Source organism: Miscanthus floridulus, chromosome 13, assembly GCF_019320115.1.
Source record: "Miscanthus floridulus cultivar M001 chromosome 13, ASM1932011v1, whole genome shotgun sequence".
Lineage (NCBI taxonomy): Eukaryota > Viridiplantae > Streptophyta > Magnoliopsida > Poales > Poaceae > Miscanthus > Miscanthus floridulus.
In genome coordinates, this window is record NC_089592.1 from 86800674 (window position 1) to 86861621 (window position 60948).

General features: G+C 48.6%; 1 protein-coding gene and 3 pseudogenes across 1 annotated transcript; 2 read left to right on the forward strand and 2 right to left on the reverse strand.

Moving 5' to 3' along the window:
• The first annotated feature begins 1547 nt into the window (after positions 1–1547).
• LOC136501540 (fasciclin-like arabinogalactan protein 7) lies at positions 1548–2511 on the forward strand. Its single transcript, XM_066497062.1, has one exon. It carries the CDS (start codon positions 1548–1550, stop codon positions 2334–2336), a length of 789 nt encoding a protein of 262 aa, XP_066353159.1. The 3' UTR covers positions 2337–2511.
• Positions 2512–4649: 2138 nt separating this feature from the next.
• LOC136500234 (uncharacterized) lies at positions 4650–7956 on the reverse strand (annotated as a pseudogene).
• Positions 7957–29051: 21095 nt separating this feature from the next.
• On the forward strand, positions 29052–39722 carry LOC136500235 (protein ENHANCED DOWNY MILDEW 2-like; annotated as a pseudogene).
• A 352-nt stretch (positions 39723–40074) lies between these two features.
• Positions 40075–43280, reverse strand: LOC136500236 (uncharacterized; annotated as a pseudogene).
• Between the last annotated feature and the right edge of the window lie 17668 nt (positions 43281–60948).

Here is a 60948-nt window from a genome sequence, read left to right on the forward strand (position 1 = left end):
AGCAGAGTCACTCGGGATAGGACAGAAATGGCAGCTAGCTCCAGTCCTACCTGGCTATGGCTGGCTCTCCTCTTCCCCTTCCCCTTCCCCTTCCCCTTTCAGTGCAGTCCAGTGCACCTCCCCTCTTTGGCTTGAGGAGAGGGAGAGCACGATAGAGTGAGGAGAGAAGTGGCACGTCACGTGGGCCCCAGCTCCAGCCTCTTTTTCCTCACCTCATCACCAGGTGCCACTGCCACCCCACCCCCATGGTCTCGTTATCTTTTACTCCATCCATCCCCACAACGCACCACCTTTTATATAGCACACTCACTCAACCACACCCCTCCATTCCTCCACCGTCCTGCTCGGCTTCTGGCCTCATCACTCCCCTGCTCCCGCTCAGGTCAAGGTCAGACTCCTACTCTCCTCCCCGTTGTCCCGCCTCTCTCTCTCTCGCTCTGCAATCAAATTCCATCCATGCCGCAATGCTCAAAGCTGGTGCCTTTCTTGGCCTCCATCTCCAAGTGCTGCAATTTCGGAGGGTTTTTTTTTCTGCTAGTAGATCAGAGGCGCTTAGATTCACTGCGCCGTGCTAGTGGCCTAGTGCGGCTGCAGCTGCATTTGGATCTGCCTCCTCGGTTCCTGACCCGAGGAAGAACAGATCTTCCTGGTGTTCTGTGTTCCGTTTCCTTCAAGCTGACGCAAATGTCTAAGAAATTTTGACATATATAGATTTCTGCTGCGTCGTTCAGTTTCGTGGCCGGTTACTTGCTTCTTCAGATTCCGGCTCTCCCAGTCTCCCGTGCTTCTGAGATCTGCAGGAGAGGTGTCGGTGCTGTTCGGTTCATGTGTTAGTTTATTATATGTCGCGTCGTGTGATTTGGTAGGTGGAATCTGACAGTTCTATAATGCTGGTCAATTCGGTCAGATCGGGTCATGGGTGTTTCTTTCCCCTTTGGCACCTATATATTTGTCTTTCGTGGTGATAGGGAAAGGTGTACCAATTGTTCTTCCAGGCTGTGCTCACTCCTGATTTCAAATCTGTACCACAAGGATCTGAACACCAATGTTGCAATTTCAGATGGGAGCAGCTTTGTTCTCTATCTCCGATTGATTTCTAGAGCTGAACCTTAAGGCTATGGTAGCCGATTGTTCTCTATCTACTTAAAAGCAAAACTAAATTTTCCTCCTATGTATGAAAACTACTACCAAGGTTCGTTTAAAAAAAAAATAGAAAGTAGCAGTTCCTTGAATCTGAAGAACAAGAAGTTACCACCCTCTCATTTCAGGGTAGGAACCACAATTTAGATCTCTCATAGCTGACTAGCAACTTCTAGCAAATAGCAATTGTATGAATTCAGTACTTGTTGCCTATCTCTGCCCCAGCATGTTTGCTTATGTTTGCAGCTTGTCAGTTTAGAATTTACTAGCCAAGAACCTGGTATATTAGTTTTCCAGATTTATATGAAGAAAAAGAAGGTATGATGAGATATTCAGTGTCTAATTCTGCATTGTTGTGTGACCTCAGGGAATTAATTGATTCATTCAAGTGAAGGCAATCAGATTCTATGATGGAGTTCAAAACCGGCATTTTTACTGTGGCCATACTAGCCATTGTGCTGTCCTCACCAGCAGTTGCTCAGAAGAGCCCCCCTGCTCCATCAGCTACAATCCTTCCACCAGCGCCAGCACCCGCGCCTGCGCCGCACCATGTGGACCTCGCTGATCTCCTCAGTGTGGCCGGCCCATTCCACACCTTCCTGGACTACCTGCAGAAGACCAATGTCATCGAGACCTTCCAGAACCAGGCAAACAACACAAAGCAGGGCATCACCATCTTTGTGCCCAAGGACTCTGCGTTCGCCGCACTAAAGAAGACAACATTCGCCAACCTCACCCAGGACCAGCTCAAGTCGCTGCTCCTGTACCATGCGATCCCCAAGTACTACTCCCTGGCTGAGTTCGACAAGCTGAGCACCCTCAACCCGGTGTCCACCTTCGCTGGCTCGCAGTACACGGTGAACCTCACCTATAACATGGGCACCATCCAAGTGAAGTCGATGTGGTCCAACCCCAAGATCAGCAGCAGCGTGTACTCGACCCGCCCGGTCGCGGTGTACGAGGTCAACAAGGTCCTCCTGCCGATGCAAATCTTCAAGAGCGACCCCCCGCTGGCACCCGCCCCTGCTCCCGCCCCAGACGCCAAGGCCTCTGATGTCGCTCCCAGCCCAACGTCAGGGAAATCAGCGAGCGCAAAGGCGAAGGCGGCAGAGAAGAGTTCGTCGTACCAAGTCGGTGCCGGCGTCGCCCATTACTTGGCGCTTGCTATCTCAGGTGTCCTGATGCTCTTGTGGTGAGAATCTATGAGTTCCTGACCATGTCAGTTCAGCTTAGGGAGCTTCCACCGTGTTTAATTTATATATGGTTTTTTCTGGATTCATTCTTTTGGACATATGGTAGGGATTTGTGTTAGGATTGAGCTGTTGAGTGTTTGCATCATATGCTTCTATGATTACTCGTTGTTGATACTCCTGATTCGATGCATGTATGCAGAAAGTATTTCATACTTGCCGGTCATACTTCCAATACCTACAGCTATTGATACACTATGCTAAGCGGCAGGATGATGGCGCCAGAAAATTGAATATTTGAATCGGTTAACAGTTAATAGCATGCTACTGATTGGCTACTGAAAATACTGATCAGTTGCTAAGTGCAGCAACTGATTGACTACTGAAAATACTGAACAGTTAACAGCATGAAGTGCAAGTGATCAGTGATCGAAAGTCGATGTTCTATCACATATACAGTTAATCAAGATGTGTATGAACTCGTGAAACTTGCAGATTTCCCAGAAGATTAGTTTATGGGATCCCCTCTCTTCTGTCAGTGACGATCTCTGATGAGCTTTTCAGCATGTGCTTGTCTCTGACCTCCGCCAGTTCCTGCCGTTGCAGGCTTCAGAAATCAGAACTAAAATTCACGAGGTCAATCACGCACGGCCTTCCTTTTCCTCGCCGCCATGAGAATGGACCGTCCTTTTCCTCGCCGCCATGAGCATGGACCGCGGGAGATGGGGGTGAAGATTTGTAGGGGAGGGAGCAACTGGGACGAGATGCAGCTGAAACGGATGTGAGATCAGGGGAGGGGAGGGATCAACTGGGACGGGACGATGCAGTGACAGTGATGCAGCACAGGGGAAGGAGCTAAGGGCAACACCAACGCAGGCGTACAGTACAGCAGTATTAGCCTCAGAAAAAAGTAGTCTTCCACGGAGATTGAAGCAGCACATTCTCCAACGCAAGCTATACTAGTCTGGTCTTTTCACTGTCTCATCACTGTACATACTGCAGCTTTTGCACGGTGGAAATTCAGCAATCTCGAGCCACAACGCATCTCTGGTTGGTGCTTCGCTCTTTTGTCAGACGGAGCTGTTGCCGCTTGTGCAGGCGGCTCTGCGGAGCCACCGTTCGGTGTGATATGGACATTTGGAGCCAACGTGGACACTGAGGCAGCACGCCAACCTGGAGTATCGGAGAAACCCTAATAACCAGTGATGCAGTGATGCATATATATTGATATGCACATCCAAATCACCAAATGGATCTAGCCCAATAGGGCTTCTGCCAGTTCAGAATATAGATAATAGATATTAGCCGATATATGTTCTTGCATAATCTAGCCAGCAACAGGTAAATTTGATAGCTTTATTCAGTAATCAAATGTCAAGATACACAACCACTTTAAAGAAAACACACTTACGCTGCTGGCAACTCAAACGAAAACATTAACATCACTGTACACATGTATCTAAATAGATGTGTACCATACTAACAAAGATGGAGTGACAGAGGTTGCAACAACCATTGAGCCAACGACCTCAACAGAAAATGCACGATTTATTTGCTCCTCCTCTAGCTAGACATTCTGAAGCAAAGGCCTCAGAAAATCAGCAGTAACAAGAGACCATCAAGCCTAGAAACATGGATGAAATGAATGTTAGCAACAGCCAATATACAAACAAAACCAATATATATGTTCAAAAATGGAAGAAAAACACATGTTTAAACAAAATAAATGTATTTTGGTATGAATAGTTCGATTACTCAAAATCTTCCACAACAGTTAATTATATCATTAATAAAAAAAACTATTGTACGACTGATGAGATCTTACTGATATTGTATAGTCGACTTTACATTTATGGTTTTTACATTTAGAGTGCACAATAGTTATACATCTGGCAAATAACAAAGCTAAATACAGAAGTATGTCTCTAAATCCCTCAATAAAATAAACTATACACATAATGCCAGGTTATAACTGACATATGAATTCCAGCATAAACATGAAACAGAAACCAATCTTAGTAACGCTGAAATACAACAGAACAGCCAAAGCTTCTAATACACTGCTATGACATCTTAGCCAATATTATCACTATGCGATATAGCATGAAAACATCACAAATTTAGTTACAGTTCATCCAAACCAAACAATGCCTAACGGCATTAGCTACTACTAATGTTAACTGAGTTTAGAACCAAACAACACCAAACTGTGCTATGCCTGAACAATGTAATAACAAGCAAAAGACAATTGAATATATGAGGGGAGGAAAATTAACAGGAACAGAAACTTACCGCATACCGTAGATCTCGCTTCACCAACTACGTAGGCTGCGTTTCAAATCCACAGCAATACATCGATCCGTTATTCCTGCAGACAGAGACAAGGATTCACACTCGTCAACTTGTCAAAGTAATCTGCAGAAGCTAAAAAAAAGCAGACAGAGTCAAGGGCTAGACTTACCAAAAATCGGATTTGCAGGAAGTAAAGATATGATGGATTAGTGTATGGGGGCTCGGTGGTGGTCTTCGGAAAACGTCTCCGTCGCTGGCTGGAGTCCAGATGCCAGTACTTCGATCATATTGCTCAAAACGAGCGAACATTTCAGAATAAGGATCAGTGAAAGTATGCATGCATATGATAGAGTTCGGCGACATGGAAGGAAAGCTCCTAGTCCTCCCCTTGTTCGGTGAGAGTGAGACACAGAGAGAACCATCGCCGATGAACAAGGTGTGGTCTCCGATGTCCGTTACTGGCTCAATCTTTCCACTGACAAGGTCAGCCAGTCTGTAGACCAGCAGCTTCGAAAAGGAAACATCGTTGTAAGAAACCAGCAAGAGCTCTGAACAACATTCTACAAAGTGGAGGATGAAACACAATTTGTCCTTTGGGCATTCGGCAATCTTCACTGGCAATGGCAGACGGGACTGTCCCTATCCGTCGCCGGCGTCTGGGCATGGCGGGTCAAATTGGTAGATGTATACCTTACCAATGTCAAAGGATGACAGCTGCAATGCGTAGAGTTTGCCTTGGAAAGATACGGGTTTGAGAAAAGGTTTGAGCTTCCAGGCAGAGAGAGTCCAGCGTTGGTCACCGGCGGTGGCGTAGGCTACGCGATGCAGCAGGAGGTCAAGGGCCAGCACGAGGGTGATGGCCCCGGAGGAGGTGACGGTAACGGAGGCGCGAACTCTCATGAGCATGCTGCGCTTGGTTCGCTCGCTGTAGTAGCTTGGCTGTGGCTCCATCTGAGGCAGGAGCGACGCAAGCGGCGGGAACTCGGCGACGTCGCCGGTTAAGGGGTGGAGGAGGCGGATGGCGGTGTCGTCGTTGCGGTGCAGGAGGAGTAGTCCGTCCACCGTGTCGAGGACGACGTGGTCGGTCAGCAGCGGGAGGTGGGCGCGGGCGAAGGTGCCGGTTTCGAGGTTGAAGAAGCGCACGAAGCCGCGGAGGTCGGCATGGTCCAGTTGCATGCACCAACCAACTTAACCAAAAAAAACTTAAGCAGGAGAAATGGACAATTCACTCATATTTCAATACTCTTCCTCGTGTGGAGGCTTCCTCATACCTCAGATGTGGAATAGAAACGAGCAGCAATTATTTTATTTTAATTACGCTAACCAGGATTCGAACTTGAGACCGTATTAAATTGCATACACCAACCAACTCAGCCCAAAAACTTAAGTTGATATGAAGAGATGGACAATTCATTTATATTTCACGGTCTGGGTGGAGGCCGTGGCCCTCAGCATCCATCGCCGCGGGTGGAAACGCGGGTCCAGGACGCCGCGGCCGCGGGGGCGGGCAGTGCTCGCGCTCCGGTGCGAGCAGACGGCACGGAACCGGACGTAGTCATGCACCCGATGAGTTCCACCAGATCCGGGTGCAGCGACGCCCAGTCCGGGAACATCTTGCCATTGTCGGCGTCGTCGCTGCGCGTCAGGCGGCGGAGCTTCGAACGCCTGCGCCAAAATCTACCGTTTCCTCTGCAATCGACAACGGCAGATCAGATCGACCGAAAACCCTTGCCATTGGGAAAAAAATATCGGCGAAGATTTTTTTTTTGAAAAAAAAGAATATCGGAGAAGAATTACGAGACAGAGTCGCAGTCCTCGATCAGATGAAGAATCAAACCAGAATCTGGAACGACCAGCAAGCCATATGTAACTCCATTGATCAATCTACTAAATAATCTTGTACCACAATTTATTACTCCCTCCGGTTTTGTTTTGAGGTTGTTTTAAGTCAAACATTTTAAACTTTAACTATAAATAAATTTTTTTGGGTTGAGTTTGAAAATAAAAAAGTGATGTAAGTATATTCATCTTAAAATATAGTTTTATAAAAGTATATATATTAACTATATTTTATAAATATTTTATGGCAAAAAGTAGCGGTCAAAGTTGGTTTTTGAAACCGTATCGCTGTCCAAAACGACATCCTTGAGGAAACCGGAGGGAGTACGTAATAATTATCAATCAAAGCCTTAGGACGTGTTTGCACTGGACCTAATCATATTAGCTGCTAAAAAATAGGGGGAAATCGGTTCAGACCATCAGCATAGAAACACTATGCATATGGCTCATTTAATTACCATAGGTACATTGGCCCATCCATCAGCTGCCCAGTGCGCACGACAATCGAATTTTTTTCCCCAACATTAGCCCAATGTGATAGAAAGGGAGGGCTACCAGGTTGGTTAAAAAATTAGCAAAACCTATATCTAACTTTAACCATATTTATTAGGATCGGACTGACCATCGAACCGGCTAGGCTATCGGTTTGTTGGTTTATTAGTCAAACCGTTGAGACCGTCTCTTCGATAGTTTTGGACTGGATGAATTGAATCGCTCACAAATAATTCAAACCGGTACAATATAAGATATACAACATATAATTAGCAACATGCAATTGATCACATATGTAAATAAGATGATAGCCAAATACTAAAATGACAACATTTCATAATGCATCATTGCAAATACATGTCTTGATTTGATAAGTTTCATAAGTTTTGGTACTCTAGAGTTGTTTTAAAAGATATGTCGACAATGTGCATAAAAAAGATGAACACTATGTGTCGGATACCGTGAGAAGGGGTACCCTAAGCAAGACCCAAAAAACGACTGCTTAGACTTCGTAAAAATCGAAACCAGCTAAACATCGCTGGCCTCGGCCGATTCTTCGACTCGCCCGAGGCCCCCTCACCACTGACCTCGAGCGATCCCCCACCAAAGGCCTCGGCCGGGCCACCGACCCTCCGTCTCGCGCGAGGCGGGCTCGGCAGCACTCCGCTGCCTCTTCCTTCTCCCGTCCCTCTGACAAAACGTCGTGTCGCATTAACTCAGCCAACTGCTGCCCCTGACATCGGCCGCATGCTCGGCACAGTACAGCGGAATGGCCGACGGGACAGGAGGCAGGACCGGGCAGGGGTTACCCGCCACTGTGCTAACCACTATGCACATGGTTGACGCCCGTACCTCACTATGCTGCCAACTCCTGCTCCGAGGACAACGCAGCGTGTGGAGCCACGTCTGGGCTACTGTGGCCTCGGAATCAGTACCCAGGGCCAATAATTCCCTCCAGGGCCTCAGCAGTTTGCTGCAGGGGCTCGGCAGCCTGAGGATCCATGTCCGCCGAGCCCCCCGCGATGGCTCGGCCTCGGCACCTGCCGAGCCGCAGCTCCCTACGACGTCATCACACGATGACCTGCACGTCGCCCGGACTGGGCAGGGGTTACCCGCCACTGTACTAACCACCATGCACATGGTTGACGCCCATGCCTCACTGTGCTGCCAACTCCTGCTCCGAGGACAACGCAGCGTGGGGAGCCACGTCTGGGCTACTGTGGCCTCGGAATCAGTACCCAGGACCAATAATTCCCTCCAAGGCCTCGGCAGTTGGCTTCAGGGGCTCGGCAGCCTGAGGATCCATGTCCGCCGAGCCCCCCGCGATGGCTCGGCCTCGGCATCTGCAGAGCCACAGCTCCCTACGACGTCATCGCACGGTGACCAGCACGTCGCCCGCCATGTCCTGCATCAAGCTGTACTGGAGCCCCACGACGCATAAGATCAAGTATGACCGGCGCGTCACTTCTGCACGACAAGGACAGGGCCACTCCATCGACCATACCACAACAGTGGCCGGCTACAGGACTCGGACACGCCACCCCCATTTATAGAAGCGCTATGTAGCAACGTATGTATGTTCCCGGTTCTCCCTTAGAGTATAAAAGGGAGGGACCGGGGCCATTTCTGGAGGGGGAGCAACAGGCAGAAAGACGAACACACAGATAGAACTACACACTCCTACGCTGCTTGGGAACAACGCCTCAAGCAGCCCGCGCCACCCTCGCCGAGACCTGGGGCTAGCTCCCTCTCTCACCTAGCTTGTAACCCCCTACTACGAGCACTCCGGTGCAAGGAATACAAGATTGATCTCTCAGACTGGACGTAGGGCCTCGATTGCCTGAACCAGTATAAACCTTGTGTCTCTTTGCATCACCATCCGGGATTAGGGGCACGCAGCACAAATTCACTCGTTGGTTGAGGGACCCCCGGTTCCAAAACACCGACAGTTGGCGCGCCAGGTAGGGGCCTCTGCGTGTCAGCTTCGTCATCCTAGCAAGTTCCGGATGGTAGACCACATACGACCATTGCGTCTCGGCACCATAGTTTGGTTTGGGAGCCTAGAGTTCATGTCTCTAGGGCATGAGTACGACATGGTGCTCCTCACTCCTCGAGCCCCACCGTACGACGATGAAGTCGCGCCCCGGCAGCCCAGGCGTAGGCGGCGCCCGGGCGGCCGCTCACGCCACGCTCGCCAGGCACGACGCGAGCAAGGCCACCCCGACGCTACGCGAGCCCGGGGCGGCACGCCACTCCCCGCCGATATCCTACGACCAGCTATTGGTACGGGGTCCCTGGCTGGGGACCTGTCTGGCCTGAGCATGGACGAAGGAAATCGCCGGTGGCTCGCGCCGATGCCCAGTCATCTAGCTCCGCTCCACCACTCCCTGAAGAGCCGACCCCGGCGGGGCAGAATATGGAGACGGCACCATCCCCATACCCCTTTGGGTTGAGAAATGCCGCCACCTCTTATGCCTATGCTTACGCTGCCGCTCACGAGCACCCCTCGGAACGCCGCCAGCGCTTCGCTCTCGACCTGAGCACCCACTCCGACCCCTCAGACGAGGACGAGGCATGGCCCGTGGTGGATTTCTCCGAACTCCACAACCCTGGGGCTTTGCGCCAATTCTTGGCCGCAAGCGACTACTGCCTCGGCTATTCCGACTCCGACGACGAAGGGACTTACGATCCATCCTGTGAGTGCTTCCACGTCGGGCTCGGGATGCCAAGGGCGGGTGAAGAGGAAGAGAGGACAGGCAACCATTCCCCGCCCCGGGCAGGGGCGGGTGATGCCACACCTCCACGTCTCGAAGCCCCGACAGCACGGAACGAGAATCCCGTCCGCGGGGGGCATCGACGCCCAGACCTAGAGCAGCTCCGCGAGCTTCAAGCCAAGGTCGAACAAGACCGACTCCTTCTGCAACAACTTTGGGACACTCTCGAGCAGGAGCAGCAATGGCGCGGTGAGGGCGGAGGAGCCCGAGGGAGGGCCCGCGACGTCCATCACCGCATCAATGACAACGAGGGGGGAGAGCCACCCCCAATCTTTAATCGCGCTAGCCAGAATGTCGCAGCGGCTGCGATGCTGGTCCGAGAGATGCCCGAGCCCTCCACCACCGAGGGGCGACGGGTCCGCGGAGAGCTCCGCGACCTCCTCGAAACCGCAGCGGTGCAGCAGGCCTCACGGCGCGCCAGCGAAAGAGGGAACGTCGGGAGGTCTTCTCGGTCAGGGTGGCCACCCCCCGATACCTCGATTGGTCTCGGGAAGCAATCACCTTTGATCGGGATGACCACCCCAATTATGTTCCAAACCCCGGGCAGTACCCGCTTGTCGTCGACCCGATCGTCGGCAACACCCGGCTCACCAAAGTGCTCATGGACGGAGGCAGCGGCCTCAACATCCTCTACGTTAACACTCTAGAGCTCCTGGAGCTCGACCAATCACGGCTTCGAGGCGGTTCCGCGCCCTTCCACGGCGTTGTGCCAGGAAAGTGCACACGACCCCTCGGGCGCATCGACTTACCCGTCTGCTTTGGCACTCCCTCCAACTACCGTAAGGAGGTCCTCACCTTCGAGGTGGTTGAATTCAAGGGGGCTTACCACGCCATCTTGGGGCGCCCGTGCTATGCCAAGTTCATGGCGATCCCCAACTACACCTACCTCAAGCTCAAGATGCCAGGCCCCAACGGCATCATCACCGTCGAGTCCACGTACGAACATGCATACGACTGCGACGTCGAGTGCACCGAGTACACCGAGGCCATCATGGAGGCCGAGACCCTCATTGCCGATCTCGACCAGCTTGGTAGCGAGGTTCCCGACGCCAAGCGGCGCGCCGGGACCTTCGAGCCCGCGGAGGCCGTCAAGCTCGTCCCAGTCGATCCCACCGTCCCCGACGGCCGAGGACTGAAGATCAGCGTCACCCTCGACAGCAAATAGGAGGCCGTGCTCGTCGACTTTCTCCGTGCGAACATCGATATGTTCGCGTGGAGTCCCTCGGACATGCCGGGCATACCAAGGGAGGTCGCCGAGCACACCTTAGATATCCGGGCAGGCTCTAGGCCGGCAAAGCAGCGCCTGCGCCGATTTGACGAGGAGAAGCGCAGGGCCATCGGCGAAGAAGTGCAGAAGCTCATGGCGGCCAGGTTCATCAAGGAAGTATTCCATCCAGAGTGGTTGGCTAACCCTGTATTAGTCAGGAAGAAAAGTGGCAAGTGGAGGATGTGCGTGGACTACACTGGTCTAAATAAAGCATGCCCGAAAGTCCCATTCCCACTACCACGAATTGACCAAATCGTCGACTCCACTGCAGGATGCGAAACCCTCTCCTTCCTTGATGCGTATTCCGGTTACCACCAAATCAAGATGAAAGAGTCCGACCAGCTCGCGACTTCTTTCATCACCCCATTCGGCATGTACTGCTACATAACCATGCCGTTCGGCCTCAGAAACACAGGGGCTACTTACCAACGGTGCATGATCCAAGTCTTTGGCGAACACATCGGACGAACCGTTGAGGCCTACGTAGATGACATCATAGTCAAGTCCAGGAAGGCCGGTGATCTCGTCGGCGACTTGGAGGTTGCCTTCACATGTCTCAGAAAGAAGGGCATCAAGCTCAACCCTGAGAAGTGTGTCTTCGGGGTTCCCTGAGGCATGCTCTTGGGATTCATAGTCTCAGAACGTGGGATCGAGGCCAACCCGGAGAAGGTCTCGGCCGTGACCAACATGGGCCCGATCCGAGACCTCAAAGGGGTGCAGAGGGTCATGGGATGCCTTGCGGCCCTAAGCCGCTTCATCTCGCGCCTCGGCGAAAATGGCCTGCCCCTGTACCGCCTCTTGAGAAAGTCCGAGCGCTTTTCTTGGACCACCGAGGCCGAGGAAGCCCTCGCCAGGCTCAAAGCACTGCTCACCAACCCCCCCCCCCCCCCCCCGTCTTGGTTCCGCCCACCGAGGGTGAGCACCTCTTACTCTACGTCACTACGACGACCCAAGTGGTCAGCGCGGCCATAGTAGTCGAGAGGCAGGAGAAGGGACATGCTCTACCCGTCCAACGACCTGTTTACTTCATCAGCGAAGTGCTCTCCGAGACTAAGACGCGTTACCCCCACATCCAGAAGCTGGTTTACACCGTAGTCTTGGCTCGACACAAGCTGCGTCACTACTTCGAGTCCCACCCGGTGACTGTGGTGTCGTCTTTTCCTCTGGGAGAGATAATCCAAAACCGGGAGGCCTCGGGTAGAATAGCCAAGTGGGCTATTGAACTCATGGCGGAAACCTTGTCTTTCGCGCCTCAGAAAGCGATCAAATCACAGGTCCTGTCCGACTTTGTAGCTGAATGGACCGACACACAGCTGCCACCCGTTCAAATCCAATCAGAATGCTGGACCATGTACTTCGACGGGTCTCTGATGAAGACTAGGGCTGGCGCGGGCCTGCTCCTGGTCACGCCCCTCAGAGTACACATGCGCTACATGATCCGGCTTCACTTCGCCGCCTCCAACAATGTCGCCGAATACGAGGCCCTCGTCAACGGCCTACAAATCGCCATCGAACTTGGAGTACGACGTCTCGACGTACGGGGTGATTCGCAGCTCATCGTCGATCAGGTGATGAAAGAGTCAAGCTGCCATGACCCCAAAATGAAGGCGTACTGCGCGATAGTACATCGCCTGGAGAACAAGTTCGACGGTCTCGAACTCAACCACGTTGCACGAAAGTTCAACGAGGCCGCGGACGAACTGGCAAAGATGGCGTCAGCATGGACCCCGGTCCCCCCGAATGTCTTCGCCAGAGACCTCCACAAGCCATCCGTCGACTATGCCTCGGCGACAGAAGAGGGCCCATCGGCCGAGCCCACCGCAGGGCCCGAGGCCCCCTCTGCTGCCGAGACCCCGCCCGCCGAGCCCGAGGCCATGGCGATTGACGCAGAGCCTCCCAAGGCCGACCAAGGAACGGACTGGTGAGTCCCTTTCCTTGATCGCCTCGTTCGAGGAGAGCTTCCTGCTAACAGAACCGAAGCCCGACGGCTTGCGCGACGCGCTAAGACTTATGTCCTCTGTGACGGCGAGTTGTATAGGCGCAGCCCATCTGGTATTCTCCAACGATGCATCACCACCGAGGCTAGCCAATCCTTACTTTGGGACTTGCACGCGGGAGTCTGCGGGCACCACGCGGCGCCTCGGGCGCTCGTGGGTAACGCCTTCCGCCAAGGTTTCTATTGGCCAACGGCGGTGGCCGACGCCACGAAGCTAGTACGCTCCTGCGAGGGATGCCAGTACTACGCTCGACAGACGCACCTCCCGGCCCAAGCCCTCCAAACCATCCCCATCACATGGCCATTCGCTGTGTGGGGGCTGGACATGGTTGGGCCTCTGCAGAAGGCACCCGGGGGCTATACCCATCTGCTGGTAGCTATCGACAAATTCTCCAAATGGATCGAGGCTCGTCCGATCGCTCAGATCAAATCCGAGCAAGCGGTGCTGTTCTTTACGGATATCATCCACAGGTTCGGGGTTCCTAACACCATCATCACTGACAATGGGACATAATTCACCGGTCGCAAGTTCCTAACATTCTGCGACGACCACCACATCCGGGTGGCTTGGTCGGCCGTAGGGCACCCAAGGACGAATGGCCAAGTAGAGCGTGCCAACGGCATGATCCTACAAGGCCTTAAGCCAAGAATATTCAATCAGTTGAAGAAGTTTGGCAAGAAATGGCTTGCCGAACTCCCGTCAGTCATCTGGAGCCTAAGGAATACCCCGAGCCGAGCCACGGGATTCACACCGTTCTTCCTGGTCTATGGAGCCGAGGCCATCCTCCCCACTGACTTAGAATACGGTTCCCCGAGGCTACAGGCGTACAACGAGCAAAGCAACCGCACTGCCCGCGAAGACGCCCTCGACCAACTGGAGGAAGCCCGAGACGTCGCGCTGCTACACTCAGCTAGGTACTAGCAAGCCCTACGACGCTACCAAGCCCGGCGCGTCCAAAGCCGAGACCTGAAGGTGGGCGACCTGGTGCTGAGACTGAGGCAGAGCAACAAGGGCTGCCACAAGCTGACCCCACCCTGGGAAGGGCCGTACATCGTCGCTCAAGTGCTGAAGCCCGGGACCTACAAGTTAGCCAACGAGAAGGGCGAAATCTTCACCAACGCTTGGAACATAGAACAGCTATGTCGTTTCTACCCTTAAATTTCCAAACGTTGTTTACATTGTTTCTCGAAATACAATAAAGATACGTTCTTAGTTGTTATAATCTTTCGAGGAAACCCCCCCTTATAGACAAGTCGATTGTATAGAACCTAAGGACCGTACGATCGTCTCAAAGGCGAAAAGGCCGGCCGAGCCGTGAGAACGGCCTACGCCTCCGGGCTACGGCAGCTCCCTCACCACCTTTTCACCCAAAGGACAGCGTAGGCTCCGAGGAAGTTCTGTGCAGAGAGCTTGTCTATCAATAAGGGCTTGACATCACAATAGCGCTATAAGGGAGACTCGGCTCTGCCTCTGCAAAGCCGAGCCTCCCTCGGGGGCTAAAAAGGGGGAACCCCCCCTAAGTCCCGAACACCGTTTGTTAATGGTCTTTCAAAAAATTTCTACGCCAAACTCTCTCGTGCTCTGACGGGACCCTCACAAGAAACCCAAAGACCAAAAGCTTGTCTGGAGGCCAAAGGGCCAGTCGAGTCGTGAGAATGGCCTACGCCTCTGGGCTACGGCAGCTCCCTCACCACCCTTCGCCGAAGGACGACTTAGGTCCCGAGGGATTTCTTTGCGGGTTCCCAAGATCGAGATAGAGGGCACAGGCTCGGAAGCAGAACAGAAAACGGTTAAAAGACGCACATACGCAAATACTTTAAAGGCCTCGACGGCCACAAAGACGTCACGGTATGACAACTAACCCAATCCGGTTACATGGCCCCTTTTGGCCCAGGTCAAAGCTCAAGGATCGGCGGCCGGCGCGGGAGGGACCACCTCTTCTTCAAATAGACTGGCCAGCGCTGTGCCAGGTGCCTCGGCCGCCTCCAACAGCTTCACGACCTCCGCATCAGCCTCCTCGTCATCTTCTGGCAACATGTAGCCATCGCTGACAGCCTCGAGGTTGATGGCGTAGTGCGAGGAGACGACGGCCAGGGCGTGCTTGACACCCGTGTGCAACGCCCCCCGGAGCCTCTCGTGGACGCGGCCGCTCAACGCAATCAGGCGGCTCCCAAGGGAGCTGGCTGATTGGACCTCCTCGACGTCCAGGGCCTCGCAGGCGGTACGGACAGCGTAGCGCCTCGTGCTCCCGGACCTCGACATCCAGCGCCGCTTGCGCTGCGACGGAGGCCTCCGCCGCCTAGGAAGCCTCTTTCTCCAGATCTACGGCGCAACAAGGGGTCAGGAGTCAAACGCGAACCGGAACAAATGAAACAAGGAACACGGTTCAGCGGAACTTACCCTCGGCCTTGTTCTTCCAGGCTAAGACCTCGACCCGAGAGGCCTCGGCCGCCTTGGTAGCCTCTACCAAGGCAACTTTCGTCGCCTGATGCTCGCTCTGCTCTGCACCCAGCTGCCCGGCTGTGGCCTTCGCAGAGGCCGTCGCTTCTTGGGCCCGAGACCTGAAGGAGTCTCGCTCCTTCTCCAGTTCCTTGATCTTCGCCACCAGAGGGGCAGACTGCTCTTTAGCAGTGGCCAACTCGGCCTGAATGTCAGCACAACGAAGGCGGAGGTCCTCCACTTCCGCACTCCGCGCCGACAAAAGCCCCTGGGCATCGGCGAGCAGGCCCTTCTGCTGCCGGAGCTGGTCCCAGATATCCCTCTCCCTTCGTAGGAATACCGATTTCCCAAGGGATCGGGTCTCGAGCTCCTAAAGAGGCAAAACAAAAAACGCACGTCACACACTGCGAGGGGGCTCGGAGAGAAAACAACGCGGCATGAGAGAGGAAAGTATGTACCTGGGTGACACCGGGCAAGTCCCGTCCCATAATAGTCATCGCTGTCTGCAGCGACCGCACTGCCAGTTGGCGGTACTGCTCAAGGGTATCCCATCGCCCCCCCTCTGCGGTATCTTCAAGGGCGAACACAGGCTCCCCCTCGGGGTCAGCCCGGTTCCGCCAGAAAACACGCAGGAAGTTCCACCCACGGGGCTCGGGCCGTAGCCGGGCAAGGGCCGAACTCCCCTCGGCGGGATCTGGGACTGGTTGCTCCGCGGTACTAGCCACCTCAACGTCCGCCGCCTCCTTCCCTTGGGAGGAATCATCAGACGAGATTGTCTGAACCAGGGGCAGCACCAAAACTTGCTCCGTCGCCACCTCCATCGCCTCGGCCTCGACGGACCCAGGGGCTCTGGCCTCCGCCATCTCTACCTCGGTGGCTCCGGCGTCCACCGCCCTGACTTCGGAGGTCTTGGGGGCTCCGGCCTCACCCTCAATGGCCTCGGCAACGGAGGACGCTCCAGCCTCCTTCGCCCCAAGACCCACGACATCGCGGGGCGTGGGCTCCTCCTCCTCCACTTGCTCCGCGGCCGCCTCGGCACCCTTTTCCTAGGCAGCCGCCTCCTCCGAAATGACCCCGCCCGACGCCGCGCCACGCTGCACGCCAGCCTGCGCCTCCGCTGCTTGATGGGCGGAGGAGCTAACATTCACCTTGAGCGCCTTACGGGGCGCCAAGGCAGGATCTTCCACCAGATGCGTCTGGCTGGAAGCAAAGACACTCCCAAGGTCAGCATGCGACCAAGGGGCAAACAAGAAGTACTACGGACTCCACCAGAAAAGACGCTTATCATGAACGTGGATGCAGCCGCTTCGACACCGCCAGCCTCCTCTGCAACGGCGGCGGTGGTGGCAGCAGCGCGGCCTCGGTGTCCACCGGTGCCAGCTGGCCTCCGTCGGACCCCGGCACCTCCTCGACCCTTCACGGAGACAATGGGGTCGCCCCCACCGTCGCTCGCTCCACCTCCACCGTCGAACCCATCGGGCTGACGGCACGCTCCTCCGACACCCGCGCCTCGGGCGCGTCGGCCTCAGCCCCGGGACGGGCCGCCACCGGCCCCGGGACACCTCCTCCTCCTAGGAGCGTCAGGCTCCTTGCCGGCGCCCCGGGCACCATCTCCCTAATGTCGGGGAGGTGTTCCAGGCAGGCCGTCCCCACCTCGCGCCCGCCGCCGTCGCCCGAAGAATCCGACACCGACGACGAGGGAGACGGCTCCAACGGGAGACCGTCGAGCTTCTGACGCCGGCGACGGGCGTCCAGCTTTTCGCGCGCGAGGAGCTTCTTCGTGCGCTTCGCCTCCTTGGCATCTTTCTTCTTCTTCTCCTCCTCGGCGCGCGCCCTGTTCACGGATCGCCGCCGGGCATCCTCGGGAACGGGCGGCGGGGAGCCTCGCACGTCTCTTATCCCCTGTGGGAACGACGAAGTAAGACAACAGACAAAAAAAGGGCGAAAAACAAGAAGGCCACGAAAGCCTCGGCAACATCCAACTTACCAGCGAGACATACCCCCGCGACGGGCGCATCGGGAACGGCATCAAATCGTCAATCTTCGGCTTCCCGTCTACCGCCTCTCTCACCCGACACAGGGTCTCGTCGTCGGTAAGGGCGAAGGCGGACATCTTGATACCGGCGATCGGATCGCCCGGGGTCATCTCGAACAGCCGCCGCCGCCAGGCCATCAGCGGCAACACCCTCCGGCGGTGAAAAGCCGCCACAACCACGGCCGCCGAAAGGCCATGGTCACGCAGCTTCCCCAAGGCCCTCAAGAGCGGTTCCAGCCTAGGCTGATCGACCTTGATGACGCCGTATCCCCATTTCTCTGGTTGACTCTCTACAACCCGCCCGGTATAAGGGGGAAGTCCTCCACCGTCGTTGCGGAGGTAGAACCAGCCGTCATACCAACAACGGTTAGACAACGACAGTTGGGCCGGGATATAGAGGGACTGCCGGTCCTGGCGCATGTGAAGGGTGCAGCCACCGGCCCTCTGCACCTTCTGAGCCCCCCTCGTTCCCCCCGGCTTGGTGGTGAACGTCGCTCGGAACAAGTGGAGCCACAACTCCCAGTGGGGAGCGATCCCCAAGTACCCCTCACAGACGGCGACGAAGATGGCCGCCTGCGCGATGGAGTTGGGGCTGAAATTGTGAAGCTCCACGCCATAGTAGTGCGGGAGCGCCCGCATGAAGTTATCCACTGGCAACCCGAGGCCTCGCTCGTGGAAGACGACGAAGCTCACCACGTAGCCGTCGCACGGCCTCGGCTCCGACTCGTTCCCCGGAGCAATCCACTCCGGCTCGTCAGGGTCGGTGATCGGGCGAAGAAGACCGGCCTCCACGAGCGACTGCAGCTTTTCCTCGGTGACGTCGGACCACTCCCAGGGATCCGCCGGGAGGATGACGAGACCACCAGCCATTGCGCGGCGGAGGACGCTGCTACGGCGGTACTCTCTCTCCCTCTCTCTTTCAGTCTCTCGCTCTCGCCCTTCCCCTCCCCGGCGCTCTATGCTCTCAGCAACGGCACGGAGGCAGCAAAAGCGAATGCGGAAAAGGTAAGAAGGGGAAGGGCGAGGTTCTTTGCGTATTTATGCAGGGACAAGACGAAACCACCGGGCGACGAAATCGGGGAAGTTTCCCCCAAAAAATCCGGCGCGGTTATCCAGATCCGGTCTTACCGCCCACGCGCCCGCTCCCTCCTCATTAAATCGCGCGTGCAGATACGTCCCGTCGGCTGACGCCACGTCGCGTCCAACCGCAGCAGCAGCAGGCGCCGTTTCGCCTCCCCGAAAAAGCCGCCTCAAAAGACGCGCCTGCCGTTATTAGCCGTAGGGAGAGAAATAACCCCCCCGATTCCTTTCAGGCAAAGGAACTGGGCACCGAGCCCGCTACGGTCCAGGGGTTCGAAGGCTGGGCCCTTAGGGGTTTCGACAGCCGCCCCAGGGCAACGGAGTCAGGGGCGACTACGGGCGAGCCTATACGAGGCCGAGGCCCAAGCAAGCGAAACGCTTGGGACGCCCTGTGTCGTGTCCGAGACCGGCAGGGAGGTCTCCGAATGGGATCCCACCGTAGGGAGGCACCGAGCCACCGAGGCCCAGCGAACGGCCTCGGCACCCACTAGAGAAACCCTCCGGTACTCTTGGAGCGCGTCTCCGGACCGTTAGCCGACCCCCAGCGAACGGGGTATGGGCCTCCACTCGGACTTACCCGATAACAGCTCACCGGAAATGCCATCGCTCGCGCCCACCGAGGGTAGCGTGGCACATTCCACCCCTCCTTCCGAGCGAAAAGGAAGCGCGAGGGTCGAATAAAAAGTCAGAAGAATCCCTGACGGCCCTCTTGCCCCACGCAGAGGCTAAGGGACTCTTCCTGCAAAACATTGCCGAGGCCCAGCGACTTAGGCTCGCACACGAGGGGGCTCGGCAAAACAAACCCTCCTTCCGAGCGAAAAGGAAGCGCGAGGGTCGTTCAAAAAGCCAGAAGAACTCCTGACGGTCCTCTTGCTCCGTGCAGAGGCTAGGGAGCTCCTTCTGCAAAAGACGTCGAGACCCCGCGACCTAGGCTCACACCCGAGGGGGGCTCGGTAGACAGACCCTCATGCGCGAGGGGCGAACCAAAAGCCAGGGGGACCTCTGACTGCTCTCTCGCTCCGTGCGAGAGACTCGGGGGCTCCTCCTGCAACTTTGCCGAGACCCAGCGGCTCAAGCTCGCACATGAGTGGGCTCGGCAAACAGCCCCCCCGTCCGAGCGAAAAGGACGTGCGGGGGACGGACAAAAAAGTCGGGAGGACCCCTGACCGCCCTCTCGCTCCATGCAGAGGCTCGGGGGCTCTTCCTGCACCCAAGATAAAGACAGAGCGACCCAAGCCCGTTACGGTCTAGGGGTTCGAAGGCTGGGTCCCCAGGGGTTTCGACAGCTGCCCCAGGGCAAAAGAGTCAGGGACGACTACGGGCGAGCCTGTACGGGCGCGCCCTGTGTCGTGTCCGAGACCGGCAGGGAGGTCTCCGAATGGGATCCCACCGTAGGGAGGCACCGAGCCATCGAGGCCCAGCGAACGGCCTCGGCACCCACTAGAGAAACCCGCCGGTACTCTTGGAGTGCATCTCCGGACCGCTAGCCGACCCCCAGCGAACGGGGTACGGGCCTCCACTCGGACTTACCCGATAACAGCTCACCGGAAATGCCGTCGCTCGTGCCCCACCGAGGGTAGCATGGCATCTTCCACCCCTCCTTCCGAGCGAAAAGGAAGCACGAGGGTCGTACAAAAAGCCGGGGGAACCCCTGACGGCCCTCTCGCTTTAGACGGAGGCTAAGGGGCTCTTTCCGCAGCATCGTCGAGGCCCTGCGATCCGAACTCGCACCCACGGGCCCGGCAAACACAATGAAAACGCCTCACTCGAAAGAGAAAAAAGCCCCTGAAGAAGTGAAATCACTCCTCCAGGGCCTCGGGGGCTACACCCGGCGGGTGCGCTCGCGCGCACCCACCGAAACCTCGAGTACAAAACACTATCCCGATAGGAACTATCAAGAGCCAATTCTCGTCAGAACCTCAGGGGGAGTGCCTCCACTCCCCCCAAGGCTCGGGGGCTACTGTCGGATACCGTGAGAAGGGGTATCCTAAGCAAGACCCAAAAAACGACTGCTTAGACTTCGTAAAAATCGAAACCAGCTAAACATCGCTGGCCTCGGCCGATTCTCCGACTCGCCCGAGGCCCCCTCACCACTGACCTCGAGCGATCCCCCACCAAAGGCCTCGACCGGGCCACCGACCCTCCGTCTCGCGCGAGGCGGGCTCGGCAGCACTCCGCTGCCTCTTCCTTCTCCCGTCCCTCTGACAAAACGTCGTGTTGCATTAACTCAGCCAACTGCTGCCCCTGACATCGGCCGCATGCTCGGCACAGTACAGCGGAATGGCCGACGGGACAGGAGGCAGGACCGGGCAGGGGTTACCCGCCACTGTGCTAACCACTATGCACATGGTTGACGCCCGTACCTCACTATGCTGCCAACTCCTGCTCTGAGGACAACGCAGCGTGGGGAGCCACGTCTAGGCTACTGTGGCCTCGGAATCAGTACCCAGGGCCAATAATTCCCTCCAGGGCCTCGGCAGTTTGCTGCAGGGGCTCGGCAGCCTGAGGATCCATGTCCGCCGAGCCCCCCGCGATGGCTCGGCCTCGGCACCTGCAGAGCCGCAGCTCCCTACGACGTCATCACACGATGACCTGCACGTCGCCCAGACTGGGCAGGGGTTACCCGCCACTGTACTAACCACCATGCACATGGTTGACGCCCATGCCTCACTGTGCTGCCAACTCCTGCTCCGAGGACAACGCAGCGTGGGGAGCCACGTCTGGGCTACTGTGGCCTCGGAATCAGTACCCAGGACCAATAATTCCCTCCATGGCCTCGGCAGTTGGCTTCAGGGGCTCGACAGCCTGAGGATCCATGTCCGAGCCCCCCGCGATGGCTCGGCCTCGGCATCTGCAGAGCCACAGCTCCCTACGACGTCATCGCACGGTGACCAGCACGTCGCCCGCCGTGTCCTGCATCAAGCTGTACTGGAGCCCCACGACGCATAAGATCAAGTATGACCGGCGCGTCACTTCTGCACGACAAGGACAGGGCCACTCCATCGACCATACCACAACAGTGGCCGGCTACAGGACTCGGACACGCCACCCCCATTTATAGAAGCGCTATGTAGCAACGTATGTACGTTCCCGGTTCTCCCTTAGAGTATAAAAGGGAGGGACCGGGGCCATTTCTGGAGGGGGAGCAACAGGCAGAAAGACGAACACACAGATAGAACTACACACTCCTACGCTGCTTGGGAACAACGCCTCAAGCAGCCCGCGCCACCCTCGCCGAGACCTGGGGCTAGCTCCCTCTCTCACCTAGCTTGTAACCCCCTACTACGAGCACTCCGGTGCAAGGAATACAAGATTGATCTCTCAGACTGGACGTAGGGCCTCGATTGCCTGAACCAGTATAAACCTTGTGTCTCTTTGCATCACCATCCGGGATTAGGGGCACGCAGCACAAATTCACTCGTTGGTTGAGGGACCCCCGGTTCCAAAACACCGACACTATGACCACCACCACTTTTCCGATCTGGTGGTGGTTGTAGCGCTCATCGTAAAAAAAAGTGCATAAAAAGATATATAATATATGGAGCACTTACAATTTATTTCAAAAAGGACTTAAATACTGATTCAAATATTCATTGTTAAAAAAACAATCTAAAATTTTGAAAACGGACTACACCATTGCGAAAAGTACATTAAGATAATTAAAATAGATACTATTATCTAATTTAGATCTGATATGAAAAAATATATAAAATTTTGAAATAAAAAAGGCATCACAGCTAGCCACACACGCAAATGTCCAAGCGTGAGCGAGGAACAGGCCAACAGCAGCCCAGTGGGCCACACCCACGGTCAACACAGCCAACCACACGCTCAAAGCTTGTTTTGTTTGTTTTTTCTGGTCCAGCTTTTCGGCCTGGCCAGCTCGGGTCTTAGAGCATCTCCAAGAGTTTGCTATCTCAACTTGGCATTCATATAATTTTAGCAAAATAAAAAAAAATAGCCTCCAACAATTTGGTAAAACAACTTGGCAAATCTTCCCTCCGCGCGCGCAAATATAAGCGCGCGTATACGGCTTGGCATCCGGGGCTCTTCGTTTCTTAGCGGGGCTCTTCGTTCGCTTAGCGGGCCTCTTCGTTTTGTTAACGTGTTTTTTTATTTTACCAAGTCAAAAATGCCAAACTCTTGGAGATGGATTGTTTTTTTACTTGGCATATAATTTTGGGAGTTGGCAAATCACAAGATTTGCCAAGTAAAATTTGACAAACTCTTGGAGATGCTCTTAAACCACACTTGGGCCTGGCTCTCGGGAAACGAAAATGGACTTCGTTTTAGGCCATATAAGAGAGTTGTTGGGAGAGTAAAAAGGCTAGGACTCACCTCTGGTGTACGCAAACAAATAATATATATATATATATATATATATATATATATATATATATATATATATATATATATATATATATATATATATATATATATATAGGTCTGTTCGGATGGTATTAAAGTCAGCTGATAAGCCGATCTTGACTGATTTGGTGTGAGAAAAAAATAATGTAGACTCTAGCTAATAAGCCGATTGATAAGTTCAAGCGAACACGTCATCCTTGTGCAGGGAAACAAACACGCCCCAAATATCCTAGTGTGACCAGGGCAACAACGCCCCAAAATGTCCTAGCGTGAGTAGGGCAACGGTCCAACATCAGCCTAGCGGGCCGCACCCATGATAGTGCATAGGAACACACGACTAGCCACTCGGCGATTGCTGCGTACCACACCGCGCGCTAGTACAAACAACGACCCTTAGAACCGCCCAATTCATCGGTTCCTCAAAAACCAGCTGGTTCATCAGTTTTATGGTTTGATTACACGGGCGGTTTTTAAGTAAACCAGATCGTTATAGTATCTGGTTTGGTCTTTTAACGGTCGGAGCATCGGTCCGATCTTGTCCTAATAGCTATGACTTTAACTCATTGGCTATGGGCAACTAGCTAGCAAGAGCTAATAGTCTCTCGCTAAGAATATATGCACATATCGGTGGATCCAAACATGATTGACTAATGCTTGTTAGAGCAACTTCATGAAGTATTGACAGGGATAAATGTTTTCATGAAAAAGTACCCTCAATTAATTTCTTCAGTTAGGTCTCTAAATATTTACGTCCTCTATTTCTGATTTCTCAGTCTCCAAAGATAGAAAGTGTCCATTTCAAAAATAGATAGAAAGTAGAGCTGACTCTCTAGATATGATTTAAAGATGTAGAGAAGTTAATTGTTCGAGTGTGAAGAGATAGTTTGTACTAAAATGTCTCTCCATATAAGGATTTAAAGAGTGAATTTAAGAAAGACAGTTAGAGATGCTCTTAGATAGCGAATTTGTGGCTGCAGCTAGAAATTAGTTTTAGCTGAAACACACGAGCCGTTATCGTAAAAATACATATTATGCTTTAATAGTTTTAAGTAAGTAAACGGATCAGAGCAGTAGTATTTGGCGCATGCAAACCCATTTTTGACTTGTTCCAAGGATTTAGTTGATTGGTGTAGAATTTCAAAATTTGTGCCATCCCGACCCCATCCAAACACAAATTCCTACGAAATTAGTATTGATCTACGAGTAGGTGTAATATATTTTCTTTTGTTTCCTAAACATAGCTGGGTTTGATCTATAAACATAGCTGTTGTCAACGCTAGTACCCGTGTGGCTGAGGTTGAAACCACTCCTGAGTCTTTGCCAAACTTTATCCTTCCTTCCCAGTGGCGGCCGTGTCCAAAAGACCAAAAGCAAATCTGCCTTGCTTGGTAACTCTATCTTTGCTGGATCATTCCAACACGGCATATAGTTTAGTTACGACTTACGAGTGGCCAGGCCAGCGGCCCAGCGACGATGCACCTCAAAACACAGCGAGAAGCATTCTCCGAACTGATACAGTACTACCAGAAGTCCAGAAAAAAAAAGTGTCCAAAAGCAACGCAATCCGCTCTGCAAACTTTTGCTGCGCAAAGGCGGATGGAGACGTAGGGGGTATCTGGGACTGCTCCGCCCTCATTTTTGTAGCTTTGCTCCAGCTTCGCGTCGCCAAACACTCTCAGCTTTAAAAACTCCGCTAAAAAAAAAGTTGGAGCTAGAGGCTAACTGCATGTTTTTTTCTACGTCCCTAGCGCGAAGGTACGAGGATAGGACGCGCCGTTCGTTTTTGTAATATAATCAACCTGCTGGCTTGAGCCTTTATTTGCGGTAGGATTACGTAAAAGGCAGATGTGGGATCATCCCAACATGCATGGCATAGGTTACGTACGGTACGAGTGGCCAGCAGGCCACACAGTTGATATGATATATTTAAACCACTACCAGTAAGTATATACGTATTTTTTTATAACAAAAAGAAAGCGCTGAATCGCCGAAGTTGCCGGCGCCAATGCCAACTGCCATGGGATCCGAGCTGCCCAAACGCCCATGGACCTCACCTGGGCGCGCGTTTGGTGTTTCTGCCCTGCCCTGGACGGCTGGACGCACACTGCCCCGGCGGCCCTTTTCTCCACAAAGGAAGGAATCACAGTCCGTCCGGCGGATGCAAAACTTCGCACGGGAACGCACGCACGCCTCCATCCAGTCCCAACTCCCAAACGGGTCGTAACGCCGCTGCTTTGTTTTTCCCCGAGCAGGAGGAGCTGCCCCGGCGGGCACCGCGATGCGCACTGAAGAGAATCGCGACAAAAGGCTTTGTTTGGAACCGCTTATATAATAGGAATATAAGAATCAATTATAATTTAAATAAGATTTTATTATAAGCTGATGTCTAAAAAGTCTCAGGTAGAAAGAATCAGATGAGTCTGCGTGGGATTTTCGAAACTCCTTTTTTTTTTTGTCTCGATTCCGATTATAAGCCGAAACAAACACGCCCATCGTCAGGGGATTAGACGCCGCGCATCAACTTCGTCTTGTCTCCACGCCTCCACGTTACTCAAGCGAGGCTCCATCACTCCATGCACCATGCACCCAGCCACCCACCACGTCGCATGACAAGTGGGTTCCGCAAGCCACTCCTCCGGTGCACGCACCAAAACTCCACGTTACCACGATTGCCTTCCCCCTGCCCCCGACGACGTCCGGCCTGCGGGTCAGTAGCTGCGGCTCGGGTTTCTATCGGGTGCGGCGGTCACGCGGAGGTGGCGCGGCCAGCGAGGCGAGAGCATAAATTGGACGTGACCCCTCACAGGCTTTGCACGGGTGACATCTCTATCGACAACTGTAGCCATTCGTGGCCAGTGAGACAAGGCGACGGTGGAGGGCACCCGATGCATGGTTAGAGAAGGATGGTGGAGACGAGGCCAGCACTAGTGGAAGGTGGACGGAAATGACAATCCTTTCAACTGTCTGTACTAAATTACTTTGTACGAATGCACATCTCGGCCGTCGGGTAGCAGCTACCCATGTCTATATCCGTGGTTTCAGAAATGGAATTGCTATTCTCGATTCAGACAAGACACTGATTTGTTTACGAAACGCTATTCATTTTATAGGATCTCTCATTCGTAAAAAAGGCCGTTCCTTCTTTTTAAAGACTAATCATTTCTTTATATATTCGATAATGGAAAAAATGTGGAGCTGTATCAATGACGGTGAGATTGCTGACGGCTAAGGCTAGCGATGGAGGAAGCGACAGCGAGGAGCAGCACAATGATAAGGGAGAAGAGAAGGGGGAGGGATAGGTAGGTGGAGACGTGGGAGGTGGGCGGTGATTGAGGCAGCGATTGCGGTGGTTGGAGGTGAGCTATGGTGTTGTCACGGTGTAGGATGGAGGAGGACAATGTGGCGGCGGCGGTAACACAATGAAAAAGTGAAAAGAGAAGCAGATAAGACATGTGTCGATACCTGACACCTACATGTTGATTAAGAGTCCCCATACATACCCGTCGAGTCAAGTAGTGTCATCACATATCAAACTCGCAAGATAATTTCAACACACTAATAAAATAGCTCCGCTCGGCTGCACTGGCTAATGCAACCACAACTGCACCCAATGCTGGTGCAGTTGAGCATATTGAATACCTATACTCGCTCATAGGTAAAAAGAAAAACTTATCAGTACCGGTAACAAATAGTCGATGAGATGAAAATCATGTAGAGCAAAACATAATAAAAATTAAATAGAAACTGTAATGGTGACTGAGTCATGTACAAATCACCTACCACTAGTGCTTGCCGTTTCAGGCATCGATCGTGCTATTCCTTCTTCCCCTGAAGAACACACGTTGCCATCTTCGTTCGCCTCATGTTCAATCACCATGCATGGCCTAAAGGGGGTACGGCAAGGGCAATGATTCGCCAAATGGGATTTGCTTGCTCTCTTCATTGGCCATTGGGCTTGCTCGCTGCAGAAGTATGCTTGAAATAGTTACAGTAAAATGCACACTGGGTCGTCAAATTTTTGGGACGTTCCTATCTGAGTCCTCAAACTAAAAAAACAACCATCTAGATCCATAATCTATTGTTGTTGCACACCAGCAGTCCAAACCCCACCACGCTAGTGCCAACATCTGACGTGGCTATGCCACAGTGGCACCTGGATGCTGGGGCCATGCCAACTTCTAAAAAAACCCTCCTCTCTTTCTTTTTCTCACTCCCAAGTCCATCCTCTCTCCCGCCAATCTCGTCTAGCGCCTACCCGGCCGCAGGACCGCCAGAGGTCCGCATCACCGGCGCCGGCGCAGGACAGGCTCGGCGTGAACCACTGCTCACGCCGCATGGACAGGCTCGGCGAGAACCCGGCGAACTCCTGCCCGCTCGCGAGCGGGCGGCATGAACAGGCTCGGCGCGAACGCGGCACTATCTACACCTGGTCGCAGTCTCGTAGACGCACCGGCGCTGCCTCCGCGCTCGTCTCCCTATTAGAATTATGGGCCTGTTTATAGCTCTTTGGTTGCCTATAAACAGTCCGAAGCTAGGCCCAGTTAAGCCACCTTACAGGCCCGGGTCCATAAAAACGAGATGGAGATCCGTTTTTCGCTGGCCAGGCTCGGCTTAGTCGTCGTGTGTAGTCTCGTTACCTCCCCCTCCGTCGCGCTCTGCGCCTCCGCTCCCCTGGTTCTGCCGCCACGCTTCCCGTCGCCCTCGACGCAGGCCGCGTGGAAGCCGTGGGCGCAGCGCGGCAGCACCGCCACCGTCGTCCTCCGGGAGCACCGCCGCTTGGCTAGCCCGTCGGTGGCTTTGGATGTGAATCGCATCGCCTCCCTTGCTTCTTTCAGCCTCTGCCCCCTGCCGCAGCCATCGTCGTCGAGCACCCCGACCATGTCCCCGGCGTTGAGGTCCCATGGCACCGGCGCAAGCGCATGGGGGCGTGGTCCCAGACGTCTTCAACGCCGCCCTCGCCACCACTAAGCTGGACGCCGGCGATTGAGCTTGTCGTCCCCGCAGCCGTTGCCACCAAGCAAACTAGAGCTCAACGCTCCGCTGCATCTCCAATGATCCAATCCCCATGGTGCCTAGCCGCAGCTCAAGCGGCCCACACGACGGAGGGGCCTCAGCTTGGAGAGGGAGTTCGTCACCATGGCCGGAGGGCCGGAGGGGCGGCAGCTTGGACAGGGTGCACGGACGGGCAACGGTGGCTCTGAGGCCGTCACGGGGCGCACGGTGAGGGAGTTCGTCACCACCGGTAATGGAGGCATCGGGTGGTTCGTCCTGGCCATGCTCAGCATGTCAAATGTTCGACAAAATGCCTAGCTGCAAGTGAAGTTGGTAAGCTCACCCTAACAAAGATGAGGTTACTGCATCATGGCATGGCAGGCAACCAAACACAGCTCTACACGGTGCAGGCTTAACTTGTACCACATCAACCAAACAAGGTGTCTGTGTATTGCACAAGTCAGGATTGTTCTAGCCTGGCTTATTTTCTAGCCAGGTTAGGGTTGGAGAAGTGAACCAAACAGGCCCTGTATGTGCATGCAGCTTATGCATCTGTTCGGCCTCTCCAGCGGCAACAAGACTCTTCTCGTATGGGCCACGGATACCGGCCCTTGGGTCATCCATACGCGTCCATCTCCATGCAAGCCAAGATCACGGCGATACGGCAACAAACTACGTTCTGTTAGGATAGTTTTTATCTTGTGTTTGTTGCCTATTTTCAAGGCCACGCATGTATGATCTTTGGTTAAGGCCCAGAGCGCAGGAGCCGTCCGTGCCACGGAAGCTACCGACAGCCAAGGAGCCCAAGCGGCGCCTGCCTGCCGCCCCGCAACCACTGCCAGCCAGTGCTCAAGGGCGCGCCGCTCATCGTCTGCTCCACCTGCTTCAAGCTGTCCAGGTGCCCACCGACTTCGCGGCGTCGACCAGGACAGTGCGCAAATTGTGGATCTAGATGTTCGCCGCGGCGCTAGTTCTACCAGGAAAAGTTGTTCACAGAAAGTGTTGCACACTTGCACTTTGCTAGTAGTAGTACAGTACATACCAAAAAGAAAGCGCTGAATCGCTGAAGCCGCGCGCTCGTGCCGGTGCGGCGGTGCCAATGCCAACTGCTGCCATGGGAACCGGATGGGATCCATCGTCGGATCGAGCTGCCCAAACGCCCATGGACCTCACCTAGTCACCTGGCGTTTCTGCCCTGCCCTGCCCTGGACGACGCACACTGCCCCCGGCCCGGCGTTGGCGTACCGGAGCGATCGTCCCTTTCTCCAGAAAGGGAGGAATCCCCATCCGTCCGGGAATGAACGCCACACAGTAAAAACTCGCCGCGGCGCGGGTAAAACTTGACGCACGCCTTGAGTCCCAAAAACGCTGCGCATCAACTCCGTCCCGTCTCCACGGCACCCATGGCCGGCCGGGCAGTGAGAGAGAGGCACCACGCACCCAGCAGCCACTCCCCACGTCGCATGACGAGTGGGCTCCGCAAGCCCCTCCACCCGCGGCGCCGCAGAGGTACGCGAGCTCGGCGACCCTACCGCGCCGTTTCCGCTTCGTTCGTTCCGACGACTCGGAGGCAATCGCCGGCTTGCGGCGGGGTCGCGGAGGCTCCGGGTGGAAACTGCCGAGGATCGCGCGCCCGTGGAATTGTTTTCAGCTTTTTTACCCCCCTTTTTTTTCTTGTGCTTTTATTTCGCTGCGAGTTTGGGGGTGCTGGGCGATCGGTTGGTTCTAGCGTGGTTGAGGCGCTTCACGGGAGGGATCGGTGCCGAATGCCTGTGCTCTGCGGCCCTTTTGGCCCCGTTTTCTGGTGATTTCGGACTTCGAGTGGGGGTTTCCGCGCGCGCATTGGGATTTGAGAGGAGCTTTTCGGCTGTGCCTTTACAATGGAGCTCCGATTTGGTTGGCTCCTTCCTAGGAAGTAGGAACTACTGGCGCCGGGTGTGTAGTTCGAGCGATTTCCAGTGGTTTTGTCTCGAAAATTTCTGTGTTCGCCCTTGATTTTGCCTGCTGATGTGCTCACTGCGTGCTCAGGGTGCCTGGGTAGTACACTAGTAGTTAGGGAGCTCGATCGATTGCTGCCTGCGGCACCCGCCGCCCCTCGTCGCCGGCTCCGACTTCGCTACCGCATCGGGATTTCGAGCGATCGCAGTGGGCAGCGGCACCGATCCGTTCTCGCCCAGTTCTCTTGCACACCCGCCGTTTTCTCGCTGGGTTTGGGAGGAAATGATTGGTCGCTAGGTCGCGGGTATTTAAGTAGTAGTACTAACGTCCGTGTACACGTTGCTGCATTTATGCCTCAAATTGGGTACTGGGAGATCCCTTAACTCTGAAGAGTTTCAGCATGCCGGAATGACTTGCTGGTTGGATAACGCCTGTGCCTCGTTTGGATTTTGGTGTAAAAAGTAGTGCAAATTAAGCGCAGATTGCTATGGCTCTTGTGTTGTACGTAATCATTATGGTTTCCAGAACTTCATGCTCGGTAGGCTCCCCTGATTTTGGGTTGTGGGTGTTGTTTAGTGCTGTTGATGTTTCAGTTTTGGCTTTGGAGTGATTTTACTCAGCACTTATATAAGATTTCACAAATTTATATGCAATGTTTTCCTGGTGCAAGAATCTGAGTCATGAAAACAACCACCCTTTATTCTTGTCAAAAGTGGTGCTGAATGCAGACTATTTTGGTGCCTTAACAGGTTTCATACAAGTGGAATGACCAAGCAAGAATTTGGGATTGTTAACTCAGAGGATATGGCTGGGCACACTCACGAAGATAGATACGCTAATGTTGATTTAGTTTGTGCTCTGTGTGACAATGGAGGTGAAATTATAAGGTGGGTGTGCACTTTTTCCAGTTTTTTTATCTGCTGTCCATTATGCATTTCCTGCCAGGATAAGTAAAATATTCAGAATGCTCCATGACTGATGTAGTCCATGCTGTTGACATAATGCTGCCTTTTCAGGTATAATATATACAGCACATTAGTTAGTAGTATGGACATGGTAAAACAGGGCTGAGGGTTGTAAAAAATTGATTTAATTTAAAAGGGAACATAGTGGTGTCTAGTTTTTTTAGTTCTGTTTTAGAGTATCAGCTATATACCCATGCAGTTTTTCAAGAGATATATGCAGTGGCCTGGAAATTACTAGTTGTTTTTCATAACGGATTTCGCCACTCTGTTTGCAACGTCTTTTGAAGTTACTGTATTACATGTGAGCTAACCGAATTGGTGAGTCATTGAACAATGCTTGGTTGTGGTTGAAACTACTCGTTTTTGTTGCCTAAAATGCCTGCTATTGTCTGTATTGGTCTCAAAGGCTCGCATTTTGCCAGCTATGGCCAATATTAGTATCCAGTTTGCATCATCTTCTGTACTTTTTGAAGAGAACACGCACAAAATTCTACTTATATGATTATTCTTCTCATCTTAGATAAACACCTTCTAATGTCGATCCATTCTTTCTGATTCATGAAATGTACTTTTTTTCTGTACTTTCTTGCAGCTGTGAAGGCCGGTGTCTGAGGTCGTTTCATGCAACTAACGATTCTGATGAAGATTGTCCAACCTTAGGCTACAGCAGGCAGCAGTTAGATGTATCTATCATGACCCTTTCACAGTTGAACAAGTTTAACTTTATGACTTAACATATTCTCCAACCTACTGTGGGCGTCCTTTGATGAACTCATGCATATTTACAGGCGATGAAAGTTTTTAAGTGCAAGAACTGTGAGTATGGAATATATCAATGCTTTGCCTGTGGAAGGCTAGGTTCAGCTAAAACTAATCCTCCAGAGGTTACTCCCCTTTCACTAAAAAATATTCATAGAAAATTCATTCGGATACTAATTGGATGATAACTTTGCCAGTGCAATCATAAAATATGGTAGAATTATTAATGCTCCTTTATGCTGTATCAGATGGTTTTGAAAGCTTTTTGTTTTAAATTCCTTGTTTCTTATAGGTGTTTCCATGTGCGTCTTCAACTTGCGGTCACTTCTATCATGCGAAGTGTGTTGCTCAGTTACTCTTCCAGTCTTCCCTGAAAACGAGGCCAAAGCAACTGAGTATACAGCAATGATAGCCAGTGGGGACAAAATTTGCATGTCCCCTCCACAAATGTGGCATCTGCAAGTACGGGGAGAACAAAGAGGATAAGGAGCTGCAGTTCGCTGTATGTAGGCGGTGCCCAAAGTCATATCATAGAAGATGCTTGCCAAGGTATTAAAGACTTATTTGCATTGTTCATTTCCATAGTAGTTTGCATTCCATCAATAGTCATTTCAATACAAGTCTACCTGTCCACAGGGAAATTGTCTTTGAGGACTTCACTGAGAATGGTCAAGTGTGTTTTCCAAAGGGCGTGGGACGACCTTCTTCCCAACAATCGTATCTTGATATATTGCTTGTATGATATGTTTCCTGCAGTCAAGTAGCTCTGCTGATTCTATTATTATCCAACAAAATTCTGAATGGACCTTGTTAATTGGCCAGGAAGCATGAAATTAATCCAGAATATAGAACCCCCACAAGAAATCATATTAAGTTTCCTGAGGACCCCTACTGCTCTCAAGAAACCCCTCAATTGTGTCAATGGAATGAACTAAAAAGGCAGTGAAGATACGACTGTCTCGATGAGCTTCCTTCTAATAAACCCCTCAATTGTGTCAATGGAATGAACAAAAAGACAGTGAAGATACGACGTCTTGAGGAGCTTCCTTCTGTGCCATTGTCCAACGTTAAAAGATCTTCCTGCACAGTGAGAAGTTCTTCATTAAGAAATTTGATGAATAAAAGAAGGAAAGTTGTAAGACATAATCTGCTGTTGATCTCTCTCTCTTGCTATAGTAGAGTTGGCATTTGGTCAGCTCGGCTGTCCAGTCTCTACTGCTGTAGCAGTATGGCAATAGACCACCTCCAGTACATTAGTTAATAACTATTACATCAGCCATGTCTTGGTAATGGGCTGATCTAAGCTTTGTACTGCTAGTATTAGGAGTAGTTGATGTGCCTTAGGAGTAGGTAGTTGGTGTAGTGGACTGATCTAAGCTTTGTACTGCTAGTATTAGGAGTAGTTGGTGTACCTTTGGAGTAGGTAGTTGGTGTACTCACAAAAAATTATGTACCTAGTAGAGGTACTAGCACTTGTATATATATATATATATATATATATATATATATATATATATATATATATATATATCACACCTAAGGCAATGCAAAAGAGCAGTTCAGTTTGCCACATCCAAAAGCAGAGCTTTCGGCCAGCGCTGGGCTTGTGCTGTGTGTGAGCTGTTCTCAATATCTTCTTCTACCTCTAGCCATAGTGAGTGAGTGTGCTGATAAGCTTACTGCTTATCTGTGCAGGGCAGCCGAGGGAACAACAAAAGTGACTGTTTCTGAAGAAAAACCTGTGGCTATGACGAAACTCCCTGAGATTGACAGAGACACTGAGATGAGGCAAGTCTCCCTTTGTTTACTGCTATCTGTTTCCTTCTTTCCAACCAATTTGTTCTTCATATGCATTTCTTCTGCTATGAAATAAAGTTTTGATGGTGTGGGCTTCAAAGAAAATAACAAGAGTTTCAGTAAATAGAAACTCCAAGAATATCTAATGTTCATAACATTGTTCATAACTCTTGCTAATTCAGTGTAAACATTGTGCATTAGAGGTTATGAAAAAGTCAATGAATTATGTTTGTTAAGATATTTTACTTTTAAGATATTTTTGGATTTGTTTAGGTTTGTTTCAGTGGAACTTTGGTTATCATTCAAAAGATTAAAGTTCGCTGTGTGCTATTTTTTCGTTTACACTAATGGAAGTGTCATTTACAACAATATTAATCTCTCTTAGATCATAACCATCACATTTATTCGGTTTACTTTTATTTCTGTGCCAGTTATCGTATAAAAATATCTTGAGTGAATTCAACCATGACATTATGTGTGCAGTATTTTGTTCAATTCATGCTTTCTTTAGTAGAAGGACGGGCTTGGTGCAAGCGGTAGAGTCTTACCGTCTGTGACCAGAAGGTCTCGGGTTCGAGTCGCGGTCTCCTCGCATTGCACAGGCGAGGGTAAGGCTTGCCACTAACACCCTTCCCCCAGACCCCGCACAGAGCGGGAGCTCTCTGCACCGGGTACACTCATGCTTTCTTTAGTACTGTTGTATCCTTTTCTTTCCATGATCTGCACTGCATGCACTGAGGCTACCCTTCTCTCTAGAATGTATGAGTTTGCACAAAAAGCGGCAGCTGGTATAACAATGGAGGATGTAAAGAAAAAGCTAGTGGTACCATCTACACATGCACCATATCTGCAGAATGCTGATAACATTACACTGGAAAAGGTGAAGAATCTGTTGAGGTACTTTGCTATACTTTGAAGAACTGAAGATTTTCCATGGATTTTGTTGGTTTCTTATGTCATTATGTGTTTTCCATGCAGGCGGTTAAAGATGCTCTGCATATGTTAGAAAATGGTGCATCTATAGCAGCTGCCAAATCTGTCTGCCCAGCCTCATGTTCTGTTTCAACTTGTAAAGTGGAAGGTACATGGAAATGTGGAACTCTCCTCTTGGTTGTTTTACACAAATTATGTTTTACTACTATTCTTTTACATACTTACAGCTTTAGATGGTATGCATATACTATTGTAGTAGTTTGCCAAGTTCTAGTCCTTATTTTTTTAGACTAATTGACTTTGTTACCTCCTTATTATTCCCTCCGGTCACAAATAATTTACGATTTGGACTAAGATCTAGTCAAACTTTTGAAACTTTAACTATCAGCAATTTTTGAAATATTTAGCTTGGAAACACACCAGAAAAAAGTGGGTTTGTCTTGAAAAGTATTTTCATAATTAATCTCATAAACATATTAACTTTTGTAAATATATTCTAATAGAAATGGTGGTCAGGGTTGCATCTCGAAGGCCATGAGAAGTGAAAAATGTCAAGTTCTTTTTTGACTAGTGGGAGTATTACTGAAACATTGAGATAACCCATTTAGAACACCAGATACCTTGGAAAATATTTTTTTTTATTCTTCGTAGTATTATAGGCAAGGTGCAAATGTGCAATGAGTGGTTAAATATGGTGTTTTATATACTCGAGGTTAATATTTTTTTTGTTAAATTTAAAGTTTGGCATCCATTATAACATGTTCTATTATCTGCAGAACAAGCTGAATGTATTTCTTGCACCATTTCTTCATGGCATGCGCTACACATCTTATGGGCGCCACTTCACGAAACTGGATAAACTCCAGCTGGTAGGTGCAACCATTAGTCCTTAAAACAAGACATGATTATCTTGCACATTGCATTTGTTAATCTTTTCTTCCTGTTCTCTTAGAAGCAATGCATCACATTGCCACATGGCAATAGCGTTCTACATAAACAGAGAGACATGCTCTCTGAGTATGAGGATGGTCTATTTGGAACCACCTGTAACAGATGTGTGTTTGATTGGATTCAACCCAGTCTTAATGGAGTTTTAGCTTGTAGTTAAGGATGGACTTCACCTCTGGAGTCTGGCCGGAGCTCGAGGAGTTTCCCATCTCGTTGCTCTAGAACCAGCCAATGGGTGAGTTCTCCTACTACTAGTGGTCGAGGGTCAGGTCTTTGTATAGAGAGAGACGGATTGTGCCTTGTGAAGTGTGTCGGGGTGTGTATGGTGTTGTAAGGGGTTCCTAAACCCCCTTTTTTTCGTCTTAATATAATGATACGCAGCTCTCCTGCATGTTCGAGAGAAAAAAATATTGTGAATTTGTAGTCTGTGCATATATTGTCATAAAGGATAAACAGAAAGACATTGCCACTACGTAATACTTTTGATGTGGTTGAACGATAAATAATAAATTGGCATCCATATGCCAAAATATAATTTGGAACATAATTCAAACTTTTTGTCTTTTGAATACATGTAATATGCTACCAATGTGGTTAGTTTACATGACTTGGGGGCCAAGGCGGTATACAGGATTGTAATCCGTCCCTACTATATCCTAGTTTTGATATACTCTAACAAGGAGTATAGGATTTGATAGTTTTGGATTCACTATGATATTAAAGCCCATTGCAAAGTTTCTTATGGTTATGTCGAAAAATGGTTGCTAAGGTAACCAATTCAATGGAGTTGCACATGCGATTGTAAAATTTATTAGGGGCCTTGATACAAATTATACTGTCTATAAGTTTAGACATGTTTTTATGAGCCTTGAATGAGTAGAATTAAAAATAATATTATGATAGTTGGATCAAATAATCCTTACCAATATTGCTAACTTGGCATATACTTGAAATGTACCCTTGTGTCATTGCATCACCATTCTGTAGTAGCCCTGGGATGAATTTGGTGTAAGGAATAGGAATCTTCTTAGGCCATCTTATATTGTTCCATTTAAATTGGTTATAAACTGCGTAGCACCCTGTTCGTTTGTCTTATAAGTCGTACTTTTTCAGCCAACGAGCAATTTTTTTCTCTCACAACGAATCAGTCAACGGTACTTTTAGCCATGGCTTATCAGCCAAGCGAACATGGCACTATTTTGCAATGTACTATATTATTACAGATTAGCTGTTGGTCTTCAGGCTGGTTTCTTGTCACTTATCTATCTTGGAACCCAATATTATTCTTACAAACTTTGTTATATACGCTAATTTTGACCATGTGCTGATTGCATTATCCTTTTGTAATACTAAAGCAACTGCTGTAAATGTGTGCAGATTGTTGATAAGCTACAGTGGTATATTCAAAGTGGTGACACGGTAAAACATCTGTTTTCGTTTTATTACATTAATTTGGGTGGCCCTTGTTTGGTTATGATATAACATTGTGCTCTGATGAAAGTGCATAAGCTATGTGCTGCATTCTGAATATATGGTCTTCTTTCACATTTTCTATTCTCATGAATTTGTGCAATACAATTTGCTCAGTTCATTGATTAAGGAAGATCTCAGAAGAAAAGGCTGTTGTACAATGTACATGATATATTCTATCCATAACAAACGTAAACACCTAGTTGATGTCTCTGGTAATCTGGTTAAATCGAGTATATAGCTAAAAATTGGTTGGACAATAGCAGTATTTATAAGACACAAATATTATAAAAGGTGACAGTTCTTCGTTTTACCAGAGATCGTAAAATTTTGTAGCTTAGTTCAGTTTATAGCCAACAACTTATAACTTTGTACACCATATATGTATGTTAATTCACCATGCTTCTGTTTCATTGCAAATATCATAGCATGTATGTTACGCTTTAAAGCTTTCTATAAAAGCTGGGTTTTCCTCTGTCAAAAAATAAATAAATCATAGCATGTATACCTGTTCATTGAATGTCTTGCTTCAGTTCATTTTCAGCATAATGATTTTGATGCTCATGTAGACATTAAGTCACTCGTATTTCTATCCTCATGTTCATTTCATACAAGCTTTGAAAGTTTATACCAATTCTTGTTTTTTCTTGTGTTAAGCAGAACTGACCATAATAGATGATCAACAGATGCCACTTATTATGAGCCTTATTTTGTCATTTATTCTTATTCTTTACAGGTGGTTGATTTTTGCTGTGGTTCAAATGACTTTAGCTTGTTATTGAAGGAAACATTGGAATCTTCTGGGAAAAATTGCTTCTACAAAAATTATGATCTCATTCAACCAAAGGTGGTATACCTGTTAATTCTGCATTGGCCAGTGTCTGTTTATTTGCGTTTTTAATATTTAGTAACGCCACCTATGAAGTTATTTAAGTTTTGATTATGCTACATACTAGAGATGGCCTGAAATCACACCTGATATCTTTTGCCACTTCATTTTAAATGTATTGTTAAAGTGTTCTACCACAGCTGACATGCAGAACATCGTCTTCAATTTTGTAGAATGATTTCAATTTTGAGAGACGAGACTGGATGACTGTTCAACCAGATGAATTGCCCACAGGATGCAGACTGGTACGATAACAGGAGCTTTACATGTTGAATTGCTCTCATCCCATTGGAGACATAATGTATTAGTTATTTAAGTTGATCAACTACTGTTATTCACAGGTCATGGGGTTGAATCCTCCCTTTGGGGTTAAAGCCTCTCTTGCGAACCAGTTCATCAACAAAGCCCTCACTTTCAAGCCAAAACTTATAATACTCATTGTTCCCAAAGAAATTGAAAGGTTTCCCCTCTCCCTATCTTTCTGCATGCTTTTTTTTCTTTATAAAAGATATCTCATACCATTCCATTCTTGATGTTGGATAGATTGGACAAGAAATACCCACCATATGAGCTAATATGGCAGGACTCAGATCAGCTCTCCGGAAAGGTACTTCTGGACAGTAGTCTCCTTGAGTACATCACATCCTCAGAATATTGCTTCTTTACTGACATTTTCTGTTGGGAAACTATGCAGTCATTCTATCTACCTGGATCTCTGGGTGTTGACAACAAGGTGATGGAGCAATGGAATATGTCACCTCCTCCGCTTTCTCTGTGGAGCCGTAGTGATTGGGCTAAGAGGCACTCAGAGATCGCCAAATCAATGAGGCACATCCCCAATGAAATTGCGTCCTCTGGTGATTTGCAAAGGGATATGGCTGCATCTGTACCTACCACAGAGCATGTGGAGATAATGATGCAGAGGTTGCAGGCATACCTCCCCTGTTTTCTGGATCAGCTGATGTCTGACACGTTCCATGACCCAACAACTTCTCCAGGGGACTGCTGGAATGATACCAATGGGCGATCGCGGCAACCATGCAACTATGAAACCACAGGACCAGGAAGGAGCGATCCAACCTATGATCATACAGAAACGTGCTCTGATATGAGCATTTCATTGTCAGAGAGTGATTTTCAGAGAAAAGATCAAGCTTTGTCAATGCCAGAGCATGGAGGCACCAACTCTGAAGCCTCGGATGCTGTTGGAAGTGCATCGGCAGAGAAACCAACTGTTGATGCCGTTCACGATGAGGTAACATCGGCTCCTGGTCCGTATCATTTGCCGGGGAATGCATCAGAGGCAGGCAGACAGGCAGCTGGAGTTCACTATTGGATGATGGAAGACTCACCACTCCTGGAGGACGGAGAGCTGAGCGATGCACCACCGGCGGGCAGGCCTGCAGCTGGCATCCATCATCAACCGACGGAACACAGGCCAGCAGCAGCAACACCCGGAGCTGCCTCCTGGTGTGGGCAGCCAGACCACTCGCCGCCTGTGGCCAGGCATAATGCCAGAACTCTGCCACCAAGAAACACCTTCCCTGGACTGCGCTTGCGGCAAGGATGCAACACCTCTCGTCAGTTCCTGTCCCAAGGCATGGGCCATAAGGCCGTCCATCAAGGGCCATCAAATGCTTGGATCGATGATGAAGACTATTAAGCCTAGATTACCAAGGGAAAAAGAATCCCTCTTCTGCTTGTGAATGACCTGCCCGTGACATCGTTGCTGTGTAGAGTAGGGGATAATAGCTGCTAATGTGCCTCGCGTTGTCTTCACAGGTGTGAGCTAGTTTGTTCTACGGCCGGCTTTGGAGTATGCTGAGGTTACGCTAACGTTGGTAGTCTGTCATTGGATCATTTACTTTCGTTAATTGTTACATTCATGCCCTTACTGCTTGACCTTGTAACTGTTTCTGGCGAAACATCTTGGAGAAAATTTTGTATTTGGCCCTAAAAATAATGCTCCTTTCTTATTTGACATCGAAACTGAAAATCTTTTCTATATGTCCTGAACTCGAGTTTTTCTTTTCTATTTGACACTTCCGTCAGTTTGGGTTGTTAACGGTGTCAAGTCCTATGTGAAAAGTCCGTTTTACCCCTAGAGTTTTTTACTAGTCCTGGCATTCCATGGTTAATATTGCTATCTTTTATGAATGTTTTTATCTTAAACTGAAATATTAGGAAAGATAGCAATATTAACCATGGAATGCCAGGACTAGTAAAAAACTCTAGGGGTAAAACGGACTTTTCACATGGGACTTGACACCGTTAACAACCCAAACTGACGGAAGTGTCAAATAGGAAAGAAAAACTCGAGTTCAGGGCATATAGGAAAGATTTTCATTTCGATGTCAAATAAGAAAGGAGCATTATTTTTAGGGCCAAATACAAAATTTTCTCAACATCTTGCCATGGTCCATGGACTTGACTGGCTTTGAGCCTGAGACAGCAAAGATGAGAAAATGAATTATTCAGGACAGATCTTTCGTTGCCTGCGTACCTTGCTGGATGATTTGGTTTCCTGTCGCAACTTGCATTCTGAATATTTTGTTCGTCTATCTATATATAATATAATAACATGCCATCGCCTGCTGGCAGAGCACGGTGCATGTTTAGGCATTTTTGGTATGCTCGAGTTTCTTTCAGATACTGGGAACATAGAGTCTTTTGTACAAAGGACAGTTGAAAACTCCACGAACTTCATTCATGTTTGATGTTTTACGGACAGATCTGAAGACGACGTTTCGAGTAAGAACCGGACAGTAGGGCCATTCATTCAGCATGGCTAAAAAAGCAAATTTCCTTACATTGCAATCCGTGCTGTTGGCCATTGTGTTTGTGCGTCTCCAGACTCCACAGGCCACACTGGTTGCCACTCCGAGAAGGGAGCTGGATGCCACCACCACCACGGCGACGGACGCGTGCGCCGGAATAGAAGCTGCCGCGGCTCGGTGGGCGGGCGCCATGCCGTCGCCATCGGTGGAAGAGCCGGGGCCGGTGTCGTGGGACTCGGTCCCGGGAACGCCCGACCGGCGGCTCCGGCCGCGGAGACCCGCACGTGCGGTGGTCTGGCTCGCTCGCTGGCCGGCCGAAATGACCACGGAGCCCGCATGCGGGGCCGGGGCTGCACGTGACGTGAGGTGTGGTGGCCGGCTGGCCGCAGAGGCGGCCGGTGCCGGACGGACGGAGTGGCGTGTGGGCCCCCCCGGAGCTGGGAGGTCAAAGCGGCCGTGGGCCGTGGGCCCGTGGCCTTAGGCGGCCTGTCACCTGAGCCGCGCGTGGTGCGGTGCATGGCGGGCCAGGCCCTGCTAGCGATGCCTTGGGCTTTGCCGCTTTTGGATTCCCATCTTGGCTCTGGTCTGGAGGTCTGAAATGCTTATTGCTCTTTTGGCGAAAAATCTTATTTGTTTTCGAGAGGTAAGGAATAGAGCAGGCAGATTTATGTTTTTGCTATTAATTACAGTGCTCACACACACACACACTTTACCCTAGACTGATTTTGAGATCGACGAATAGAGCAGGCAGATTGAATAGTACGTCGTCTAGTCTAGGAATAAAAGAATCGTAACCTGAAAATGCCAGCACTAATGTTGAGTCAAAGTAAATTTCCACACATTCTTACGGTTAGTAGATAACATTAAGTTTCCAACAGTCCTATATGAAGTTTCTTTGCTCTCCCATGAAAACCCCTACCGTACCGTACCGTACCGTACCGTACCTCTCCACACGACCCTAACAATAGTTTACCATTTGGTTGGAGACTTGGAGTTGTCAGGATTCACAAACGACACTGCCATGGTTTTCTATATGTGGTTAGAAGTGTTTAGCCATCAGTTCGCCTTGTAGCCAAAGCAAGGGTTACCATATCTTGAGAGCACCCCGGCCAGAGAATCCAAAACATCACATTATTCACATACCACTTTGGCAAAATCAGCTACGTGATAGTAGGTGTTTAATAATCTATCTCTGTAAATGTTCAGTGTCATCGTTATATGATTGAGTGAAACAGAAGGCAAAAATGTGGAAAAGGTCTGGAAGTCTTTGAATTGGATGCATGACAAGTCCCATCGGTCACAACTCTGGCATGATCAGAAGCGCAGGACTGCAGTGTAAAACCTATGAAGAAAGTTGGGGTGTTTTCATAGAAAAACAATGCCTGGGTTTTACACACGTTCTTCTATCAAATTGCTGGTAGTGCTGCCAGATTCCACATGCAAGGTAGATGTCCTGGTGAACGTACTGTTCCTTGAAAACGCTTTTCCCAAACTGAGATTTGAAGGGCAAACAAAACAAAACAAAAAGTCACCAATAATGCTAATTGCTAAGCCTAACGGCAGAAGAGAACCTCATGCATGACTTCTTGCCACCTTTCACTGTTTAGGGAAGTTGGAAGAGTGCATGCATGTGGGTGAGGAAAAGAGGCCCAATTTTTCACTTTTGGACCACTATACTGTCTCTTTGATCAACAAAACCAAAGCCTTAGAGCTCGTTCGTTCTTTGGTTAGTTACTTGTGTGAACAATCTTCTTCCTTTATCTCGCTTTATAAGCTTAGATCTTCTGCATCCGTCTTTATTTAATTATTACTCTTACTACGGTGGTGGAAGAATGTAAACATGTAAGTTTAATCTAATCCTACACATATACTTAGGGTTGAGGGTTTGACTTTTGAGCCAGATAGTTCTGTTTATGTGATGAACCATGCATGCAGATTCTAACGAAGTAACTTTTTTGCTAAACTACATATAAAATGAGCACTAAAATAATCACTTTCCTGTCATCAAGACTTTAATATAGCCTCTGCAGTGGCTAGCAAAGAACCAAAAAAAAAAAACTATAGCAACAATTAGTTGCTAGACACTATAGCAGAGGCTTTGTACTTTGTAATTGTAGCATGTTAGAATCAAAAATAATAAGAACACAATAAGGGCATATTTGGTTCAGCTATAAGCTGCGAAAGAGTTGGTGTGCACTATGTGCTGTAAAAAAAAGTTGTTTGGTTAAAACAACTATGAAACCTACCTCCTCTCTTTATTTTCCTTGAAACAACTGCAAGAACATCTCTCTATTTCTATCAATTTAGAAAAGATGAAATTATATCACGCAAAAGCAGCTGCTTATGACTCTACTTTGGCGGCGTTCTACTTTTTTTTTTTTTTTGCAACAGAAGCACTTTTTAGAAACTGAACCAAACACAGCCTAAATATGTTCACTTGCTTCTTCTCTATTTATTGTTGCTGGCTTTTTCAAAAAAAAAAAGTGCACAAGATAGGCGTGGCACATGTATGCAGGCACAGAAGGTCCTGGTGTGAGCTCTTGCTAAGGTTGTGTGTGTTTAAAAACCTCAGTTTTATATTCTACCGCACTTGCCTCTAGCCCTCTAGTGCAAACAAACCTTCCCCTCTCTATCGCTCTCTCCCTCTCCCTCTCCCTCTCAAACACACGCGCTTTCTTGGTGCCATCTGAGCCAGCAGCAGCTACTCCTCACCGGCCGCCGGGACATGAAGAAGGACGAGGAGGACGCCGCCAATGCCACCGTCTCCAGCGACGACGTGCCGTCTCTTCTCCAGCCCCCCGTCCACCCGGAGAGGCTGCCGCTGCCGCTCCGGTGACGCCCGGAGAAGCTTCTCCTTTCTCGCCTTCTGAGTCGTCGTTCTTCTTCGGAGCAAAGCCATCTATGGAGCGAGCTCGCCGTCGTGCAGACCAGCGGCTCATCAACGGATTGAGGAGAGCCCTGGCGAAGAAGGAGCCGTACGTGTCCCGGTGATACGTGCGGATTTGGCATGCGGGAAAGCCAGGCATTTTTTTCTCAATTCAGACTCGTTATCGCTTTCCTACCCTCGGTGATTGTTGCTAGCTGCTGCTGCTGCTTTTGTTGTTGGTTTACCCTTTTTCTTTTCTTTTCTTTTCTTTTCTTTTTTGGTCCATCTCCAACTATCTGTAGTTTTGCCAATTACAATTCTACTAAGAATATCGGTTATTGGAGATCGAAATGGTCCTGTGGATTTTGCTCTATATCTCTATGTTTGTATAAAGCTAGCTACCATTATTTAGCAATATGCGCAACTTGACCAAGTTCAATGCTGCAGCCTACAGCAAGTCTAATCAGTGCCGGCCCTGGAGAGGTGCCAGAGGTGCGACCGCCGAGGGGCCAAGGGAGGGAGCGGCCTAGACCCACGTGTATTGTAGACCCTAGTTCTATAGTCCGATGGCACTTGATAGGCAGCCCGAGACGTTCAGGATTAGGGGTGCCGAGCGTTTGCTTCCCCAGTCCGTGAGTCTACTACGTACGCGAGCGCCCAGGGCGAAGGGTCACGGTCTCAGGGAGTCACGGAGAGTCGGAGACGGAGCCGCGCCGCGCCGCCGCCGGCCGCCGCGGAGAGCCAGAAACACGAAAACGGCGCACTCATAGGCTCGACTCGACGACAACGCGATCAGGCGGATCAGCCAATCATCAGTTTACATTTTGAGAGAAATGGAGTTTATAGGCCACTCCTGGGCCATTTTAGTTTACATTGTTCCTCGATAACTATCAAACATGTTAAATTAAAAATATATCACTGGATTTGTTTTCGCTTTGCAATAAAAATTAGCGCCTATATATTATAAGATTTTATATGTGATCTAGAGGGCCTTCGTGATGAGTTCGCCAGAGCGCCCTCAAAATTCTTGGACCGGCACTGAGTCTAATATATATCTCTCTGCATATATATTCTGTTTTTTTTTAGATGATGCAATAATGTCCTTGAGCGATGATTAGCTTCTGAAAGCACGAATCCTGCCTTTTCCCTCCTCTGTCTACTCTTTCTTGTTTGTTTGTTACTTTGTTAGTGTTTCAACTGTCTATATAGTGCAATGCAGTTACTGTTCACTACAGCTACTGTGCATGTAAATATAATATAATGTAATGCAATCCCTGATTGATTTTCCAGCGCTAAGCATTTCTCGTGCAGAGCAAGATCTACAGACAGAGCAGTGCTCAGCAGATTTCTGCAAGAATCATGCATCGCATTGAGCACACATTATGTGCAAGTACTCCTTCCTTTTGTCTTTTAGGTGCCTTTTGCGTGCAGTGTTGAGAGATTCTCCTCAAGTCTTGTCCCAACATCGCAATCTTCTGCGAGCGAAAACCGAAAACGATGGAAAGGGGAAACGCAGCAGAGTGGAAAAGGAATCCAAACACTAATCTTGCCAACAGCAAGAAGAGAAGCCGGCCTAGCTCCAATGGCGGATCCAATTTGTGTTGTCACCCCATTCCCATGGAGAAGAGAAGCTAGCCAGAGAGGGATGAGATGACTAGATGAGAGGAAAGGTGATTATTAGAGCCAGGCAACCTGATTGGCGACGGATTTCCCAGGCAACTTATATACAGGCAGAGGTAGGTCTCTGACTCTGACCAGGCAAAAATTTCAGGGGTCCCAACAATGCAACCAGATAACATTCAGGCAGTGATTGGCGAAACCAAACGGGCCCTTTGTGTTGTGTTGCAGGATGAGGATGGGCATAGCTTCGTTCTATGATTGAGCCGTGATTGGTGATGGGAACCGGTTTTTAGAATTATTCATGTAGCTTATATATATGATGAGGTCCTTTTTAGCCATATTCCTCTGGTTTGTTTTGGAATGTGCTGATGCCTGATGCATGGTGTACAGCTATACACACACCTAAGACATATTTGTGCCCTTAACAACCACATAATAATGTGCATGTATGTAGACTATTCTTATGTTGTATCACATCACATCCCTGTCAATGTCTCTCAATGACAAGTTGACACCAGCAGTGTTCATAGTTCCCTTTTCCTGTTGCTACATCATAGTGCAGTACATGTAAAGTAGGCTCTTTTTTGACCAGTCAGGTGATCAGGTCACTTCACTTACCTTACTTACAATTAAGAACTTCTCTGTTCTGTCACTGAACTTTTTTTTATACCAAATAAGCTTATTAGCTTCTGAAATGCTGCTACTACACAAGGCCCTGCCTCTAAACCACCAAGTATTAGCTCCTCAACAGGGGTCATGGGTTTTGTCCGGTTGTTCAACAAATGCAGGAACTATAAAATGTGCTTCTGAAATACTTTTTATTCAGGGGAGAAAAATAGATAACAGCTTAGATCGAATTCATATTTTGAGCCCAAGAAGAAAAAAGAATCTAAGCCTCTTGAAGACTACAAGCAAGGTAGTAAGTAGTCTCTCCGTCCCCCACAGGGGATAGGTCTGGTTAAGTGAAACTATCTTAACTTTTACTAAATTGATAAAAAATATTGTTGATATTTATGTTTTCAAATAGGTATACTATAAAAATATGTTACATAATAAATGTAATTATACATATTTAGTATGTTAAATGTGAGTAGTTTTCTATACGATTGTAATCAAATCTAACCAAGTTTTTAACTGAAAACGTTATATTCTAAAAATTACGTCTTTTCTTGAACAGAGGAAGTGTACTCGTATGGCTCTGCTGCCCTCGGGATTCGCGCACTCCTCTGACCAAGTTTGATTACAAAAGTGGAAGAAGACCCCCGTAGCAATAGCATACAGTATGCAGCACGAAACGTGGATCGGCATTAACTAGTAATTAAGGGCGTCTCTGCCTCGATCGCCTTTGTTTAGTCGACTAGGATGCATACCTGGGCCTAGTTTAGATTGCAAGTTTTTTCACTCTCTTTTCATCACATCAAATCTTTGGACACATACATGGAGTATTAAATATAGATAAAAAAATAACTAATTACACAGTTTAATTGTAAATTACGAGACAAATCTTTTGAGCCTAGTTAGGCTATGATTGGACAATAGTTGTCAAATACAAACGAAAATGCTACAGTGCCAAATACTAATTCATAACCCCAATCTAAATGAGGCCCTGCGTTGTTTCTTGATCTGCCGGCTTTGACTTTAGGGATCTGATGCTACTAACAGTGCCGCAGGAAACTCAAACTGGCGTCCTACCCTAGCCTCCTAGGGGCTGATGACACTCCTCGCCCTCTGATCTGATACCTTGCTTGCTCGTAGTGTTTACACTGCATAGTACATAGAAGTACTCTGTTTTTAGACCGGGATAGATTGTAGTTTACTTTAATCCAACGTGTTTCTTTCATCTGCAATTCTGCACTCAGAACCAATTGGTCTTTCTCTTCCCCTCTCAGTCGTACTTCAGTAGGGTTTCATTTGTGCAGATTTGGACCGCCCCGGCCATATTTTTCCTACAGTTTAGGCTCTCTTTAGAACGGAGGAAAAATATAGGAATTTTGGAGCATCTGAGTCCTATAGTAAAAATTCCTATGAGACCCTTTAGAACAAAGGAATGTTTCCCGATAATTCCTTTGGAATTCCTATGAATTGCGTCATTGTGAAGGAATTTTGGAGGAAACTAAACATGACCTCCAACCTCATTGTTGTTTCCTGGGCTTTTCATACATTTCTTCCAAAGGCATCTAAAATCATGTTAGGACATTTTATTCCTACATTTTTTTCTATTCCTGTGTTTTGTAAATCCTTTGTTCCAAAGGGCCTTTAGTGCTGGTTTGACATGGCTCTGCGTGTGCCCGCTCTTCTGCTTGAGGTCATAGCACCAAACGCGACTCCAGATACCTTATTTGGCATCCAGAAGCATTTCTCTTAGTGTGTTTGATGCGGCTTATATAGGTGCGAGGAGCTGGAACCAGAACGACGACATGAAGTTTTAGAGGTTTGTTTGGATATAGCACATCAACCGTTGGTGGATTTATGCACATAGATAGATACTCTATCTGTATGTATGTTGTCAACACTGTAGCTGATCAAAAGTTGATGATGGCTTTGAGCAGGGAGCACGCACATTGACTTCCTGCCGTCCACCAGCATGCAGCCGGCTTTGGTGCGCGGTGGTAGTAGTAGTTGTTCTTTTTCTTTCATTTTCATCCGCCTCATGCATGCATGTCGCTGATTGTGAGCGTGACAACCGACCTCGCTTTCGCGCCAGTGCAGATGCTGCTGAAAAGCCTTGAGAGCAGGCAGGCGCGGGAAAAAGCTCTTTTACACATGCATCCAGCATGCCGCTGCTGCTTTCATTCGCAAGCCGGTAACAGTCATTTGACTGACTGACTGAAAGATAAGCGCAGCCGCCGACAGTGCAAACTCACATGGATAAGCCATTAAGTAAGGCTACGTTTGGATGAGTTTCGGATTCTTAAGAAGCAGTTTTTTCTCTAGTTTCTAAAATCTGGATTCTGAGCAAAAAAAAATGGTGGAGTGTTTAGATCCCTAGTTTTTAAGAATCTAATTTTATTTATTGCTCTATGGGTCACAAGAAACTGGCAGAAGCTAGGTATCAACGGCTTCCTGGTTTTTAAGAATATGGCAAAAACTGGTCTGTTTGGATCCCACTCAGTTTCCAAAAACAAGATTCTTAAAACCTGAAAAAAAAATTAGAGGGATCCAAACAGGAACTAAGCCGTCTACATGCGTGCACGCACGCATGAGCAGCTCAGTAATTGATAGTATATAAATACGGTGAACCTACATTATACTTTCAGAAATATTAAACACAGGTAGATTCTACTCCTTTCATTCTAAATTAGAAGTTGTTTTAATGTTAATAGGTAATACATAGCCCATTTTATTATATACCTAGATATACATAACACGCAATTTACAATTTTAAACAGATGAGTATTACTCTATAGTAGTAGACTGATTGAGAAAGAAGAGTTATATATATCTCTATACAAAGGTAAAAATGATTTACAAGTTAAAATGGGGATACTAGTATATAGCAGAGAAAGAAGAATAGACACAATGCCAGACAAGATCATACTGTATATGTACACGTACTAGGTAAGTGGCACAACATAATCTGCAGTCGATATTTTGCGGTCGAGAGGCTATGATTGATGGCTACGGTGGTGGTCCGCCAAACATTTGATGACTCTCGAATCATGCAACGCAATGCAATGCACGCATTGGAAAGGGACAGACACTGAGACACCCGGTCGCCATCGGCATGGGAGCTGCTGGGACTGGAGACTATAGAGACCGGAGAGGGAGACGAGAGATCCCACTCCCGCACGCCGCGCTTGCTAGCTGCTGCACGCTCGTCGTCCCTGACGGCGACGGGACGCCGGAGTCCAGCAGCAAGCGGGCGGAGGGCGGCAAAATATTCCCGTGACAAGAGCAAAGAGGGCGTGGGCGCGTGGCCACAGCACCCCCAACACAGCCGCCGCTGTCTGCGGTTGCGCGCCCGGCCGGCAGGCCCCCCGCACGATCGGCCAACGCCACGCCATGTGGTCGTCGGCGGTGTTGAATCCCCAACAGTTGCTTATCACTGCGTCGATCGATTATATTCGCATGGGTTGGGTTGCGTCGACGCCGACGAGGAGAACGAGTACACTGAACAGGAGGAAGCTGCTGCGATGCGAGGTTCAGACGAACAAGCGACGACGACGACAGCAAAGGAACACGGGAACAGAAGAAACAAATGATCGTCCATTATCCGCACGGGTCCACGGATTGATGGATTTCAGTGTGAAACCTGGTATGTATGCATGGTCCGGGAATACAATCGCGCGCGTCGTGAGCTGAAGACGTATACTTTTTTGAAGAAAGCTGAAGACGCGTTCTAACTTCTATCGATCGAGACCAACGAGTTGTAGGCCTGTAGTCCGACGAGATTTTGTTGAAATTGGTTTGAGTTTTGGGACTGAACTTTTTTTTTATAATGACACTCAAAAGAATGCCTCTCACATCTTATGTATCTGAAGAAGAATTTCCAAATTAAATTGCTCTGCCCCTCCCCCACGCCCCCGCATCGCCCCCACGCGGGTGACTCGGGCGGCTAGCAAACCCTAGCCGCCGTCCCCACCCTTCTTTTCCCTTCTTCAACCGCGTCACCGTGCCTGAGTAGGCCGTGTGGCTTGCCGGGATATGGCGGTGGTGGGCCTCTTTCATGCGTCGGCGGCGTCAGTGGTATGGGGCTCGGCAGGGCTGCCTGCTGCGGCGGCACTAGCCGGGGCCTGGGCAGGCGCAAACGTGCAAGGTGATGGCGGCGGGGCTTCTCCTTTCTCCTCCACTTGCTCCTTCCTCCACGGGCATGGTTGCGGCGACGGCACTGGCCAGGGCCGCTCATGGCCCAGGCAGCCGGATTCGATGCCGTGACAACCAGATCTGGTGCCCCAGACGCGGGACGGCACCCATGGTGGTGGCAAATGGCGGAGGCGGAGGCGCCGGCTCAGCGATAGGATCCTACGCCCCCAGGCTAGCGGAGGCCAACAGCGTCGACAGCAGGTGCCAGAGCCAGCGATGACTGCTGGCAACGGCTTTGGCGTGCAGCAGTGTTACGCATGCGGCAGGGTAAGTCGAGTTACATGTGTTGCCCGGTCAGAGGGGGGTGGCAGCCGACACAGCTATGCGGCTGCTACGTGCAGCCAGCGCGTTGAAGTTCCTTTGGTGGGGCTTCTGTGGGATGGCAGGACAGTGACAACGACGATGGTAGCATGCTATGGTCCATCATCTTGGCCAGACGTTGTGCTGGGGGACACCTTGGGCGAATGCCTTGGCAACGGTGACACCCATGGGCGCCACTTTCTGTGTTGGGGGGTGTCGTGTTCCCCTCCAACATTGTCTTCTATGGGTGAAGGCCTAGTCCATTTCTTGGATGGGCGATAGTGGCGTTTTCGATGTCATGCCCTTTCTAAAGGCATCGCTTGGAAATTCGTCTTGTTCACAATGTCGCCTTCGGTGGATGCTCTTCGCCTCTCGATGCTCGGTCAACATGTGGAGGTGTGGGACTTGAAGCGTGAAGTCGGAGCTGCTGTGTCAAGGGACGTGGCTTGGCAACGATGACATGAGGCGAACCCATCTATCTCACTTTGTTAGGGTGGGTCGTTTATGGTCTGCCATGGGAAGTCGGAGCTGCTAGTTGCTATGCAACCATGCTCGGCAACGATGACTCATGGTAATTTTGTACTCTGCCGCGCCGCGTGGGTGGGTCAGGTTGCTTGAGAGAGATAATGCTGATGTTTTTCACAATAATCAAGCATGGCACGCAGAAGAGGACTGTGAAGCTAAGTATTTGGCGCAACCAGGTGGCCTATGCAACATTGTCACCACAACACAGTATTTCACCTCAGCATTTGAGCAGAAACTTGTATGTGTTGACGCTTTGACAACCAATAGATGAGATCTTCGTAAGGAAATAAAGAACTACATATTTAGAAGTATAAACAACAATATCGATCGACTAGGGATGTGCGGTGTAGAAACAAACTAAACTCGACAGCACAGTATCTTGCGTAGAATATGCTTTACCAGGGAGACTTTGTGCATGGTATGACATAGAAGAGAAATCAATTGCTTAATTATTATGTCGTTATAGTTTGTAAGTTGTTTTGGTTTTTCTAGATACGCATAGTTTTACCTCTGTATCTAGACAGAGTATATATCTAGGTATATAGCAAAATCTATATATACATATATATAAAAGCTCAAACGTTTTATAGGATGGAGTAAAAGATTTTTCCGAAAGTGTCGTAGACAAAATATGGTGAGAGAAAGAACATACATAGGACGGTTTGGCGGCCTGGTAGAGGTCCCCCTGCTAATGCAAGCGTAGTTTTGTTTGATTGCATGCCTCGTCCTTGGTGGTGTGTGTGGTCCTCTCCTAGTTCATGGATGCATTTGCCAGACGACGCTGCCCCTGTTACTGTTAGTTTCGTTCCAAGATGTTGGTCTGCTGGATGCTTGTGCTAACGTGAAGGAAGTTTATCCAAGCCTTTTGGCTGTTTTGCACCCGTAGCTTCAACCATATCTTGGAAGTTCTTTAGCTAGCTGCAGGACTGCCGACACATATATTCAGAAGCCAGCTACAAAATAAGTTATTCTGTAGCTACCTCCATTTACGATAATTTTATATACTAATTTACGATAATGTCAATACATATTTACGATAATTGGGTTACTATAACACATGGGGATATTTACCATAACGTTATAGTAAACCACTTAGTAAGGAGTTCCTATAATCTCGTAAATTAACATAGTAATTAACGTAACTCAAAGTGGCTACAAAATAAGTTATTTTGTAGCCAGCTACAGGGTAGTAGTTATATATATATATATATATATATATATATATATATATATATATATATATATATATATATATATATATATATATATATATATATATATATATATATATATATATATAACTACTGTTCTGCAGTTGGCTATAAAATAACTTATTCTGTGGTCACTTTGAGTTACGATAATTACTATGCTAATTCACGAGATTATAGTAACTCTTTTCTAAGTGGTTTACTATAACGTTATGGTAAATATCCTCCAGTGTTATAGTAACACAACCATCGTAAATATGTATTCAATTTATCGTAAATTAGTATATAAAATTATCGTAAATGGAGGTGGCTACAGAATAACTTATTCTATAGCCAACTGCAGAATAGCCTTACCGTATATATATATATATATGTATATATATGTATGTATATATATATGTATATATATATATAGAGAGAGAGAGAGTATATTGAGCAGCCAGCTACAAAATAAGTTATTCTGTAGCCACCTCCATTTACGATAATTTTATATACTAATTTACGATAATGTCAATATATATTTACGATAGTTGGGTTACTCTAACACATGGGGATATTTACCGTAACGTTATAGTAAACCACTTAGTAAGGAGTTACTGTAATCTCGTAAATTAACATAGTAATTATCGTAACTCAAAATTGCTACATAATAAATTATTTTATAGCCAGCTACGGGACAGTAGTTCTCTCTCTCTCTCTCTCTCTATATATATATATATATATATATATATATATAGAGAGAGAGAGAGAGAGAGAGAGAGAGAGAGAGAGAGAGAGTATAGTGGTCAAATTGAGACAGCATGCTCGATTCGGCCGTTTCTCTCTAGTGTGGACCGGTTCTGGATGGAATCTTGCACTATATTATCGTAGGGCATGGCATGCATGGGGCTACCTGCGTTTTGCATGCTGTGGAGTTTCTACCAAGGCAGCAAGGCTAGTAAAAAAGGTACTCTGTGTCTGAGGCTCTGAGCCCTACAGCCTTGTCCTCACCCTGTTCGGTAGTAAACACACGACATTAATGTTTTTGGGGAGTATCTGCCAGTAGCATTTTTGTACGGATGTGCTGCAAAATCAATTGGGCGTGTTTAGTTCGCGAAAATTTGGGAATTTAGTTACTGTAGCACTTTCATTTTTATTTGGCAATTAGTGTTCAATCATGGACTAATTAGGCTCAAAACGTTCGTCTCGCGATTTCCAACCAAACTGTGCAATTAGTTTTTTTCGTCTACGTTTAATGCTCCATGCACGTATCGCAAGATTCGATGTGATGGCTACTGTAGCACTTTTTGGAAAAACTTTTTGGAACTAAACGTGGCTAATGGTAATTGCTTCTTACAGGCCAACATGTTACCTCTGTCTTGCTACACATTTTTTTTACATAGTACGTATCACATTAGTTTCCTAAGTCAAACATTACACTCTTTAACCATCCATTTCAAACAAAATCCCTATAGTTTCACAATATATGAATTATATATTATAGAAATATTTCCTATAGTGAATCTAAAATAAAAAATTTATGTCATGAAATTATATTCATGTTTGACGTAATTAGGATAAAGCTAATATGACATGTAAAAAAATGGAGGAAGTATCACTATATAAAATTTACATATATAAAAGATTGTTGCTGGTCAATTTTTAGTTTTATCAATCAATGTTTATAGATTCACACCGGCGCATATTTGATTCATTCACTTGCTATAAGTCCAGTCTCAAGTTAAAGCTATACCTAGTGTTTATGGATGCCGCATCAACAAGACACTCCATTTAGAAAACTACTCCCTCCATCCATCCAAAACTCTAAAATGTCTAAGCCTCAGGCAGGGTGACCAAGAAGGAATCATGGCTTGTCGCTTTTCATTTAATCGCCGCGTTCACCTTAATGTTCTTGTGTAAACGAACATACTAACAGGGCTCGGTGGCGTTACATGTGGCTCATTAGATGAAAGAATGAACTTGACTGAGGGAGTATATCAAGCTAACAGGACTGAACGGGTGGGCAGTGACCCATTCAATTGGCTTGCCATAAGAGGAGTTACAAGTGCAAAAAACTAAGAAACAACAGCAGACATCAGCTTAATTTTGCTTACATGTTTTACACTTTTGGACGGAGAGAATACCTTACATAATGCATAGGATCTTTATGTAGGGCCATAATTCTCCCTTGTCCCCCAACTTCTCTCTTCGATCTTCCTGTTCTCTAGTGTAGGATCCTTGCACGAGGGAGGCTACACCGACAGCGTGAGATCTAGATCTAGTTGTCCATTGGCTATGGCGCAACATAATTGTCCACTGAGATTAGCAAAGAAGAGTGGCGTGACAAGTTGTAGGTTCAACGGCGACAAAGGCAGATTCGATAACCGCAAGCACCGATAACGGCGACGTGCACGAGCGCTAGTGCGGAGCCTTCCCCTTTCCTTCCGACACCAACGCCGGTGTATACTTAGGGTGGGTCACATGAGATGAAAACAAGATCTCACCCCAACACGAAGAAGGTGGTTTCTTCGCCCTTTGATTTCTCTCTCATCTTCAATTCTCTCGCGATATAATTAGTTGTTCAGTAGACGGTACTCTATATATAAGTCCCTACTCCCTAGCTATTGGAAAGCAAGAATTTTTTTTCCTACTCCTAAGTTTAATTTTTCCAATGAAATTAAACCAACTACTATAAATCACTTAGTAAAGAGTTACTGTAATCTCGTAAATTAAAATAGTAACTATCATAACTCAAAGTGGCCACAGAATAAGTTATTCTATGGTCAGCTGCAGAATAGTATATATATATATATATATATATATATATATATATATATATATATATATATATATATATATATATATTACCCTGTAGCTGACTACAAAATAACTTATTCTGTAGCCACCTTGAGTTACGATAACACAGGCCTTGATGGCTGGCCTGACCAGTCCAGCTGACACTACTGGAAACCGGCACTTTGCCGAGTGCCTGCGACACTCGGCAAAGCCCGAAATACACTCGGCAAAGGCTTTGCCGAGTGCCGCACTCGGCAAAGGGCACTCGGCAAAAAATTAATCGGCAAAGAAGTCTTTGCCAAGTGCTTTTTGTCGGGCACTCGGCAAAGTCTTTGCCGTTTGCCAGAAAAGCACTCGGCAAAGATTTACACTCGGCAAAATGAAAATGCGAAAAAACCAAAAAATAATAGCAAATTTTTTTTTCGGGGGAGGCCGCCATCAGCCAGCGCCCGTCCGTCCAGCGCCACCGGCCACCGAAGTCGCTGCATTTTTTGCGCAAAATTCGCGGCTAACGCGGCCAGTGGGATTCGAACTCACGACCTCTCCCTCATGTGTCTGCTGCTCTACCACTGCACTACACTGTCACTTGTGTAAAAAATAGCACTCGGCAAAATGCCTCTTTGCCAAGTGCCAGAAAAAAGGCACTCGGCAAAGACGCATTTTGCCGAGTGCCGAAAAATGGCACTCGGCAAAATACATCTTTGCCGAGTGCCGAAAAAAAAACACTCGGCAAAGCCATCTTTGCCGAGTGCAAAAAAAAAAACACTCGGCATTGCCGAGTGCCCAATAAAATACACTCGGCAAAGCTTTGGCACTCGGCAAAGTGCCGATTTCCAGTAGTCATGACCCTGACCCGATCGATCGAGCCGCGCGCGGTGGTCACACATGCACGGGCCACGGGCCACGGCGACCGGCGAACGAAGCAGCCGCAGCCGTCGTCACTCGGCAGTCGCCAGCCCAGACGGCGACGGCACAGCACTGTCAGCCGGCCGGGCAGCCAGCCGGCAGGCACATGTACGTACGGCACAGCGGCCATGGCGCGATCCCGTCCCTGGCCCGATTCAATTCGCGGCAGCAGGGGAGCTTGCTTGGAGAAACGTGCGTGCATTGCATGCAGATGCAGCCATGCATCATGCATGCTACTCTCGCGTCTCGCCTCGCTCGCGCGATCGAAACCGGACGCGAGTGAGCCTGCCTGAAGGCTGCAGCGGCCAGCAGCCCCGGCATCGGCAGGGCGGGGCACTGGGTGCATGCAGCAGCTAGCAGCGCGGCCGGGCGGCCTCGGGCAGAGCAGCGTGCGGCCTCGTTCGATGCATGGACGCCTCGCCGGGGCAGCCTCCTGCTTGCAGCAGCGGCGGGCGCCGGGCAGGCGGCCTCGGGCAGAGCAGCGCGCGGCCTCGATGGACGCTGCGGCTGCGCGCTACCTGCTGCCTGCTCGATCTGTCCTTGCCACGTTGGCCGGCCCCGTTTGTTTGGATTGGAGGCTTTTAATTTCCTGTCAAAGGAATCCAAAGGAATTTCAGGGCCGGGCCTGTTCGGAACACATAAAAATTTGCCTGTTCCTATGTTTTTATGCACGATACCTTTGAAATTCCTGCGTTCCAAACGTATGAAAGCTGGCTAAATTCATAGTGTTGACGCAAGTTTAGGCCATGTTGGAATTCATAGTGTTGACACGAGTTTAGCCCATGTTTGGATACCCATGGACCATGGATGGTGAAAGCTGGCTGTTAAAAGCTAGATTGCTAAAAGTTGGATTATAAAAGCTGAATTCGTAGGTTGTTTTGATCCATAGCATGTAAAAGCTGAGATAAGCTCTGCCTTATAGAGCAACTGAGCAAGTACTTGATCGATTTAGAAAGAATTTGCAAGTGGCTACATAATTTGTATGACATTTTTTTTATCACAACACCATACAACAATTAAATCATATAGTTAGTCTATGAAACCATGAAATGATTTTGTGTATTGGAAGATCTTATTTCAGTCATCAACTAAAACTATTTTAGATGATGTGGCACTCTTAGAAATAACAAAATGAAACTCGGGACACATCATCTCTACCTTCACCATCTGAATGTACCCACAATGGCTCAACAAAATGAAACAACATACTAGGTTGTAGGGGTGAAATCGGAGCAGATACGGATGGATATTGCTCACACCACATTTTGTTTTTATATATTTTTTTCAAGTCGAAGCTGGATATAGATAATATCTGATACAAACATGAATACAGATTTTTGTTTCGATTGCAAATACGAATAAATGTGATGTAGATAATATCAGCCACAAATATTTCTTCGGATATCGAGTAAATGCAGCGACTACATATATCACATATTTCCGGTTCTCCAAGACATATTTCTTCCGATTTGTACTTTTTGCGTTGGAGAATATCCAAAGCTAGTAAACACACGAATATGCATGTCCAGCTATAAAATGATTCGCATGGCATCCATGTGTTCTGTTTCCAGCTCCAGGCTGCAGCTAGACTGCCCCAAGCCCAACCAACCATGCATGGTGGCATCTGGCATGGTGTCATGCTGAGGCGCTGAGGCCTGAAGGACGACGAGAGGGTGTCCGGGTGTCCTGTCCTGTTCCCCAGCGTTTGCAGCGGGCAGTAAAAGGTGCGGTGTCCCTCGCGGAGCATCGGCTGCGCCTGGCCTTGACGCCGGCCACGGCCAGGGCTGGCACGCAGTGGCGGACTTGCGGTGGCAGGCGAGCGCCGATGTGATGTGGCCCATCGATGACATGATTAGGGCACGTCACTACTAGAAAACTGTACTTTGCCGAGTGCCTGAGACTTTACCGAGTGATTTTTATCGGGACACTCGGCAAAGAAATATTTTGCCGAGTGCCGTACTCGGCAAAATAAAGCACTCGGCAAACGTGGCTTTGCCGAGCGCCATGCACTCGGCAAAGCCTGGCTCTCGGCAAATCTAGGCTTTGCCGAGTGCCGCGGCACTCGGCAAAAGTCCCACTCGGCAAAAGGTGGCCGGCCCGTGACGGCGGGCATCTGCCGTCAGACTTTGCCGAGTGCCTAACGGATGGCACTCGGCAAAAAAAATTTTATTATTTTTAAAAACTTATTTTACCGAGTGTAAACCTTGGGCACTCGGCAAAAATATTTTTTTAATTTTTTAAAACTTATTTTGCCGAGTGCCAGCGTCAGGCACTCGGCAAATTTTTTTTTTTTTTGAAAATCATCTTTGCCGAGTGCCTTCTGGGCCGGCACTCGGCAAAGCCCACTTTGCCGAGTGTCCCCCATGGCACTCGGCAAAATGTTTTTTTTTTATTTTGGGCCCAAATTTTTTTCTGTGGCCTTGTGACAGTGTTTAAAACTCTATTTTAAAATTTGGGGCAATTTTGACTTTTTTTGATATATTTCATTAGTTTATTTCGTTTCGTCTAATTGTTTGGGATATTTCAAATTTGAACTGCAGGTACATGAAATAATGGACTTTGATCATCCAAAAATTGATACTCATGATATTTAGGGTATGTTTAGGCCGTATCCAGAAAGTCACATGAAATCTCGAGTATCTCGTTGACGTAACATGTCGAGGTACTTGCCGGAAATGTGATTTTAAATTATATAAAATGCAAACGAAGTCCGAAAATCATGAAACTTGTCGATGCGTCGTGTTATCACATGTGGAGGCTGTGGTAAAAAATTGTAAAGGTTTCGAGCAAATTGTGACGTCGGATGCCAAAAACCCAGACATCTCCACATGTGATCAAGTGCAGTTGCCAGCTCCAGCTCCGGTTCGACACTTCACTCCTGTGAGTATGGAAGTTTAATGCGTTCGTGCCGTTGGGATTGTCGGCCTTCGTGCCATTGTGATTTTCGGCCTTCGTGCCGTTGTGATTGTCGGCCTTCATGCCGTTGTGATTGTCGGCCTTCGTGCCGTTGTTTCTTGCAGGTTGGAAACCTCCCCGTGCAGGGGAGGTGCTTCTGAAATTTTCAATTTTTAGTCTAACACATGCAATCTCTTCTCTTTTGTGCAGCCTCCGTCGGCGGGTTCAAACAATCCCGCTAGCGTGTCACCGGCGGCTGATCACGTCAACCCTTCGCCGTAGTCCGGTCCTTCACCGCTGTCCAGGGGGCCACACCAGCAGTTTCCGTCGCCGCAGTAGAGATGTTGAACTTTGTGATGTCGAACTTGTAATAATAAACTTGTGATGTTGAACTTTGGTGCATTTGTGATGGATTTTCGATGGATTTATTAAATATGCGTGTGCTTATGATATATAATGCATGTTGGTGATATAGATGTGATGATTGATGTATATATATATATATATATATATATATATATATATATATATATATATATATATATATATATATATATTGTCTGTTACAATGGAATGCAAAAAAAAATTATAATTCTCGGGGTCTTTGCCGAGTGCCATGGACAAGGCACTCGGCAAAGTTTTTTCCAAAAAAATCCAGAAATTCTTTGCAGAGTGCCTGGGCTGGCGCACTCGGCAAAGTATTTTTTTTTAAAAAAAAACTTTGCCGAGTGTCTGGGCAGGGGCACTCGGCAAAGTATTTTAAAAATAAAAAATAAAAAAACTTTGCCGAGTGCCTGGGCAGCGGCACTCGGCAAAGTATTTTTTTTAAAAATCCAGAAATTCTTTGCCGAGTGCCTGGGCTGGGGCACTCGGCAAAGTAATTTTTAAAAAAAAAAAAAATTGCCGAGTGCCTGGACAGGGGCACTCGGCAAAGTAATTTTTAAAAAAAATAATTAAAAAACTTTGCCGAGTGCCTAGACTTGGGCACTCGGCAAAGTAATCTTTAAAAAAAATAATTTTTTTTTTTGCCGAGTGCTGGGTCAGGCCCTCGGCAAAATAACCGTGAACGGTGGAACGGCCGAAAATATTTTGCCGAATGCCGCCCTAAGCACTCGGCAAAATTATTTTTTATTTTGCCGAGTGCCCCGATAAAAAGCACTCGGCAAAGACCCTTTGCCGAGAAAAATTTTGCCAAGCGGACTTTGCCGAGCGCTACACTCGGCAAAGTCTTTGCCGAGTGTAAAGGGCTCTTTGCCGAGTGTAAAAACACTCGGCAAAGCCGCGGCCTCCAGTAGTGCGTAGTGCCTTGAGTTTTGTCCCGGCGCGCGCGGCGAGGCCGAGACCGAGAGAGAGAGAGGGGCCGACCGGCCGAGAGAGGAGAGGCGCCGTCCGCCGTGCACGCTGGAGGCTGCACCGGCCACCGGCGACGTGCCTGCTCTGGGGCCCCGTCCGGCCCGGCCCCTTGGTCTTGCTCTTGCCTCTTGCAGGAGGAGAGGGCTGGAAATATGCTCCGGCAGTGCGTGCGGCCACGCCGTCAGCCGTGTCGGGTGGGTTTGTGGGGACTACTGTACTCCTCTCCTCATTGCCGTGCATAACTAGAGATTCTCATGCTACCCCCACGGTGTAATTCTCACTCTCCGGTGAGTCAAAGATTTTCCACTTTCACCAAATACTTATAAAAATATTAATCTTTATATATATAATAATTAGTATATTTAGATAAATCGTTAAATATATTTTCATAATATAAACTTATCTAAATGTACAAATATTGTTAACATTCCCTACAAACTGAATTAAATTTTATTAAAAAGGTTAACCAGCACCAACTCTCGTAGCGGCACTCTTTCAAGGACGGAGGGATTACCATTCAAATAGAAGTGTACCATGCCAATGATGCAACACAATGTCTCCTGGAGCAACTTCTTTGCTTTTGGCTCCGAGTGCATTTCTATTGGTGAAGATAAAACTATTTTGGTAAAACCTTTGGTCGAACGCTTCTCATGTATTGTCGTGAATGGTTGAGAGAAGACAAATATCCATGAAGCTGGTAGAAGCTTGTGTTTTTACCTTCACACGTGGCGCCCCCCCTATGAAAACATAATTTAAGAAGCTCCGTGCGAGCAGCTATAAAGATTTTATCAAAATTTACCCGTTTGGTAAAAAAAAAAGTGCGCTGAATTGCTCTAGGAGCGGCAGAAGAATTTATATCAAACGGGATCTAAAATGTTTCTTATTTGATCCTCGTGTAGTCGTGTTGACGTGCCAAGATTTCTAAATCACTATCGATACATGTATTTGCACTTGAACATGCATCAAAAGCATATAGAGTCACTACTGGAAACTGGCACTTTACCGAGTGTCGGAGGCTTTGCCAAGTGTATTTTATCGGGCACTCGGCAAAGACGGTCTTTACCAAGTGCCAAATAAAATACACTCGGCACAAAAAAAAAAAAACACTCGACAAAGACGGCTTTGCCGAGTGTTTTTTTTTCGACACTCGACAAAGATGTATTTTGCCGAGTGCCATGTTGGCACTCGGCAAAGAGGCATTTTGCCGTGTGCATTTTTTTTGGCCCTCGACAAATCAATTTTTCAAAGCAATTTTTGAGGCCCTAAATGAATTCAAATGAAAAACTTTTCAACTACAAAGTTGTATAACTTCTCAA

What these genes read in the sequence shown, in the direction of transcription:
- LOC136501540 (XM_066497062.1), top strand. Translation starts at nt 1,548, where the DNA reads ATGATGGAGTTCAAAACCGGCATTTTTACTGTGGCCATACTAGCCATT.